At 38.0% G+C, this 65,930-nt stretch overlaps 1 protein-coding gene and 1 pseudogene across 1 annotated transcript; both read right to left on the bottom strand.

Moving 5' to 3' along the window:
* Window positions 1-5,431: 5,431 nt before the first annotated feature.
* Window positions 5,432-14,362, bottom strand: LOC122023074 (annotated as a pseudogene).
* A 25,329-nt stretch (window positions 14,363-39,691) lies between these two features.
* On the bottom strand, window positions 39,692-40,719 carry LOC122024966. Its single transcript, XM_042583707.1, has 2 exons — window positions 40,148-40,719; window positions 39,692-39,873 (listed from the first exon to the last, which is right to left on the bottom strand). Exons 1-2 carry the CDS (start codon window positions 40,553-40,555, stop codon window positions 39,784-39,786), a joined length of 498 nt encoding a protein of 165 aa, XP_042439641.1. The 5' UTR covers window positions 40,556-40,719; the 3' UTR covers window positions 39,692-39,783.
* Between the last annotated feature and the right edge of the window lie 25,211 nt (window positions 40,720-65,930).

Here is a 65,930-nt window from a genome sequence, read left to right on the forward strand (position 1 = left end):
GAAATAAAAACGCCTATGGTCGTGAACACAATCCTAGATAATAACCCAAATGGAAAATCGGTTGACCTAAAATATTATAGGAGTGTCATAGGTAGCCTATTGCACTTAACTGCAAGTCGACCCGATATTTTATTTGCAGTTAGTATGTGTGCTAGATACCAAACCTGCGCTAAGGAATCACATTTAACTCAGGTTAAAAGAATCTTTTGATACCTTAAAGGAACAACAAATGTAGGTATTTGGTATCCTAGAACTAATAATTTTAAATTAATAGGGTATTCTGACTCAGATTATGCTGGGTGCAAATCAGACCGCAAAAGCACAAGTGGTGGTTGTCAACTTCTAGGTCTATCACTTGTTAGCTGGTTTAGTAGAAAGCAACACTGTGTTGCGCTATCTACAACTGAGTCAGAATATATAGTCATAGGAGAATGCGCTGCACAATTATTATGGATGATGCACACTTTAAAAGATTTTAACTTAAACCTTACAAATGTAAAAGTATTAATTGACAATATTAGTTCAATTAATTTAACAAAAAAATCCACTGCATCATTCAAGAACCAAACACATTGAAATTAGGCATCACTTTATCAGGGATCATGTCACTAAAGGAGACATTGAACTCAAGTACATTGAGTCAAAATCTAATTTAACTGACATATTCACTAAACTCCTACCTGAAAGTGAAATTTAGCAATCTACGTAGAAAACTAGGGATGTGCCTAATAGATTAGGAATTTTGAAATTGTTTTCAAAAATAAGCATTTTCAAATTCTAAGGTAAAATGATTTTATGATTTCAAAACCTCCTTTTTTTTTTTAATTTCAAAAATGTTTTAGCCTTAGACTAGAATAATTCTTTAGAAATCATGTTCCCCTAAGACTAGTATTTGAGCATCTCACCAACACCCTAGGATTCCCTTGTTCGTGATTGCCAAACATAGAAAGGGGTGAGATGCATAGGTTGATTGCTTGGACTTAAAATGCTTATTTCAGTGCATTGACATAAGTCTGGGCATTAAATACCAAACAGATATGAATCAAATTAAGTCATTCAGTGTAGTCAAACACTAACTGATACTTAGACTTAACTTGACTAACCAAGTGAAAGCTGCTATCCTCTGAATAGTCAGTAAGTAACTAACTGGTTAGACAGATTTTGTATATCAGATTCAGGGGGAGAAATTAATTTTTTTAGTTTTCTTAAAAACATTTTGAAACAAATTTTTATAAAACTTAGCCCGTTTTTTGTATCTTAAAAGTTTTTTTTAAAAATTAACCTTGAAAATTTTGGAAATTAAAATTTAAAGATTACTTTTAACTTAGTGTTTGAAAATTGGAATTGAAAATAGAGTTTACTTAATATTGAAATTTTGATTTAAAAGCTAAAAAACTTTTTAAAAAATTAGATTTTTCAAAACCTGATTTTACTTAGTTGGATTTTGTAAACTTGAGTTTAAATTTATAAACTAAGTTGTCCTTCAAAATAATTTTCCTTAAAACTAGAATCGTGTCAACCTACAAAATTATTTTAAAAATTAATCTCTATAAAACTCATGTTTTAAAGGTTTTGAAAATTTGGTTAACTTTTTAAACTTTATCTTTAAAAAATATATTATAAAAAGTTACTAAATTATTTTTAACTTAACCATTATTTTCCAAATCTAGCTACTTTGAAAAGCTTGTTAAAAATTACTCTTTTAAAGCTATCTTTCTAATTTAGCTATTTTTCGAAAAGGTTAAGAGATACTTTTAGAATATCTATCTGATTTGTGTTTGCATTCATTTTGCAAAAAATTTTGCATTTATGTTTATTTGATCCTTGTTCGCATTTGATGAATGTCAAAAGGGGAGGGTTAGGTGGTTAAGTTAGCTAAAACAAATTGAAAATGAAAACTAACTTAAAAACCTGTTAATGCTTGTTTTAACTTGCATTTTACACTAACTTAACCAAGTTGTCATTCCATCAAAAAGGGGGAGATTGTTGGTGCGGTTAGCACTAATGGTCTAACCCAGGTTTTGATGAATGATAAAATAGGTTAAGTTAGTTTTGTTGTTAATCTAACACTCTGACCAAGTGTGTAGGAGAAGCCCAGACAGGTCAACGGGCTGACTGGATGTCTGGCACGAAGCCCAGCTAGGTCAACGGGCCGACCGGATAGCTGGCAGAAGTCCAAACGAGTCGACGGGCTAACCGAACGTTACCCAATCATCTTGAGTACATATGGACCTACAAGAGTCCCATCTTGCATCTTGCACTGAAACAGTGCCTTAGAGATCTCGAATCTCTCGTGCCTTGCTTGTCCTTGATATAGTTGATGAAGATGTTCAACCATGTCATAAGCAGTCATCAACTCGTGTTGCTTCTGAAACTCAGAGTTCATGGTTGCGAGCATGAGGCATGACACATCTAATGCATCATCTTGATGCTTCTTATAAGCATCTCGATCGGCTCGCGTGGCAGTGGCAGGAGGTGCCTCCGGAATGGGCTGCTCCAGGACGTACAGTTTTCTTTCTTGTGTATGAGAACGATTCTCAGATTCCTGTACCAGTCCAGGAAATTAGCTCCATTGAGCTTGTCCTTGTCAAGGACAGAACGCAGGGAGAAAATGTTCGTGTTCGTCGACATGACAATCTACAACATAAATAAAGCATAAAGTAAATATCATATTTCACTTATCATTTAATTAGGCCTTTAACTAAATGATGCTCCCACTAAATTATAGGGATTTTGTAGAATCAAGTCATGGATGTGGTCAAACCACACTACTAGATTCATACCAATTAGCTATAATTCTCGTAGGACAAGATCCACACCATACTACGCCTTGAGTTAGCTTTGGCTAAATCGCCCAAGACTTAGTATAATCGGTAGATAACTAATTACCAATTACATCTTTATACAACTCTTGTTTATACTATCTTGCCAACCGTTGGAAAATGCTTATAGTTTTACCCGATCCAATTGAGTTAACTAGTTATACTCAATCTAATTGAGTTTGTTCTCACCCAAGCTTTGATAGATGGGACCATATTGTCCCTCCGCACCCTACCAAGATAATATGCGTTGTTCTTCTTTGGCAGATTCAACAACAACAAATGATCGAGGTAGTGATGGGTATCAAAACTTGGTAGGCATTTCAAGTTGACTTGATTAAGATCTAATCAAATCATGAATGTGTATCATATACGCATTAAGGCACTAATTACCCTACATTAGCATGCATCACATACACATTAAGCAATGATAGATAGATATATATATATATATATATCCTGATTAATTCATTTGTGATGAGGTCATAGCCCTACTACGATCTTCTCAAGCCAATGAAAAGATCGGACGGTCAACCTAGGGTTAACGGCTTCTTCAAGCGCCTCCTTTTGACCGCCATGTGTTGGCAGCACCCTCTTCGTAACTCCTTCTTGAGTGGACCTTCCACCGCTTCATTTTGTACATTACAAATATGAAACTCGAGTTACATTCGAGTCTAAAATCTATTTACAACATGAACTTAAAAAGGGAGGCACGACGCGCAGGTCGCAGATCATATACAACACGCACAATACTAAAATAGTGCGCAGGTCATATTATGAATTACAACACAATTTTAACCAATCACATTGGGGTTTTGGGTCATGACCATCACAATATCATACATAATTCTAAATTATGTATTTTACATAAATTTCTATAATTTTACTACTGTTTTATCAATTTTATGAGTCACAACTTCTCGGCGGTCCCGTTTAGCGATTTTCGGGCGCAATCGCGAGACAATGCCCCCTTGCGGGGTTAGGGGCAGCGCTGCTTCTCGCGAAATGAATATCGCGAGTGTCCCAAACTGATCTAATAGCGCCTTAAGTCGTTGTCCCAAAAAAAAAACTTTTTGTTTAGGCGAGACCTTACCGTTTCGGAAGATTTTTCTTGGTATTTGAAGCCTACAAGTGTCTAAGCACTTGTTGCTTCGCCTCTACAAGAAAAATACTCAAAAAATCCATAAAAGTAGAAAAATTATAGAAACTTACGTATCACGAACCTTTTTGTAGTAACAAATATAAACATGTACAAGCTTCGCACGTGGCTCTGATACCACTGTTAGAACTTTCGAGCCGCAAAAACCGCTTTTTGCATTGCGGAAACCTCGAAGCTAGCCACGGATCTGTGCGAAGATAAATAAAAATATTCATGTACATGTTTGTCTACTCTAGATCTACCTTAGATCTACATGAAAAGGAAGTATTACCCTTGTCGTGATGCCCTTCGCTTATCCCGCTCGTCCAAATGGTTGTCGGATCTTGTAGAGTGTCAAGTGTACACTCCTCTACACGTATCCACAAGGACAAAAGGTGAAGAGAACCACTTAGAGTGTGCTAGCACTCTTGAGAGGTCTCGGCAATGGAGGAGAAGGAGAGAAAAATGAGAGGAAGAAGAAGAGACCTTGAATGAGCACCCTATCTTATTCCATCAATCTGGCTTTTGTGTGTGACCCTATAGGTTCTTGTAACGTTATCAATGCTCCTAAACTCATTTAGAAACATAAGCAATGAGCGGTATTTAGCAACACATCATTACTACCCAAGTTACAAGAATGTTGAGATCCAACATCAACATTGTGACTCTCTCAATATCTGACAATGTCCTTCTATCCTTGACATCTAAATTGATTAAATGAGGCATAGACCGTATCATCCTCTAATCAATCTATGTCTTGAACTCCAAGTAGACTCACTCTAATCAAATGAGCTTAATATCTCATATTGACTTATTTGGGCATGGTCATGCACTTAGTGGTCTCACTTTATCAAGAATCATAATATCACTCCCATCATATAGGAGGGATAGATCCCTTCTACATCACTCACATCCCTCCGCATAATTTATTACATATCAGTAGTCGCCTTTATAATCCACTCATTTACGGGTGACGTTTGACGAAGCCAAAGTATGTAACTCCTTATGTAGAGAACCATGGTGACTTCAGGTCCAAGGACTGATAATCATACTAAGTCACATGAGAAAGTGTATGACACTCATATAACGATCTATAATAGTTTCTCATGGCGGGTCATTCAGTATACATTCTCCAATGCATACTCATGTGTCAACTTGATATCTAATATCCATGACTTGTGAGATCAAGTCATCGAGTTAACCTACATGCTAGTCTCATTGCATTAATATTGTCCCTGAATGTTAATAATTGACTATGAATGATTAACAGTAGTGTTCTCTATATCATCTCATTATCAATTCAACCAATCGATTGATATAGATAAGAACTTTCTACTCAAGGACCCTATTATACTCAGTTATTTGGCACCAATACAAGTAAGTATAATAACTATAAAGAAATGCCTTTATATATAGGAATATGATACATCGAGTCCATACAATAATCATCACATGATCGGCTCTAGGGCTCTCACTAACAAAAAAACTCTTCAGCTGAGATTGAAAAAGGTTGCAAATCTAAATTAAATATTTTGTAGAATGATAAACTTGCTAATGTATAAGGCAGTCCAAAGACAGTGTTGTTGGAATCGAAAATATAGCTAGGGGGGTGAATAGCTCGTCGCGTGCTCGTGGTCGGCGTTGCTTGTTTCTTCAAAGATGTGCAGCGGAAATATACAAGAAACAACACACACAACGCTAGCAAGTAGATTTACTTGGTATCCACCTCCAAAGGAGGTGACTAGTCCAAGGATCCACACACTCACACACACCTCCACTAATAAACACTCCTTTACGGTAACTACCGAAGGTAGAAAAGCCCTACAAGACTCTCAATACAAGAAGAAAGAGAAGGGCAGTAAAGAACAATCAAAAGCTTACAAGAAGTGCAATAAAAGCCCTAACCCTAACTTTTCTTCTTCGCCTCTTGACTTGGACAAAACTTCCAAGAATCTTCAAGATCTGGCGTGGAGAGCTCAGTGGAGAAGCTGTGGAGTCGCCAGTGAGGATCGGAGCTGTATCGTGAAGTCTCTTGAGTTCTATATTGAAGGAATCGAGTGCCTGCAGCTTAATACGACGCCAACGGTCGAATCCCGATCGATTGGAATGCTCTCAATCTATCGGGGAGGCTTTGGATCGATCGATGGATCGATCCAGAGCGCCTCTGTGCTCTGCGGGAATAGCCTGGATCGATTGACTGATCGATCCAGCCTTTATCGCGTAAAATGCGCCACCCCAATCGATCCACTGATCGATTGGGGTCTCTGGATCGATCCACTGATCGATCCAGAGGCGTTCTGTGCGCTCTACGACTTGCCCACTCGAGGCTTGTCGTGGGGACCTTCCCAATCGATCGGCTGATCGATTGGGCATCAGCCAATCGATCGACTGATCGATCCAGACATTGGTTTTTGCCCAAAACCAAGTCCCAAGTCCCCAAACCAACATCCGGTCAATCCATGACCTGTTGGTTCATAAGACCTAGCATTCGGTCACACTTGACCAGTTAGGACTCTCTCACCAAGTGTCTGGTCAATCCCTTTAACTCACTTGGACTTTTCTCCTCTTGCCAAGTATCCGATCAATCCCTTTGACCTACTTGGACTTTTCTTCCTCGTGACAAGTATCCGGTCAATCCCTTTGACCTACTTGGACTTTCACCAGATGTCTGGTCAACATTGACCCATTTGGATTTCCCCGTGCCTGGCTTCACTCACCAGGACTTCCCTTCTGCCTAGCTTCACTCACTAGGACTTCTCTTCTGTCTGGCTTCACTCACCAAGTCTTTCACCTAGCTTCACTCACTAGGATTTTCACCTGGCTTCACTCACCAGGATTTTCCTCTGCATGGTTTCACTCACTAGGACTTTCCTCTTCTTGGCTTCACTCACCAGGATTTTCCTTCTGCCTAACATCCCAGTTAGGACTTCCCAGTCAAGTATCTGGTCAACCTTGACCTACTTGACTCTTCTTCAACCAACCTGATCAGAGGGGAATTGCACCAAACAATCTCCCCAAATGAACAACTGCACCTGCACTTGTCCATATCATCGAAGTCTTGTATTGTCAAACATTGAAACCCAAACCAAGACTCAAGCTTGGTCAACCAGGTCAACCTTGACCTAAGGGATATTACACCAACAATCTCCCCCTTTTTGATGTTTGACAATACCACATTTAAGTTAGGATAATCCCATAGCCGAAACTTTCTTCATGCCACTAGGTAATGAAGGCGTAAGTTAAACCCTACATTCTCCCACTAAGAAGGCAAACTCCCTCTTAGATAATGAAGGTCTAACTTAAACCTTACATTCTCCTCCTATTGGCACACATCAACAAATTCACTTGTTGAAAATTTTCCCTTTTGAGACTCTCCCCCTGAAGAGTTGCTCATTGTTGTTCACAACTTCACTCGTTGTGATCAACACGATAATGAAAGTCACATACCCTTCATTATCATTAACCCTACATTCTCCCCCGATGTAGACAAATGCTCAACCTTGAGCATTTATAACTTAAACAATGAAAATACATCATATTTTCAAAGATTGACACAAACTTGAGAACTTGCAAAAACTTTAGTGTTTTCTTCAAGTTTGTGTCTAACTATTCAATGGTGATTACTATCAAAAGATAGCCTTCACCAAGGTTTTCCAAAATTATTTTAAAAACATTTTCAAACCCAATATCCCACCATGTTCCTTGGGATTAATGCACATGACTTGTACATTAGCTTACACATAACTATATGTTTTGATGAACTTAAAACTCAAGGAAATGCACTAAATCAGCATGTTGAGTTTTGTTCATCATCCTAACATCTCACTTGTATCTACTGTGCACAAAACACATACAAGTCATCTCATAGGTCTTTGTGAGATGTAAAATTTGATTTTGCCCTAATCTAGGGATCATGCATATTTATCTAGGCATTTTGTGGATATTGAACATCCACCTAGGATGTCACTTGTTGAAACCACCTGTTGATAAATGTCATTTGTCCTTAATTTTAAGGAAATGAACATAATGCATGATAATGTTATGGCATGCATCAAAAAGAAATAATCTTCAAAAGAAAATTTCCTATAACTACATGATGTATGTATGTCATGACATGGTATTTTTGTATTTTTATAATAAGGCATGAGTGCAAAAACAAAACATGATGTCATGGCATATAGTGGGCAAACAATCATGGCAAGGTTTAGCATAAATAAAATACCTAGATTACCTATCTAAGTATCCTTAATCTTACCTAATCCTAAAACTTAAACCCTAGATTGCCCAAAGTGCTTCAAGAAAGTGTCAAAACCTAAATTGGCATTTCTAATTCTCTTGATTAATTTATGCCAATTGAAATTAAGCATATTCCTCAAGTGTTGGTATATTTCATTTTTCACAAGAGTAGCACTTTAAATTAAGGCTTAGATTTACCTTAAATTACTAAGAAAATACCAAAGTCCCAACTTGGTATTTCTTATGTTTTCCCAAATTGTGTTAATTAAGATTAAAATCAATATCTTCAATTTTGGCACATTTTACTCTTCCAAAGAGTAAATGATAAATCTATTTCATTTTCAAAGGTTAATAATAATCTTAAAAATGCTCCTTGAGTGTCAATTTCTTCAAAGTTGGGTTAACTACCCTTCTTCTCAGAGTTGACACTCTCTAACTCATCTATGGGGTAGAGAAAATGCTCCTAGGAACCCAACACCTATTGGTGCTCCTTGGATGCTCTAGGTATTCACTAGGGATAACTTCCCTAGATACCTTCCTAGTGACTTTGTTTGGCTTCTTAGAAGCCTTGGTCACTTTTTCTAGATCAACCTTAGGGATTGCTTCCCTTGTGACCTTCTTTGTGACTTTCTTAGACTTCTTAGAAGTCTTAGTCACATTTGTTGTTGCAAAGATACTCCTAGGGATAACTTCCCTTGTATCCTTGACTTGACCTCTAGACTTAGGGTTGGTTCCATAGCTATATGGAACCCTATGATAAGAGATTACATCCTTCTTGGTTTTAGGTTTGTATCCCAAACCCTTATGACCATTTGATGACTTTGATGCTTCTAGACCTAGGTTTTGCTCATTTTAACCTATTAGGATATTTTCCATCCTTTTTAGGGTCTTTTCCATTTTATCAAGTCTTGACCTCAAGACTTGATTTTCTTCCCATAAATCCCTAGATTTAGGTTTTCTATTTAATCCTTGAGCGTTTTTATTTCTAGGCTTATAGTTATTGACCTTAGTGTTCTTGCCTAGATTTTTATTTACCTTCCTAAACCTAGGTTGAGAGGTTTTAGCATGATAAGCTACATGATTTTCCTTAATTTTATCATGCATCCTATTTTCATGGTAAATAGCATTAAAATGATATAAGTAAGAACTAGCATGCTTTTTACCATAATTTAAAGGGGTAGACTCAATAAAAGTTACCTTTCTTTTTACCTTAGAGGCTCCCCCTTTAATTGAACTTCCTCCTTGAGCCTTTACCACCTTCTTCCCCTTAAGGCATTGACTTCGGTAATGCCCTCTTTGTTGGCACAAGAAGCACACAATGTGCTCCTTGCTCTTCTTTGTTGTGGGCATGGTCTCCTTGGGCTTCTTCTTGCCCTTGGGTGCCACTTGGCCCTTCTTCTTGGCCAAGTTGGGGCACTTGCTCTTGTAGTGCACATTCTCCCTACACTCAAAATATATAATATGATTTTTATTATTAATTGAAATATTTTTACCTTCACATGTAGGGATGGCACTTGATCCTCCATGTGATGTGGATGTAGAGGCTTCCTCTTGATCCGATAGTGATGCTCCTCCATTAGATTTGTCTTGACTTGTGGAGGTGGAAGCTTCTTCATCCTCTTCTTCTTTTGACCCGGATGTGGAGGCTTCTTCTTGCTCCTGGGTCAATGATCTACACTCCCCCTCAATCCTAGAGGTGGAGGCTTGATCTTCTTCTTCATCCTCTTGTACATGAAACAAGGAATATGCTCCTTCCTTGCTCTTTTGGTTGCATTCCTTTGAGGATGAAGCTTCTTCTTGGACTTCTTCTTCGGAAGTTGAGCATCTCTCAACTTCAGAGTCCTCCTCTTGGTCTTGCTCCAATGAGTCACCCTCTTTGGATTCCTCTTGATTTGGTACAGTGGAGGGGATCTCATAAATTGATGTCAACTTGCTCCAAAGCTCCTTGGCATCCTTGAATTCTCCAACTTGAGCCAAAATATTGCTTGGCAATAAGTTGACCAAAAGCTTGGTCACTTTATCGTTTGTCTTGCTCCTTTGAACTTGCTCTTGACTCCATTTGCTTTTCTTGATAATTTTGCCCTTTGAATTCTTGGGAGCTTCGAAGCCTTCCATTAGAGCAAACCATTGCTCTATCTCCATCATCAAGAAATTTTCGATTCTTGATCTCCAAGAATCGAAGCTTGTAGATGTGTACGGTGGAGCCACCCTTGTGTCAAATCCAAGTCCATCTTGGAATTTCATCTTGAAGTTAAGCTTCTTGAATTCTTTGACTTTGATCATTTTGCTCCAACTTCTTCACCCTCTAGCTCTTCTTGTTATATTTGCCCCTTCCGGCGATGGTTCTGGTGAAGAGCGACCTCGCTCTGATACCACTTGTTGGAACCGAAAATGTAGCTAGGGGGGGTGAATAGCTCGTCGCGTGCTCGTGGTCGGCGTTGTTTGTTTCTTCAAAGATGTGCAGCGGAAATATACAAGAAACAACACACACAACGCTAACAAGTAGATTTACTTGGTATCCACCTCCAAAGGAGGTGACTAATCCAAGGATCCACACACTCACACACACCTCCACTAATAAACATTCCTTTACGGTAACTACCGAAGGCGGAGAAGCCCTACAAGACTCTCAATACAAGAAGAAAGAGAAGGGCAGTAAAGAACAAGCAAAAGCTTACAAGAAGTGCAGTAAAAGCCCTAACCCTAACTTCTCTTCTTCGCCTCTTGACTTGGACAAAACTTCCAAGAATCTTCAAGATCTGGCGTGGAGAGCTCAGTGGAGAAGCTGTGGAGTCGTCAGTGAGGATCGGAGTTGTATCGTGAAGTCTCTCGAGTTCTATATTGAAGGAATCGAGCGCCTACAGCTTAATACGACGCCAACGGTCGGATCCCGATCGATTGGAATACTCCCAATCGATCGGGGAGGCTTTGGATCGATCGGTGGATCGATCCAGAGCGCCTCTATGCTCTGCGGGAATAGCCTGGATCGATCGGCTGATCGATCCAGCCTTTATCGCGTAAAACGCGCCACCCCAATCGATCCACTGATCAATTGGGGTCTCTGGATCGATCCACTCATCGATCCAGAGGCGTTCTGTGCGCTCTGCGACTTGCCCACTCGAGGCTTGTCGCGGGGACCTTCCCAATCGATCGACTGATCGATTGGGCATCAGCCAATCGATCGGTTGATCGATCCAGACATTGGTTTTTGCCCAAAACCAAGTCCCAAGTCCCCAAACCAACATCCGATCAATCCATGACCTGTTGGTTCATAAGACCTAGCATCCGGTCACCCTTGACCAGCTAGAACTCTCTCACCAAGTGTCTGGTCAATCCCTTTGACCCACTTGGACTTTTCTCCTCTTGCCAAGTATCCGGTCAATCCCTTTGACCTACTTGGACTTTTCTTCCTCGTGTTAAGTATTCGGTCAATCCCTTTGACCTACTTGGACTTTCACCAGATGTCTGGTCAACCTTGACCCATCTGGATTTCCCTGTGCCTGGCTTCACTCACCAGGACTTCCCTTCTGCCTAGCTTCACTCACTAGGACTTCTCTTCTGCCTGGCTTCACTCACCAGGTCTTTCACCTAGCTTCACTCACTAGGATTTTCACCTGGCTTCACTCACCAGGATTTTCCTCTGCCTGGCTTCACTCACCAGGACTTTCACCTGGCTTCACTCACCAGGATTTTTCTTCTACCTAACATCCCAGTTAGGACTTCCCAGTCAAGTATCTGGTCAACCTTGACCTACTTGACTCTTCTTCAACCAACCTGATCAGACTCTGATCAGAGGAGAATTGCACCAAACAATCTCCCCAAATGAACAACTGCACCTGCACTTGTCCATATCATCGAAGTCTTGTATTGTCAAACATTGAAACCCAAACCAAGACTCAAGCTTGGTCAACCAGGTCAACCTTGACCTAAGGGATATTGCACCAACAAATGCCACCAGCTTTCTAACAAAATCAAAAGGGTAGAAGATAGGTTTACTATAGGGGAATTCAAAAAGAAACCAGTAGGTCATGTGTTTTTACCTTATGAATTTCAACAAGCAAAAGAAGAACAGTGGCATTCTCAATCTGCATGTTAAACGTATAGCATGGGAGAACAGATTGCTTGTAACTACAGCTGCCTAATTAGAACTACTTATTAGATGTATATACATGGCAGATTTATTCATTCCAACAATTCAAGCATAACTATTAAATGGGATTAAGCAAATTATTAACAAGAAATAATGATGGCACTATCTGTGTTCATGATCCACCAACCTATAAGCCTATTAAATTGGATTAAACTAAATATTAATTGATTAACACATTTTCCTATGTGAATATGAGCATGTACTTCAGTATGACATGCTAGTAAAGCAGAAAGCATCAATCAAAATAAATCCATAATTGAATCTTGCCTAAATCCTCAACCAAGAAACCATAGAAATATCAGTAAAAGTAAAAATAGTGAGGATGAGATGCTTGGCTAAACTAATTTGCTGCAAGTAAAGTTCATGCATTTTGAAGACCAGCCTCTGTCTTAAGGTCCATATCCACTCCAGAAATAGATGAAGCAAGACCTCCGAACTTATCACAAATTTGTTGAGCAACCTTCAAATTCCCCCTGGATCAGGTCCATTCAGAATAAAATACCTAGAACTTTACAATAGATGATCTTCCAACTAGTCAACTAGAGGCAATGAATAAAAATTCAACAACATACCTGTGTAAAGCTTACTCATGAAGAAGCTATAGCTTAAGAAGCTGGATGTGTTGATTTGATAAAGAAAAAAATTTCTTTTCTGCAAGCTTCAGTGCATTAAATTCCTCCGAAAGGAAATGAGAGGAACTGATAACATGTTTCATAAGACAAAAATTAATGGATATGAGGAAGAAAGAAAATATTGTCACATAATAGGAAGAAAGAAAATTATTTCACTTCAAACATCTTAGTCAAGTGAATTAGAAAGACTGGAGATTATAGTCACATGAAATTTAGGATGAGTAGATAATTACCAGTATATCCTTTAAATACACTCAAATACTGTATTAGTTTTGCATATGCTAGTGATAACTCTGATGAATTGAGTAAAATCAAGTCATATTAGTTTAGATAATTCATCCATTCACAATTTGCAAAAAAAATGTTGCCAAGACATTCAACCTAGTAAAATACCTTGTAGCATCAGCAAAGCACATTGCATAAACCAAAGCATTCATCCGAACCAACGGAGAGCTTAAGAAAAAAATAAAAGATAAAATGAGCTACATAAAGATAATATTGCTATCAAGTTTAACTCAGTAGTAGCCATGTAAGATTACATAGGATTACAGCTGCTAGATGATAGAAAATTCTCTTTAGTATAAATAAAGGTTGAGCATCATATTGTAGAAAATACATAGATTGACAATAGTGATAAGACTAACCAGAATTAAAGAGTGATCCTTGACAATATACTTCCACAAAATGAGAGTCGTAAGAAACATTACCAAAAAATATTGTCAAAGCTATGTAGTACCAAAATAATAGTACATCTCAATTGCAAACAATAATAGCAACAAAATCTAATAGATTCACCATATTCATATAGGCAATGACTAGCTAGCTCCATGGAAGGCTCAATTCTTTTCAATAGTAAATGAGGTAGGTAATAAGTAGATACTTTAGAAAATTTCCAATAATAGATTTCTTTTATATTATGACACATTAACTTAGTCAAACTTTGATCACTATGGCAACACCTTTAAGGTAAGTATTGCGTTAAAAAAATGCATGTATGTTACTTGATTCATCATGGTAAGAAACAAGCTTCTTCTTTCAAAAAATATATATATATATACAAGTTGAAACCATGACCATTCAACTATTTAGAATTGGCTACGTGGAACTTTGTGCATCATTAAGCACAAAATATAAAATAAAGTAATATTTACAGCTATATCATTATTAATGATAGTAAATCCTGATAAAAAAAGCATGCAAAGGATGTACCATATCATCGTCCGCTAATTTTTTACTCAAATAGATAAAGTTTACCTATACGAATATATAATTACAATAGCATAATCCTAAAATAGATTGAGACTCAAATAGATAAAGTTTACCTATATGAATCTGCATCTCTGTTGTATTCACACAAAATAAACTCTTTCATCAAGACATTTTCCATACACACTTTAAAAAATTACATTAGAAAGAAAAACAAGAACTTTAGAATCCTTTTGGTACAAATCTAACATAGATATTTGCATTAAGCAGCCATAACATATTATCATTCAGCAAATTAAAAATGGATGGAATTTGGCAGATGGTTGTTTTCAGATTAAGTTGAAACTGTTAGAATTTGGCAATTAGTTTGTACCCACAAGAAATCACAATTGTCTCTCAGTTATAGTAAATATGGAAGAAAAGTTTAACTTTGCAGACATCGTAATAAGAGATATCAAAGACAGAATTGAAAATGCCAAAAAAAAGGTCAAACAAGAGTTTCTTCCCAAAAAAAACAAGAGTTAATACGAATAGGAGGCTAGATTTACCAAATCGAAGCATTTATATGACATTAGACATAGATTTATCTCAATAAGAACAAGCAAAGACAAACAAACCGAAACACGAACTACGCAGACAAAAAAAAATGGGAGAAAGAAACAAGAGGTAGAAAGAGCTACCTCTCCCTCTTATAAGTAAATTACTTTTCCCACCCCTTTGACAGCCCACCCCCTCTCTCTCCCTTGTTAAATGATCTTTTTACCCCTTTTCTTTAAAATAATAAGTTATTTTATTTTTTTTTCAATTTTATTTACTTTCTTAACTTTATTTTTTTCAATTTTATTTACTTCCTTAGTTTTATTTTTTAAAATAAATTTTATTTATTATTTTTTCATCAATTTTTTTTATTTTTATCCATACTTTACTTTTAAATTTTTTATAAATAATAACCCATAAAATCTACTATTAAAAAAAACAAAGATTATAAGATATCGAATCCTCTATCCCAATATCACCTGTCCTGTATCCTACTCATTGCCTCAGCCCATCGTCGGCGGCCTCCGACCGTCGCCCCGATTAAAACTATATCCTAATAGGAAGGTGAATGTGGTCACCATCGACACAATCAACCCCGAAATTCGGTCGGATTTGAATAAACTTTTCTTCGTCGACGATCTGAGTCCCTGCTTAAATTTGGTCGAATTTCGACGTCAATCACCCTGATAACGACCTCCAGGTTTACCTTCCCTTAGGGTATAGTTCTAGTCGGGGTAACGACCAGAGGCCGCTGGTAGTGGACTCGAGGCGACGAGTAGAATAGGAGGACAGAGAAAATTGAGGACAAAAGATCCAATCTCATATTACAAATATAAAAAAAGCATGACATTTTTATCGAGAAAATACTTTAAAAAAAATGATATAAAGGTAAATAATATGATGGGGCTGGGAAGGGGGTGTGTGCGAAAATCTACGACTAAAAAATAAATAAAAAATTATAAATATATAATAAAAAAAATTAAAAAGAATAAAAATTATAAAAAAAAAACTGATTAAAAAAACAAAAATCAATAAAATAAAACAAAATAAAATAAAACGTGGCACTGCCCCCTCAATATATATTAATTTCATATATATATATATATATATATATATATATATATATATATATATATAGTCTTGATCTCCTGCGCGACGCGTACAGTAATGGACTGTGCACGTCGCGCAGAGATCAAGCTTTGTTTTTTTTTTATTTTTTTATTTTTTAATATTTTAAATTAAAAAAATTAACATTTCCATATATAAATTTCTAATACATTAATATATCCCCTCAACATATTACAATACTCAATAAATACTTAAATTAATTTTATTTTAATTTTTTTTAAAAACTAAACACTATAATCTAATTGGGAAACCTGAACCTCAGAGGTAAAATTTAAAAAACAAAATAACTTTGATACTATAACCCAAAGCCTGAACCCTAGAGGTAAAATCTAAAAAAAATAGCTTTGATACTATAACCCAAAGCATGAACCCTAAATAGCTTTGATACTATAACCCAAAGCCTAAACCCTAGAGGTAAAATCTAAAAAAAAATAACTTTGATACTATAACCCAAAGCCCCAAAACCTAAATCCTAAAAATAAAATTTTAAAAAAATATTTTAATTATTTTTTTAATTCAAAAATTAAAAACAAATAATTAATTATTTTAATATTTTAAATTAAAAAAATTAATTAAAAAAATTAAAAACAAATAAAAAAACTAAAACCAGTTGAATCCTGCGCGCGTGCACAGTTATGCACTGTGCAGACGCGCAGAATATCAACTCTATATATATATATATATATATATATATATATATAAATTATCCATATTTTTATACTATTTAAATTTTTACAACTAATAACTCTTAAAATCTAAGATAAAAAATAAACAAAGATTAAAATATATAATAAAAAAAATTATTAAAAAATAAAACTGATAAAAAATAAAATTAGTTTAAAAAACAAAACTTAAAAAAATTAAAACAAAAAAAACGTGAATAAAAAAACGTGAATGAGGAATAAGGAAAAGGAAAGAAGGGTAAATATCATTATATATATTTTATGATGGACCCGGGGAGTGGGCTCAGGGAGAGGAGGGTGCCAACGGGGGTGGGAAAAGCAGCTCTCCTCTTTTAAAAAGGGGAATTTCCCAAATATCAAAAGCAAAATGGTGAGGGATTAGGGACATCAAGAGGAAAATCAGAAACCACATGGAAGATAAGAAACAAAAGTGAAACGAACGAGATGCGAGGACTTGGAGAGGAAGGTCGACTTGCAAGAGAAGGTCGGTGGAATGGTGAGAGATCAGGGACATCAAGGTGAAGAGAGCAGTCTCGCTCTCCTTTGGTGAGATCCTCCACATCAAATCCATGGCCGCCTCCATTCTCGGATAGATCTATCTCCAACTCGCACACTCAAAGGTCGGAAAGCAGCGGACGATGATATGCTCTTCAAGGAAGGAAGGAAGGACGAAAGAAAAAAAGGGTCTTGACATGGATCACGAATGAGGAAGAAGAATTGTTGCATTGATGCATCGAGGAATGTCGCATGGAGTGCCCCCTTCCTGTTCGTCCATGTGAGAGAAGGGATGGAAGGGTTTTTCTTCCTCCGATCTAAGCCACCAGGGTTAGGGAAGGCAGAGATCAAGACTCAAAGTAGGAGAAGGAAGGGGAAGAGACAAGATCGAACAAGGGAATTCAGCCCCGAGGAGGATGGAAGGTTTATTTTCTTGAAAGGGGTACCGGGGCTTAAAAGAGCTTTCACCACTCCTAATTTTTGGCAAAGTTTTTAGGTAGAATTTAACACAATGGTTATAATTTCATTGACAATGGTTATAAATCATTGTGAATCAATTTTTGGCATGAGTTTTGTGGCAAGAAAATATAACACTTATAATCTCATTGACAACTATATCAAACTATTGTAAAGAAAAAAAATTGCTTAAAGACAATAATGTTTGAAAACTATTGTAAAATCTGTTGTCCTTGTGGTCTTTTGTGGTAATTGTTTATCAAAGACAACGATTTTATCAAAAATTATTATGTTTTTCCAAATTTACAATGATTTTTTCTAAAACCGGTATTTTTATGGTGTTGTCTTTGTACTTTTTTTGTTGTAGTGACATGAATTTCACCTAATATTTTTACATCAATAATTGTTTAATATCAAAATGACCTTAACCTTTTTAAACAATAAATTTTCCACTAAGTCATTGGGTTTATAAAGTTCATCTAATTGATTTAACTAGGAAAATAAATATATTAGGTGAAATTAATATATGAGGTGATTTATATCATCAGAGATTGATATAAACACATACAAACTTATTACATGTCATTCTTAGATCTCTAAGTCTATCTTCTAGATTTAAGACACATTTATTTGTATTTTTTAAAAATTATCAATTTACGACAAATCTAGGGATTTGTCGTAAAATTATAATTTTTAAAAATAAAAGTAAATGCGTACAAAATCTTGTAGATAGACCTAGAGATCATAGAATGATATGAAACTAGTTTCTATGTATTCATATTGATCTTTTGTTAAAATAAATGACCTCAAATATCAATTTCATCTAATATATTGAGATCCATAATTTTTGTTAACAAGAATTAACTCATTTGTATTTAAAAATTATGGATATCGATATATTGGATGGAATTGATATTTGAGTGATTTTTACCACAACAAGATTGATACGAACATATAAGAACTTGTTTCATGTCATTTTGAAATCTCTAGATCTATTTATCATATTTCGTATGTATTTATTTATATTTTTTAAAAAAATAAAATTTTGAGATGAATTTATAGATTTGTTGGAGATTAGTAATTTTAAAAAATATATATAAATAAATGAGTCTTAAATTCAGGAGACAGACTTAGAGTTCTCATAATAACATGAAAATAGTTTTTATATATTCATATTGATCTCCTAATGACATAAATGACCTCAAACATGAATTTTAGCTAATATTTTAAGATCAATTATTGTTTAAAAATGACCTTAACATTTTCAAATAATAATTTTTTTCACTTAGTCATTGAATTTATAAAGTCCATCTAATTGATTTATCTAGGAAAAAAATAGTAGGTGGAATTGATGGAAACCATGCTTCAAAGGTTAGTTAGTTTCAAAGACAACGGTTAAAAACTGCTATTTTTTTACATTAAATACAATCATTATAAACCGTTGTCATTTTAAAAAAAAAATCACTATATCTTTACCACATATACAACGGTTCAGCTGGAAACACAACGGTGAAAAATTGTTGTGTTTTAGGTAAAGAGACAATGGTTTTTAACCGTTGTTTTTGAGCGCCCATATCTTTCTCAACACGTTAAATGACAATGATTTTTTGGGTCTTTCACAATGATTTTTCACTGTTCTCTTTGTGAAGTTTTGTTGTAGTGTGTTTAAGGTCATTTATGTCATCAGAAGTTCAATACGAACATGTAGAAACTGATTTCATGTCATTCTGAGATCTTTAGATATATCTCTTAGATTTAAGACGACTCATTTATTTGTAATTTTAAAAATTACTAATATGTGACAAATCTATAAATTCATCATCAATTGGAGATGAATCCCTGGATTCATCGCTAATTGGCAATGAATCTATAGATTCATGGCAAAACTTTAATTTTTTTTAAAAAAATACAAATAAATACGTACAAAAAAAAGTAGATAGACCTAGAGATCTTAGAATGGCATAAAACAAATTCTTATATGTTTGTATAGATATCATTATGATATAACTCACCTCAAATATCAATTCCACCCAATATACTTGTTTAACAAATTCTTATCCATAATTTTTTTTAACACAAATGAGTTAATTCTTGTTTAAAAAAATTATGGATCTCAATATATTGGGTGGAATTGATACAACAACAACAGCAACAACAACCAAGCCTTTTCTCACTAGGTGGGGTCGACTGTATGAATCCTTTTACGCCATTGAGTTCTATCTCCTATTATATCATCATCTATATTTAAATAAATTTTATCTTATTTTATTGTTGCTAACCAAGTCTTTTTTGGTCTTCCTCTTCCTCGTTTGATATGCATGTTTATCATAGTTTCACATCGCCTAACTGGAGCATTTATTGGTCGTCTAAGTACATGTTCGTACAATCTTAAACGTGTCTCTCGGAGTTTGTCCTCAATAAATGCAACTCCGACTTTCTCTCTAATGCTCTCATTCCTTATTTTGTCCATCTTCGTATGTCCACACATCCACCTTAACATCCTCATCTCTGCAACTCTCATCTTATGCTCATGTGCTCGAGTCATAGCCGAACATTCAGCTCCATATAACACAACAGGTCTAACAGCGATTTTATAAAACTTACCTTTAAGTTTAAGAGGTACTTTACGGTCACATAAAACACCTGACATTCCCCTCCATTTCACCCATCCTGCTTATATTCTATGTAAGACGTCTCTCTCAATCCCTCCATCATTTTGTAAAAATGATCCTAAATATTTAAATCTCTCGGTTCCGAACAACTCGTCCTCTCCTATCTTAACAATTGTTTCATTACCTCTAATATTGCTAAACTTAAATTTTATATATTCTGTCTTTAATCTACTAAGCTTAAAATCTCTCCCTTCTAGTGTTTCCCTCCAAGATTTTAACTTAGCATTTACTCCTTCACGTGTCTCATCTACCAAAATAATATCATCTGCAAACAACATGCACCACGGTACTGTGTCTTGAATGTGCGTAGTGAGTTCGTCCATAATTATTGTAAAAAGATAGGGACGTAGGGCTGATCCTTGATGTAACCCTATCTTTATTGGAAATGCTTCAGTTACTCCGCCTGAAGTCTTTACTCTGGTCGTTACATCTTCATACATATCCTTAATTAGTTCAATATATGTTACGCTAACACCTCTCTTTTCTAAAATTCTCCATATAATTTATCTTGGGAGTCTATCATAAGCTTTTTCTAAGTCAATGAATACCATGTGTAGATCTTGTTTTTGCTCCCGATATTTTTGAATTAATTGTTGAAGGAGATGTATAGCTTCTATTGTCGACCTTCCAGGCATGAACCCAAATTGATTTTCTGTCACTGTGGTCTCCTTAATCTTTTTTCTATTACTTTTCCCAAAGTTTTATAGTATGACTCATTAGTTTAATACCCCTATAGTTTGCATATAAGGGAACTAGAGTACTTATCCTCCATTGATCAAGCATTCTTTTTGTTTTCAATATCATGTTAAATAATTTTGTAAGTCATTCAATACCTTGTTTCCCTAAGCACTTCCATACTTCTATCGAAATATCATCTGGTCCAACGGCTTTTCCATTGTGCATCTCATTTAAAGTTTGCTTTACTTCTGATGTTTGAATTCTATGATAAAAATTAAAATTTCTATGCTCATTTGACCTAATTAAATTACCTAAGTTAAGTTGGTCACCTAAACCTTCATTAAAAAGTTGATGAAAATACCTCTTCCACCACTCTTTTATTTCTCCATCATTTACTAATACCCTATTACATTCATCTTTAATACATTTTATTTGGCTAAGATCTCTTGTTTTCCTTTCTCTCACTTTAGCTATTCTATAAATGTCTCTTTCCCCTTCTTTTGTATCCAATTTTCGATATAACCGTTCAAAAGTTTCATTTTTTGCTTCACTCACTACTTTTTTAGCTTCTTTCTTGGCTATTGTATATTTTTTTAAGTTTTTCTCGTTCTTACAAATATATAATTCTTTATAAGCTATTTATTTTTCCTTCACTTTCTCTTGTACTTTCTCATTCCACCACCAAAAAAAAAAGGTAGATCCGCTACCTTAGCGGCCCCCCTAGTGCCGGCCCCACGGATATGGAGGGAGGTTCATGCAGGTACACAGGCCATAGGCGCATGGCGGGGTAAACCCCAGGTCGTCAGTTCCTGAGAATCGACCCCTGGCCATTACGCCAGAGATACCATGCGTCCACCGTCTCATTCCACCACCAAGATTCTTTACTTAGTGGTGCATGTCCCTTTGACTCACCGAGTACACTCTTAGCTACTATTTTCAACTTTGATACCATCTTATCTCATGTTGTATTAGAGCTATCGTATATTTCACCTAATTCTTGTACTTCTACCTGTTGATACAGTCTAACCTGGATGTTGTTTTGCTGTTAACACTGATTTAAGTTTGTATCAGATATTTAACTCAGATTAATTACTAATCTAGGTTGACTTGGTTGACCTGATTGAGAAAGTCCTAACTGGGATGTTAGGCAGTTGGAAAGTCCTGGTGAGTGAAGCCAGGCAGATTGGAAATCCTGGTGAGTGAAGCCAGGTGAAAACCCTAGTGAGTGAAGCTAGGTGCAAGTCCTGGTGAGTGAAGCCAGGCAAGGGAAAATCCAGATGGATCAAGGGTGATCGGACATCTGGTATTGAAAAGTCCAAGAAGGAAACTTGGCATGCGAAGTCAGAGAGGGCTCGGTAGCTCACTCTCTGGACCTGATGGACTCGGAGAGGGCACGGTAGCTCGTTCTCCGGATTAGGTCAGAGAGGGTCCTAAGTGGACATTCCATGGCACATTGGATCGGTCGGTAGACCGATCCAGTGACACATGAATTAGTGGATCGGTCGGCAGACCGATCCAGTGAAACTGAGTTCCATGGATCGGTCTGATGACCGATCAGATGACACTCAGTAGCACACTGAGTGAAATCTGATCGGTCTGCAGACCGATCGAAAACACTCAGTAGCACACTGAGTGCAATCTGATCGGTCAGGGAGACCGATCAGGAGAAGAGTCTGCAGAAGAGAAAAAGGGGTGGATCGGTCTGTGGACCGATCCACACTCAATCTGATCGGTCCCTGCGACCGATCAGAATGGCCTCAGACCGATCAGGCTGTTGCCTGATCGGTCCAAGGCACTGTGATCGGTCTGGTGACCGATCCACACACTCTGATTTGTTCGCTGTATCAGCGATTCCTTCACTGCTTTTGATATACCTCATTCATTTATGTGATATAATCCTCTGTGCTGTTAGCTTTTGAGTTTGCAGGTTAACAGGTATCATTCCAAGCCTAATTTCAAATTAAGTTCATAAGAGGAATGCGACAAATGGTCTTTCTGCTGGTTTCAGCGGCGCATGGTGCATTTCAGGCATCAACGGATACTGCTGTGATCTGGCTGCGATCTGCTTGACTCCTGGGGATGACTGTGATATCATTGGTGTGAGTTCAGAGAACCAGGTAAGGAGGAAGAGGGATTGGCTGCAGCGCTGATTTGCACAGTTTTGGACCAGATCGGTGACAGCAGAGATCAGGTTTGAGAAGCAATAAAAACAGCGAGAGGAGAGAACAGAACAAAAAACAAGAAAGCTTGAAAGAAAAGTCTGTGCTGTTGTGCGAAGTTCTTGAGCTCTCGGGTGAACTGCGATCTCCGTTCTGCTACTGATCCTCGCGTGGTTGTAAGCATATTTATTCTCCTGTGCCACCGAGTTTCTGTAAGTCTCGTGCTTTAACTTAGATATTTCTTGAGACGCTGTGGGGAGGTTACTCCACCGAGAAGGAGGATTTGTAGCCGGAAGTTATCCGGGTTGCGATCTACCGAAGATCAAGGAGTCGTCCACCTTACGGACACGCCGAGGAGTAGGGGCAAGTTATCCCCGAACCTCGTAAATCCTAGTGTTAGTGTGCTTGTGTTTTTCTTTCCTTTAGTTGTCTAATTCCGCTGTGCTAACAATTATCTGTGTAGAAGTTTTGTTTAAGTTTTTAAAGGGGCTATTCACCCCCCCCTCTAGCCATCTAAGATCCCAACAAGTGGTATCAGAGCGAGGGGCTCTTTGATTCGGATTAACACCCAAAAGAGCAAACAAGGATGGCTATGAAGGAAGGCTTTAGCACAAATCGACCACCCTATTTCGAAGGAGCAGATTTTCAATATTGGAAGGGCCGCATGGAGTATTACCTCAAGACCGACATTGCCATGTGGTTCTCAGTCAAGGAAGGTTTCACACCACCAAAGGATGAAGAAGGTAAGGAACTCGATTCGTCAAGGTGGTCTACCGAACAACTCCGCAAAGCACAAGCCGATGCCAAGGCTATGGTCACCTTGCAATGTGGAATCGCCAAGGACCAACTCGTCAAGGTAGGTCCGTTCTCGAGTGCAAGAGACCTATGGAACAAACTCATCGAGCTCCAAGAGGGAACTCGAGATTCTCGGATTGCCAAGAGGGACCTATTCTTGAATCAGCTCCAAAATCTAACCATGAAGGATAATGAAACGGTAAGTGAACTTCATGGGAGATTCAAGGAGATCATCAACGGCCTACACTCTGTGGACGAACGAGTGGAGAATCGCGATCTAGTAAGGTACGCTCTTAAATCTTTTCCTAGGAATGCCTTGTGGTCATCTATGGTAGATGCCTACAAGGTATCCAAGGATCTTTCCATTGTTAAACTAGATAAATTTTTCTGTGAGATGAAACTTCATGAGCTTGCTAACAAAGGTCAAAAAGAGAAGGGTATTGCTTTATTTGCAGGACCAAAGAGCAAGGATGGAAGAAGGAAGAAGGAAAAGGAGATTTCCTCATCCACCTCTTCCTCCGAATCCGATGATGAAAGTGGATCATCATCAAGTGAGATGGCGAACTTCGTAAGAAGGATTATGAGAAGAAGCCGAAGATACAAAGGAAAAGGTAAAACTAATGATCAAAATTTTGATAAATCTAATGTTATATGTTATGAGTGTAGCAAGAAAGGACACATTCGGAGCGAGTGTCCGAAATTAAAGAGGAAGGAGGAACGAGCCAAAAAGAAGGAGGAAAGAGTCAAGAAGAAGAAGGCTCTCAAGGCCACTTGGGATGAGTCCTCATCAAGCTCATCGGAGGAAGAAGAGAAGATGGAAAAGAGCACCCGACAATTAGCACTCATGGCAAGGGAGGTTTCGGACTCCGAAAGTGAGGGAGATTCGAGCGACGCTTCAACCGCGGCTTCATCATCGTCAGATGATGAAGAGGTAACCTCTTCTCATATAGAAAAGTGTTATAAGACTATCACTCACTTATCTACATTGCTTAAAAAGTCAAAAACAGAAAATAAAGTGTTAAAGGAAGAAGTAAAAACCTTAAGGACCCTTAGGGAAGATGAGGTCGATGACCTACATCTAGAAGTCCTTGAGGATGAGAACAAGACTTTAAAGGGTGAGGTTGAGAAACTCAAGAAAATGCTTGAGAAGTTCTCAACTAGCTCTAAGACTCTAGACATGATTCTAAATGCCCAAAGGGCAGTCTACAACAAGGCCGGGCTAGGGTATCAACCCAAAGAGTCGAGTTTCATTTCTCTAATGTCTAGAACTCAAAATAGTAGATCACATGTTTCTAGGGCTCATGGAACTAGGAAAGGTATGACCAAGGCATGGGTTCCTAGGTCTTTCGTTGTAGAAGCATTAGGTCCCAAGATTTGGGTACCTAAAACCTCTATCTTCCGTGTCTTGTAGGCATTGGTCGAGGGGGAGCATCTATCAACTTGGTTTGTTGATAGTGGATGCTCCAAGCACATGACCGGGGACAAATCACTGTTTACAACCATTCAAAACAAAAGTAGAGGTAATGTGTCTTTTGGTAATAATGGTAGCCTTAAGGTTGTAGGAGTTGGAGACATTCATATATCCGAATGTTTCCATATCAAGAATGTCCTTCTAGTCAAGGGGATGACTTTTAATCTCCTAAGTGTCAGTCAATTGTGTGATACGGGTTACACAATTGAATTTCATTCAAGTCAATGTTTGGTTAAACACATTGACACACTTGACACGGTACTAGTAGGCACAAGGGTTGATAATATTTATCAAGTATCGTTTAAAAGTGCTACTAATGCTTTGATTAAGTGTTTCATGTCGAAAGAAGAAGAGTCTTGGCTATGGCATAGAAGGTTGGCACATGTAAACATGAAGAACATCCGGAAGTTGGCCAACCAAGGATTAGTGCGAGACTTACCCAGCATCAAGTACCACAAGACCAAACTATGTGATGCATGTCAAAAGGGTAAGCAAACAAAAGGTGTTCATAAAGGTAAAAGCACTGTAAGTACATCTACTGCTTTAGATTTATTGCACATGGACCTATTTGATTGCAGTAGTGTAATATCATTGAATGGAAGTAGATATTGCTTGGTAATCGTTGATAATTTTACTAGATACACATGGACTTTCTTCTTGAAACATAAGGACCAAACTATAGATATTTTTATCTCTTTTTGTAGAAGAACTGAAAATGAAAAATCGACAACAATTAAAACCATTAGAAGTGATCATGGTGGGGAATTTCAAAATCATAGGTTTTTAGAGTTTTGTCAAGAAAAGGGATATAGGCATGAGTTCTCTACTCCAAGGACCCCACAGCAAAATGGGGTTGTGGAGAGAAAGAACCGAGTCCTACAAGAGGCTGCACGAAGCATGCTCAATGAGTACTCGCTACCGAGCTACTTATGGGCTGAAGCTGTGAATACAGCTTGCTATGTGAAAAATCAAGTTTTAATACATAGGTTTTTAGGAAAGACTCCCCATGAACTTTGGTTTGGGAAACTGCCTACAATTAAACATCTTAGGGTGTTTGGTTGTAAGGTGTTTATCTTGAACACCAAGGATCATCTTGGGAAGTTCACGGCTAAGGCTGATCAAGGGATACTGGTCGGGTACTCTCTTACCAGCAAAGCCTATTGAGTCTACAATAATAGGACTAAATTGATTGAAGAGTCCTCTGATGTAGCTTTTGAAGAAATCCCTAACTTAAATGATCAACCAAGGGATGTAGGAGAAATTCAATTTGAATTTAGAAATCTAAGTTTGAATGATCAAAATGAAGAATGAGTCGAAGTTGACTCTGATGTTGATGAGCAAAGGCAACAAAGAACTCAATCTGATCCTTTGCCTGATATTGAGTCCTTGCCTATGCCGAGTGAGACCATTCATGAGGCACCACCAACACCAAGACAATCTAGGATAGCCACTAGTCATCCCTAAGACCAAATTGTGGGAGACATCCACCAAGGGGTTAGGACTAGGTCATTCTTTAGAAATGAGTCTAATGAAGTCGCATTGATTTCAGAGATTGAACCAAAATTAGTTGATGAGGCATTGCGCGATCCTGATTGGATCATAGCTATGCAAGATGAGTTAGGTCAATTTGAAAGGAGCCAAGTGTGGGACTTAGTTCTTAGACCTAAGAAGACCACCATTATTGGAACTAAATGGGTCTTCAAAAATAAGTTAAATCAAAAGGGAGAAGTTGTAAGAAACAAGGCAAGACTTGTAGCCAAGGGCTATAGTCAAGTTGAAGGTCTCGATTATGATGAGACTTATGCTCCCGTGGCCCGATTAGAGTCCATTCGTTTGATGCTAGCTTTTGCTGCACATAGAGGTTTCAAGCTCTATCAAATGGATGTTAAATCTGCCTTCTTAAATGGTTTCATTAAAGAAGAAGTCTATGTTGAGCAACCACCGGGGTTTGTGAGTACCGAAGCTCCAAACCACGTATACAAGCTCAAGAAAGCTCTTTATGGGCTTAAACAAGCACCTCGAGCATGGTACGAAAGATTGTCAACTTACCTATTAGAAAAGGGTTTTGTAAGAGGCCAAATAGACCCAACACTATTTCTACGAAGAGATGGTGAAAACATTTTTGTAGCCCAAGTATATGTCGATGACATAATTTGTGGCTCAAATAACAAGGGCTATTTGAATGAATTCATTTCTCACATGGAAAGTGAGTTTGAGATGAGTCTAGTAGGAGAGTTGACATTCTTCCTCGGACTTGAAATCAAACAAACTCGAGATGGAATTTATGTCCATCAGACAAAATACACTCAAGAGATGCTTAGAAAATTCAATATGAGTGACTCTAAGGAAGTGTCCACTCCAATGGCGACAAACACTCGCCTTGACAATGATGAGAGTGGAAAACCAATTGATTTAACGCAATATAGAAGCATGATTGGTAGTCTTCTATATCTCACAGCTAGTCGACCGGACATACTCTTTGCTGTGGGAATGTGCGCTAGGTATCAAGTATGTGCCAAGGAATCTCACTTAATTGCAGTTAAGAGGATTCTGAGATATCTCAAAGGCACAATGAGAGTAGGACTGTGGTACCCTCGTACGGAGTCTTTTGATTTGATAGGCTATACCGATTCCGATTATGCTGGATGCAAATTGGATCGGAAAAGTACTAGTGGGGGTTGCCAATTTTTAGGTTCATCTTTAGTTAGTTGGTCGAGTCGGAAGCAACATTGTGTTGCTCTCTCCACGACCGAGGCCGAATATATTGCCATGGGAGAGAGTGTATCACAGTTGTTGTGGATGATACACACCCTAGAGGATTATGGACTTTCTTATAAGGGTGTACAAGTGCTATGTGACAACATTAGCACGATCAACCTAACTAAAAATCCAGTCCATCATTCGAGGACCAAACACATTGAAGTGCGTCATCACTTCATAAGAGATCACGTAGCTAGGGGAGACATTGCACTCACATATGTTGAGTCAAAGTCAAACCTAGCTGATATTTTCACCAAACCCCTTCCAGAAAATGAATTTAGTCATTTAAGGAGGGAGTTGGGAATGTGTTTGGCTCCTTAGGTCCTTAGGACTTCATCATGATCAATAAGGACAAATTAAAATGACAAGAGAAATTGGGAATGATTTTGGGCAACTTAGGAACATCTCACACAAACTATAAGGTTTAACAAAATATTTTTGTTTGCTAGAAATGGGGTGAGATGTTAGGTACAACAAAATTATTCAAAATGTATCATGCATCCCTTGAATAATTAGGTTGAAGAGACATTAATTGAGTATGGGGAACACCATTACATAATTCATGTGTAATTGGTTCCTTGATCTTACTCATATATTCCAATCAAGGAATCTTGATTGGGCCTTTGTCTAAAAAGTGTCTAACTATGGGTGATTTGTTGATTGATATTTTTGATTGATACTTAACATGCCTTGATTGAAAATTAGGACAAGTTGCTTATATTTTGACAAACTTGAAACTGATCATAGCAATCCTAAGTCTTAATTAATACCTTGTTTCACTATATGGTTTTATAAGGTTTTCTGAGATTGGAATTCTAAGATTCCAAATGTCTGAGTTTTTGGATTTAAAGTCTGAAACTTTCGGGCTCTACACAAGCTAAGACCATAAGAGCTCATTTTTTTTATATACTTGTGGGTGTTGATTCTAGGTTATGAATTTGGGAGATTCTGAATTCTTGAATTCTGAACTTTTCAAAATTCCCGATAGATAACGGCTCATATTTTCAGTTACTGAATATTATATCAGACACTGATCGGTCCAGGGACCGATCAGGATGATGCCTGATCGGTCTCCACGACCGATCAGGACATTCCTGGTTCACTGATCGATCCAGGGATCGATCAGGAAACACCGGCACAGATCGCACCCCACTGATCCACATCTGATCGGTCCAGGGACCGATCAGGAAGATCCGGACCGATCAGGACGATCGCTGACCGATCAGGACGTTCCCTGATCGGTCAGGATTTCTCTGTTCGGACAGCCGTCCGATCAGATCACACTGTGCACTATCCCCTCATTAAATCCTCCCGACCTCCTCTCTTCCCGATCTTCTTCCTTCTCAAAACCCTAGCCGACCGACTCATAACCTAGCCGACGCTTCTCTTTTCCTCCCGTCTTCTCGACCCATCGTCTTCTAAAAGCCGAAGTTCACAATGGCACCGAGGTAATCTCTATATCTCTACGGTTTATTGTCTTTGGCAGGTCATGTTATCATGTTCTTACTGTCACTGTGGTTTGTGCTCGGTGGTTTGCCCATGGCCGGTGCTCTTTCCTTGTTCCCACTGTCCTCATTGTTAGAAAGATACCCACTGGTGGTGAGGGAACCTCTAAGGAACCGACCAAGAAATCCAAATCCAAAGCTCCTGCTCCCTCTCGACCCCAACCAGCTAGTTCCAGTAGATTCCCAAACCGCCAGTTTGAGCTAGCATTTCAACAGAGGACATTCAAGCTGCTTCCATGTCGATCTGTGGATCGAAAGTGGATGGATGAATTTTGTCCCTCTGTATCAGAAACCCTAGCCTATTATAAACTTGATTCGGTAGTCTACCTAGAAAGGGACATCAATCTTGACCTAATCTCTGAATTCTATAACAACCTTCATCAAAACCATGATGGTGTTTATAACACTCGAGTCGCTAAAAGAAGTATCGATTTCTCCATCAGAGAATTCTTTGGGTATCTAGGTTGCCGTATGTGTTCAGGAAATCCTTTTCCCTTGTATCCTGATTTACCAGAGTCACTACCTCCTCCACTTGATGTATCACCTGACGATATTTATGAGTACTTCTTCAGGCAACCTAGACCGGATGGACTAGATGAGCTAGATGTTGACTTCCCTACTTTTGCAGCCTTGAGATTATCTCCTCAAGACTACATTCTTTTTAAGATTGTCACGAACTGCCTTCTACCTATCACATCTAAACCATTATCTGAGATCCGATCATATCATTGTCTTATGCTTTATGGTTTGCGTCGACGTCTCGATTTTGAAATCATGTCGAGCATCTACTCCTCGATCATATCATATTCTAAGCCTAGCGGCTCCACTATTTATATGCCTTATGGGCATATAATTACTGATTGACTCGAGACTCTTCAGGTTGATGTCTCTAAGGGTAGAATAGTCAAAATGATCAGGCAGGATTGCCGACTTGGGAAACGGGCATTTTCCAAGTCTGGCATCATAGGGCAAAATGGGGATGTTCGGTGGAAGGATGGGAGAGCACTGGGTGAGTTACCACGGGGACCTCCACGACAAGTTACTCCTGTTGCTGCTCCTCCTGCTGCTGACGATGGAGAGGCTGATCCTGATCTGCGCCGGCAGATCGCCGAGCTGGAGAGCCGCTTTGATCAGCACGATGCGATGATATCTGCTGAGCTGGATGGCCTGCGTATTCGGATAGACCAGTGCTACGATGACCTGCGCGGGCAGATTGACCAGCGTTTCGATGATATGCGCAGTCATCAGGTGGTGACACAGCAGTTGCTACTCGGATGGATGGCACGCTACCCGCCTCCGCAGTCTTACCCAGGCTATCCATCCTCCAGCGTGCCGCCTCAGGATTTCACCCCTCCTGCCGATGGTGGTGATGTTCCTCAGTGTGAGGATATTGATTGATACAGTTTATTTGTTAACTGTATGTATTTTGGATGTTATTTGTTAGTCTTTATGTCTGACCTGGATGTTTGCACTTCTGATGCTACTCATGTATTTATGCTACTCAGTGTTATATTTGCTTGCTCTTTATTATGTTTCATTTTCTATCCGTTATTAATATGCTGTTCACTTGCATGTCTTGTTTGCCCTTTATTTCCTTCTTACTGTCTTATAATACACTTAGAGGGAATTCTAAGTGCTTTAGGAAACAGACAGTAAGGGTTAAGGGGGAGTTCTTTAAGTTATCTTACCTTATTCGCACCTTTTCGGTGTTTGACAAAGGGGGAGAGGATACCTAAGTTTAGAAATGTATGAAAGCTTGATTGTAGGGGAGAGGATAACGGGAAGGATCTTGATTCCCGTCATTGACTTGGTGGTGTATCCGTCTTAGGGGGAGGATCCTGATTTCCCTAAAAAATATGGGTATATGAGCATTTCTTATCTAAACTTAAATCGTGTTGTCAAACAACAAAAAGGGGGAGATTGTTGATACAGTCTGACCTGGATGTTGTTTTGCTGTTAACACTGATTTAAGTTTGTATCAGATATTTAACTTAGATTAATTACTAATCTAGGTTGACTTGGTTGACCTGATTGAGGAAGTCCTAACTGGGATGTTAGGCAGTTGGAAAGTCCTGGTGAGTGAAGCCAGGCAGATTGGAAATCCTGGTGAGTGAAGCCAGGTGAAAACCCTAGTGAGTGAAGCTAGGTGCAAGTCCTGGTGAGTGAAGCCAGGCAAGGGAAAATCCAGATGGATCAAGGGTGATCGGACATCTGGTATTGAAAAGTCCAAGAAGGAAACTTGGCATGCGAAGTCAGAGAGGGCTCGGTAGCTCGCTCTCTGGACCTGATGGACTCGGAGAGGGCATGGTAGCTCGTTCTCCGGATTAGGTCAGAGAGGGTCCTAAGTGGACATTCCATGGCACATTGGATCGGTCGGTAGACCGATCCAGTGACACATGAATCAGTGGATCGGTCGGCAGACCGATCCAGTGAAACTGAGTTCCATGGATCGGTCTGATGACCGATCAGATGACACTCAGTAGCACACTGAGTGAAATCTGATCGGTCTGCAGACCGATCAGAAAACACTCAGTAGCACACTGAGTGCAATCTGATCGGTCAGGGAGACCGATCAGGAGAAAAGCCCGCAGAAGAGAGAAAGAGGTGGATCGGTCTGTGGACCGATCCACACTCAATCTGATCGGTCACTACGACCGATCAGAATGGCCTCAGACCGATCAGACTGTTGCCTGATCGGTCCAAGGCACTGTGATCGGTCTGGTGACCGATCCACACACTCTAATTTGTTCGCTGTATCAGCGATTCCTTCACTGCTTTTGATATACCTCATTCATTTATGTGATATAATCCTCTGTGCTGTTAGCTTTTGAGTTTGCAGGTTAACAGGTATCATTCCAAGCCTAATTTCAAATTAAGTTCATAAGAGGAATGCGACAAATGGTCTTTCGGCTGTTTTCAGCGGCGCATGGTGCATTTCAGGCATCAACGGATACTGCTGTGATCTGGCTGCGATCTGCTTGACTCCTGGGGATTGGTTCGAGCTCAGAAGACACCAGTGATGACTGTGATATCATTGGTGTGAGTTCAGAGAACCAGGTAAGGAGGAAGAGGGATTGGCTGCAGCGCTGATTTGCGCAGTTTTGGACCAGATCGGTGACAGCAGAGATCAGGTCTGAGAAGCAATAAAAACAGCGAGAGGAGAGAACAGAACAAAAAATAAGAAAGCTTGAAAGAAAAGTCTGTGCTGTTGTGCGAAGTTCTTGAGCTCTCGGGTGAACTGCGATCTCCGTTCTGCTACTGATCCTCGCGTGGTTGTAAGCATTTTTATTCTCCTGTGCCACCGAGTTTCTGTAAGTCTCGTGCTTTAACTTAGATATTTCTTGAGACGCTGTGGGGAGGTTACTCCACCGAGAAGGAGGATTTGTAGCCGGAAGTTATCCGGGGTGCGATCTACCGAAGATCAAGGAGTCGTCCACCTTACGGACACGCCGAGGAGTAGGGGCAAGTTATCCCCGAACCTCGTAAATCCTATTGTTAGTGTGCTTGTGTTTTTCTTTCCTTTAGTTGTCTAATTCCGCTGTGCTAACAATTATCTGTGTAGAAGTTTTTAAAGGGGCTATTCACCCCCCCTCTAGCCATCTAAGATCCCAACACTACCTTCTCCTTAAATATATTTTGTTTTCCATCCTTTAACTTCCACCACTTAATTCTAGGAATTGTATATATTTTCTTTCTATTGATATTATGTTTGAGGCGTATATCCAACACTACTACCCTATGTTGGGTAGTTAAGCTTTCTCCAGGGATGACTTTGCAATCTTTACAAATCTTTCTATCCTTCTTCCTAACCATAAGAAAGTCAATTTGCGATTTATTATTCCCACTTTTGAATATGACTAAGTGTTCTTCTCTTTTCTTAAAAAATGTATTAGCTAATATAAGGGCATATGCTATCGCAAAATCTAATATAGTTTTCCCTTCCTCATTACTTGTTCCAAATCCATAACTCCCATGTACTCTCTCATATTCCTCATTTTTCACTCCGACATGTCCATTTAGATCACCTCCTATTAAAATCATTTCATTTGGTGGAATATTTTGTAATATTTCATCTAAGTCCTCCCAAAACCTTGATTTGGTAGCTTCATCTAATCCTACTTGTGGTGCATATACGCTAATTATGTTCATAGTTTCTTTGGCCACTATTATCTTAAGGGCTATAATTCTATCTCCTTTTCTAATTACTCCTACAACTTCATTCTTTAACAAATTATCTACAATGATACCCACTCCATTTCTTGCTTTACTCTTTCCAGTGTACCATAACTTAAAACCCGAGTTCTCTATCATCTTTGCCTTCTCGTCTATCCATTTTGTCTTTTGTACACACAAAATACTAATTTTTCTCCTAATCATCATATCTACTACCTCCATTGATTTACCAGTAAGAGTTCCTATATTCCATGTTCCAAATATTAGATTATTAGTTTTCCTATCATATTTGTTCTTATCTAACCTATGGTATGAGAACTTTTGCCTATTTAACACTACACCCAAGTTCTCATGGAGATGTAGCGGTCCTTGCTGAGACGTTACAATTAGACCCTGCAATGCGAACTCTTGCATATTTATCACTACACCCGAGTTCTGGAGATGTAGTGATCCTTGCCGAGACGTTACAGTCGGACTCTGCAACGCGTTCCTTCCGGGGAACAACCTAGCATTAGCACAATAGTTTAATGGATTCATTCATTGAATATTTGCCATAGTTTGACGCTAGCTGGCAACCTAACGCAACCCTCCTCCTTTATCCGAGCTTGTGACCGGCCATGACCGGTCATCATGATATTTGAGGTTATTTATGTCATCAAGAGATCGATACAAAACATATAAAAATAAGTTTTATATCATTCCAAGATCTTTAGATATATCAACTGGATTTTGTATGCATTTGTTTTTAATTTTAAAAAATTACAATTTTGCAATGAATCCCTCGATTTATCACAAATTGGTAATTTTTTAAAAAAATATAAATAAATGCGTCTTAAATTTGGAAGTTAGACCTAGATATATTGGAATGATATGAATAAATTCTTATGTATTCGTATCAATCTCTTGATGATATAAATCGCCTCAAATATCAATTTAGCCTAATATATTATTTTTCCTAGTTAAATCAATTAGATGAAATTTATAAATCCAATGAATTAGTGAAAAAGTTATTATTTGAAAATGTTGAGGTCATTTTATATTAAATAATCATTGTTTACAAAATATTGGGTGAAATTTATGTTTAAGGTCATTTATGTGATCAGGAGATGATGTGAATACATAGAAACTGATTTCATGTTATTCCAAGATCTCTAGATCTATCTCTCACATTTAAGACTCATTTATTTGTATTTTTAAAAAATTACTAATCTACAATGAATCTATAAATTCCTTGTCAATTGGCGATGAATCTATAGATTTGTCGTAAAAGTTTTATTTTTAAAAAAATACAAATAAATAGGTATAAAATTCAGTAGATAGACCAAGAGATATCGGAATGATATGAAACAAGTTCCTATGTATTCGTATTGATCGCATGATAATATAAATCGCCACTAGCTCTAGGGTGGCTGGTCTGGCCCCATAAAATTTTTTCATCGGCTACCAGGGTAAATCGAGAAGTACGCGCGACGAACAACCCAAAAATCTAGCATCCGTTGGTTATGCGCCCCATTTGGAGGAAAAATTCTACAAATATGTCATAGCTGGGGATTGAACCACGGTGCTTGGGTGACAACCTAGATGTCCTACCGCAACACCATATGTAACGACCACCCTTCTTACTACTACTACTCTCTAAGGACGACCGGCGATCTCCTCTTTCTGCGAGCACCTAGCAGCCGTCGGCTCTCGCACGAGCACCACACCGCCGACCTCCTTCCCTCACGCGAGCTTCAGCCTATCTCCTCTCGCGATCTCCTCACCGAAGCCCTCGAGCCACAGCCGACTACTCCCCTTTGCACGCCAGCACAGAGACGCCGCACCATCGCCGGTCGCGACGAGCCAATGCCAGCCCCCTCTTCCTGACGCTGACTGTGCCCTAACCGATCCAGCAATTAGAATTCCTTGGTAAGTATGAGATGAATGTTTCTTTCCGTAGGTTACAATATGATCCGGATGAGGTCTTTCTTCTTTTCTTTTCCAATACTTCGGGAATTTGGGCATTTTGAGTGAGCTTGGTTTTGTCGGATTGAGATCTGGACCAAGTTACTGGTGGCTTAGGGTAGGTTTGATGGTATATGGCTTCTTTCTATTTCCACCAAAGGTTTGGGTCAGATTGTTAGTGTCCTAAATGTTTTCTTTGGTTCCTATTGCTTTAGAAATGTCGGACTGCTTTGCAAGGTGTGGGTTTAGTTTTGGTATGTTGTTGGAATTGCCATGGATTTAGTATTAAGGCAAATTTGATGTGTCCTACTACTTTGAATAATTATAGATCTTGGGTGGAGGCAATTTGATGTGGTTCATGCCTCAAAGAGGGTTAGGAATGTCAGGACAAACTGGAGGTTGAGGTTTTGGTTGTGAGGTGTGATTAGTTTTGGTGGTTGTTTTTATTTTCTATGCTTTGGGATGACTTCAGTTTGCTGGACCAAATGGAATTAATGGTTGAAGTGTAATTAGTTTTTGTTCCTTGCATTAGTTTTAACTTACTGGATAACTGGGGATGTTGCCTTGGTTGTGTTGTATCTTGCTCCCTGTGTAAGTTTGGATGTTGGTGGGAAAGAAAGTGTTGCTCTGGGTGAGTGTGAGGGTGCTTTCGCTCCTTGAGTTAGTGTTGGTTGGCTGGGCAGATTTGTTTATTTTGGTTTCGATGTTGGTTCTATTTTGGGCATGCTAGTCTCAGATTTCTGGATGGATTTAGATGAATCGAGGTTCGTAGTTGGATTGGGTTTTTTTTCCCTAATTAGGTTGGGTTTGGATGTAGTTAGATATTGTTTATGGAATTAGCTAAATTGTATATCACATGATTTGCAGAACTCTGATTTAGGGCAAGTAGCACAACGTGGATTTATTCTGATACGATTGATAAGTAAAAGCGGGTACTTCTTCCTTTGATTCTCTAGTTCTACGAACTTAGTGCATGAGCTATTTTGGATAAGAATTGCTTTACCTTGACTCCACTCGAAATTTTTCCTATGCTTGATACTTCCACTCAAAACCTTTGAGTTACTGGTTTTTATATCCATACAGTCTCTTGTTGTTGTCCATGATCAGTAGCAAATATTAAATATCATATTTGTATGCTTTAACTGTTGTTTATTTATGTACTATATTGAGCATGCTGGCTTCATGTAGCATACTTGTTTCTGCCTATATATATATGATGACTGTTGCATTGTTCGCATCATGTCATTGCATGCATGCCGCATCCTCGGCCACTCGTGAGAGTGGTAGCTGGAGTTGATGCCGCTTGTCCTGTCGTGCCGCACTCGGCCATTCGTGTAAGTGGTAGCTGGAGTACGAGCAGCAGGGACCCCGTCGCAGATGTAGCTAGTTAGCTACTATGCAACTGTCCCCTCGGCCACTCGTGTGAGTGGTGTACAGTCTGTCACTGACCCGGCCTCTCGACCATACAGGGGTCATGGTGCAGAGAGGTGGGCGGGAGTGACCATCCGTGCATACGCTGTTATTATATTTGCTTGGGCTGCTGTTGTTTATATATGTTGTTATTGCTTACTTACTGCTGTCGTTGACATACGCTGTTATTGCTTGTATATACCTTGCTTGTTGTCTCTGTAGTTATGAGTAGTACTGTAGCAGATTAGTACCAGTTCTGTCTTATTATACCTAGCCTAGGATATGGTTTCAGGTATGAGTGCTTATTTTGGTCCTTTTTGTAGTATCTGCTATTTCTTTTATGAGACTGTATACTCTTGGCTCACTTTCTAGTTATATGTTATGTTCATGCACTATCTCTTTCCTTACCCGCTGAGTTCCAATACTCACCACCCCGCAAAATGACTTTCTTTCGCCAGGTAACAGGTAGATGAGTCATGGATGCTTGGAGAGTCCCAACTGCCAGCCCCACGACACACTCGAGGATAGCTTCTTTTTTTCTGGTTTTGGTTGCTGACGCAAGTTATGTTTTGGTTTTGTGAACTTGGTATTGTATGCTTCGATATGGATTTTGGAGTCTAGTTAGGTGGTTGCAGGCAATTTAGTCAGTGACTTTGTCGGTTATACATTTGTTTTCTTTTTGTGATTTCCGCTGCGTTTACATCCAGCCGTGTAGGCTGAGTATTTTATCGTTCTGTCTTCCGCTGTGTGTGTGTTTCGATATTGTTCCAGCCGTTTAGGCTGATGGTTATAGATGGTGGTTATGTGTTATTTCATTTTGTCCAGCCGGGTGAGCTGAGTATATTAAACTGTGTGTTATGTTGTTTCTATTTGTGTATATATTCCAGCCGAGTGTGACTAATGTATATTTTGTCTGTAGTAATGTTTCATATTGTCACCCGTGCAGGGGAGATGCTGCCGAAATTTCTTCTGGCAGGGACCCCTCTGGGGGCGTGACACCATAACCCCGAGGACTCAATTCCACCTAATATATTGATATACATAATTTTTTTTATATGACTGAGTTTGAAAAATTTAATTCTGGATCTAAATATATTTGGTGGAGTTGATATTTAAGATCATTTATGTCATCAAGAGATCGATATGAATATATATAAACTAATTTTATGTCATTCCGAGATCTCTATGTCCATATGCCAGATTTAAGATTCATTTATTGATATTTTTAAAAAACTACCAATCTGCGAAGAATCTATATATTCATCACAAATGTTTATTTTTTAAAAAAAATACAAAAAATACATACGAAATCCGATAAATAAACCTAGAGATTTCAAAATGACATGAAATAAGTTTTTATGTATTCATATCAATCTCATGATGATATAAATTATCTCAATATTAATTCCACCCAATATATTGATATCCATAATTTTTTTAACATAAATGAGTTTAAAAATTTTTAATTTCTATTAAAAAATTAATATATTGGGAGGAATTGATATTTAAGATCATTTATGCCATCAGGAGATTGATATATAGGAACGAGTTTTGTGTCATTTCGAGATCTAAGTCTATCTGTTGGATTTAAAATGAATTTATTTGTATTTTAAAAAAAATACAAATTTACGATGAATCTATAAATTTGTCACCAATTGGTGATGAATCCAGGGTTTCATCGGCAATTGGCGACGAATCTATATATTCGTCGCAAAGGTTTAATTTTTTAAAAAATACAAATAAATATGTATGAAATCCAATAAATACACTTAGAGATTTTGGAATGATACGAAACAAGTTTCTATGTGTTCGTATTGATCTCATGATGATATAAATTACATCAAATATCAATTTCACCGAATATATTGAGATCCATAATTTTTTAACAAGAATTAGATTTTTTGACGATGAATTTATACATTCGTTGCAGATTGATAATTTTTTTAAAAATACAGATAAATGTGTCTTAAATTCGGTAGATAGACCTAGAGATCTTAGAATAATATGAAACAAATTCCGATGTATTCGTATCGATCTCTTGGTGATATAAATGATACAAATATAAATTCCACCCAATATATTGATATCCATAATTTTTGTTAACATGAATAAGCTAATTTTTGTTAAAAAAAAATTATGAATCTTAATATTTTAGGTGAAATTGATATTTGAGGTCATTGATGTCATCAGAAGATTGATATGAAAACAGAGAAATTGGTTTCATATCATTTCATGGTCTCTAGGTTCATATGCTAGATTTCGAACACATTTATTTTTATTTTTAATTTTTGTGTCAATCTTTGACGAATCTATTGTTTCATCGTCAATTTACGATCGTTGCAACATTGGCTACATCATGTCTAAAGCTTTTGTGATGAACTCTGCTTTCATTGCAGAGTTTGTAAATATTACAATGAATTTTAAATTTCGACGTTAATTGGCAACGAAAGTTGCGACAAAATATTATTTGTTATTATTTTGCGATGATTTTATTTGGTTGCCAATTTCGTTGCCAATTAGTAATAAATTCTAGTTTTGTCGCTAAATATATTATAAATTTGGGACGAAAATTTTGTTCCTAATTTAAGGTTTTTGTAGCGAGAATAAAGCGAATTTCATGTTTACATTGAAAGAATGTTCTATCGACTTGTATTTAAAGAAAAACATTGCCATGTTGGGGTTTTATTGGAAGTAGAAATTTTGTATCAGTAAAAAAAGAACAGTCCGTGAAATTAATTAAACATTGTCACTGATAAGTCGAACATGTTTCGGGCAGTGCTTCTCCACAATCATCTTTGATGCGCTTGCCATCGTCTTACGCCATGTCTGCAACAGATTTGCCATAAAGAGAGTTAGCTGAGAACCTTTGCAATAAGCATTGTCCATTATGATGTCAGCAATTTTGAGATAAAAATTCATAGTTTATGAACATGTTTAGCTTATTTGAATTTTTTCACAGAAATATTGCGCAGCTTTCGGTAGATTTCTGGCAAAGAAACAGAGAAAGAACGAAGTGCTGAATTCAATATTTTTTCCTAACTTTTGCTTCAATTGCGAAATCGGAGAACAGGGATGAAAAAAATTGTAGAATCAGCATTACCTTTTGGAGGGCTATGGCAAAGAAGAGTCCGATGCCGGGGGCTGCGTCATCGGACCGTCGGACCCCGATCCTTCGGAGCAGGGACTTGGAGGACGACCTGCGATTGGAGAGAGGGAGAAGGGACTTCCACTCTGCCTGTCCAGCACTGGTCCGCCCCCTCCTTGCCGGCCTTCCGTCGGCATAAGAGGAGGATGAGGAGATGAGCTCCCGGGAGGAGAGGGCGTTGATAGCGCGGCAGGACTTCTTCCGGACGGCCATTGGGGTGAAGATGCGGGCGGTGGTGGAGGAGGGGCGAGGGAGCGAGTAAGGTCTCGCCGGGGGGTCGGCGTCGAGTTCGGCGAATTTGCGGAGGAGCTCGTCGGAGGAGGCTTTGTTGACGCGCTGGACGTTGGGCACAGCTGTCTCCATCACTTCTCGCTGTCGTTGTTATTGTTGTTTCTTGTGGTTTAGGATTTGCAGATGTGTAAGCAAGAAAGGGGAGGGAGAAGGGAGGGGAGAGTAGAGCATCAAAAGCGTGGTGGGCGGCTTATTAATTCTGGCGGAAGAGGAGGAAGAAGATAGAGAGGTGACCGTTAGAGGAGAGGAAGGTGATGGAAGGAAGAGTTGATTAAGTGGGAGCAGTGGGCGGCGAGGAATATAGCCGTTGGGAGTTGGTGGGATCCAGTTAGTTGCGTATTGGTCCAGCTAAGTAGGAAAAGGTGTCCGTTCCTGGTGTGAAAGTAGTTAAAAGAGTAAAGGAACATCATATCAAAGATACATTATCAACGTAAGCCTCAGCCCTCCGGAAAAATGATTATATAAATTGCGGTAGCCACAAGATGTTATACTGCTTCATCTTTTCTTGGGCAAGTGTTAGCTTTCCCCTTGTATGGGTACCATGGAATGGACACTCCATCACGAAATTTCTACTATAAGGTAATAGCAGGGCCTAAAGATAATTATATTATAAAAAAGTTATAATGTAATTATAATTTCTTAAAACAACTTTTTTATTAATCATTTTATGGTTATATATATAATAATCTAAATTAAAGATAACTATCTCACAAAATTACATCAGGACCCTGATTGATAATTTAAAATCGGGTGATATGAATCTAGGATAACTTAATAAAAATTATTCAAATTTATTTTAAAAATATTTTTCAAATCATTTAAAAATTATTTTAAAACCCTTTTAAAAAAATCCTTTAAAAATTATTTTAAAACCCATTTAAAAATTCTTTCAAAAACCTTATAAAAAATCCTTTTAAAAAATTATTTTAAAAACCTTTTAAAATTCCTTTTAAAATTTATTTTAAAAAATCATTTGAAAAACCTTTTAAAAAATATTTTTAAAAAAATTATTTTAAAAATCCTATTAAAAATTATTTTAAAATTATTTTAAAACCCTTTTAAAAATCCTTTTTAAAATTATTTAAAAATTATTTTAAAAAATACTTTTAAAAATTATTTTAAAAGTCATTTAAAATTCTTTTAAAAATTCTTTTAAAACACATTTTAAAAAACTTTTTAAAAATTAATTTAAAAACCCTTTTAAAAATTATTTAAAAACCTTTAAAAAAAATCCTTTGAAAAATTATTTTAAAACCTTTTAAATATGATTTTTAAAATTATTTTAAAAACCTTTTAAAAAATCCTTTGGAAAATTATTTTAAAAAATTATTTTAAGAAAATTTTAAAAATCCTTTAAAAATTCTTTTAAAACCCATTTAAAAATTATTTTAAAAACCTTTTAAAAATCTTATTAAAAATTATTTTAAAAACCCATTTAAAAATTATTTTAAAACCCTTTTAAAAATTATCTAAAAATTATTTTTAAAACCTTTTAAAAAATCATTTTAAAAATTATTTTAAAAACCTTTTAAAAATTATTTAAAAAAAAAATTAAAAACCCTTTTAAAAATTATTTTAAAAACCTTTTTAAAATTATTTAAAAACTATATATAACCCGTTTAAAAATCCTTTTAAAAATTATTTGAAAACTATTTTAAAACCCCTTTTAAAAAACCTTTTAAAAATTATTTAATAATTAATTTAAACCCCCCTTAAAAATCATTTTAAAAATTATTTAAAAATTATCTTAAAACCGCTTTTAAAAATCCTTTTAAAAATTATTATAAAAACCTTTCAAAAAATCCTTTTAAAAATTATTTAAAAATTATTTTAAAACCCTTTAAAAATCCTTCTAAAAATTATTTTAAACCCCTTTTAAAAATCCTTTTAAAAGTTATTTTAAAAATCCTTTTAAAAAATATTTTAAAAAAATTATTTTAAAAACCTTTTAAAAATTCTGTAAAAAATTATTTAAAATTATTTTAAAACCCATTTAAAAATCCTTTTAAAAATTATTATAAAAATTATTTTAAAACCTTTTAAAAATCCTTCTTAAAATTATTTAAAAAATATTTTAAAAAATCATTATAAAAATTATTTTAAAAGCCATTTAAAAATCCTTTTAAAAATTTTTTAAACCCCCTTTTAAAAATCTTTTTAAAAATTATTTTAAAACCCCATTTAAAAATTATTTAAAAATTAATTTAAAAACCTTTACAAAAATCCTTTTAAAAATTATTTAAAAATTATTTTAAAACCCTTTTAAAAAACATTTAAAAATTATTTAAAAATTATTTTTAAAACCGTGTAAAAAATCCTTTCCCAAATTATTTTAAAAAATTATTTTAAAACCCATTTAAAAATGCTTTTAAAAATTATTTTTTAAAATAAATATTTTAAAAACGTTTTAAAAATCCTATTAAAAATTATTTTAAAAACCTTTCTAAAATCCTTTTAAAAATTATTTTTAAACCCTTTTAAAAATTCTTTTAAAAAATCATTTTAAAAATTCATTAAAAATTATTTTAAAAACCTTTTAAAAAATCCTTTTAAAAATTATTTAAATTTTTTTTTTAAAACCCTTTTAAAAATTATTTTAAAAACCATTTAAAAATTATTTAAAACCCTTTTAAAAATCCTTTTAAAAATTATTTTAAAAAATTTAAAATCTTTTTAAAAATTATTTAAAAATTATTTTTCAAACCTTTTAAAAAATCCTTTTAAAAATTATTTTCAAACCCCTTTTAAAAATGCTTTTAAAAAATATTTAAAAATTAATTTAAAACCCCTTTAAAAATCCTTTAAAAAATTAGTTAAAAATGATCTTTAAAACCCTTTTAAAAATTTTATTAAAAATTATTTTAAAAATATTTTTAAAAATTATTTAAAAATTATATTAAAACCCTTTAAAACTCCTTTTAAATATCCATTCATAAATTATTTTAAAAACCTTTTAAAAATCCATTAAAAAATTATGTGAAAAAATTATTTGAAAAACTTTTTAAAAATCCTTTTCAAAATTATTTTTAAAATCCTTTTAAAAATTATTTAAAAACAATATTTTAAAAACCTTTTAAAAATATTCTCAAAAAATATTTGAAAATTAATTTTAAAACATTTTAAAAATCCTTTTAAAAATTATTTTATAACTTATTTTAAAAATTATTTTAAAAACCTTTTAAACATCCTTTTAAAATTATTTTAAAACCCTTTTAAAAATTATTTAAAAAACCCTTTTAAAAATCATTTTAAAAATTATTTAAAAATTATTTTAAAAAACTTTTAAAAATCCTTTTAAATTTTTTTTTTCAAACCATTTTAAAAATTATTTTAAAAACCTTTTAAAAATCCTTTTCTAAATTATTTTAAAAACCTTTTAAAAATCCTTTTCTAAATTATTTTAAAAACCTTTTAAAAATCATTTTAAAAATTATTTAAAAAAATATTTTAAAACCCGTTTAAAATTCCTATGAAAAATTATTTTAAAAGCCTTTTAAGAATTATTTAAAAATTATTTTAAAACCCTTTTAAAAATATTTTAAATATTATTTTAAAAACTTTTTAAAAATTATTTAAAAATTATTTTAAAAACATTTTAAAAATCCTTTTAAAAATATTTTAAAATTATTTTAAAAACCTTTTACAAAATCATTTTAAAAATTATTTTAAAAATCCTTTTAAAAATTATTTTAAAACCCCTTTTAAAAATTATTTTAAAAACCTTTTAAAAAATCCTTTTAAAAAATATTTTAAAATCCTTTTAAAAATGCTTTTAAAAATTATTGAAAAAAAATTAAAAATCTTTTTAAAAATTATTTTAAAACCCTTTTAAAAATTATTTAAAAATTATTTTAAAACTCTTTTGAAAATTCTTTTAAAAAATTATTTTAAAAAGTTTATAAAAATCCATTTAAAAATTATTTAAAAATTATTTTAATAAACCTTTGAAAAATCTTTTAAAAATTTTTTAAAAAAAAATATTTTGAAAACCTTTTAAAAATCCTTTAAAACTTATTTAAAAATTATTTTAAAAATCTTTTAAATATCCTTTTAAAAAATATTTAAAATTCTTTTAAAATTCCTTTAAAAATCCTTTAACATTCTTTTAAAAATCTTTTAAAAATTATGTTAAACTTTTTTAATTCCTTGAAAAATCTTTTAAAAATTATGTTAAATTATGTTAGAGTGTACACTAAAAGTCTAGCTTTTTGTATAAACATTTAAGAATCACATTGGTCTAATATCTACATTTATATGGTAAGTGTAGTTATTCAATTAATTTATGTAGATAACATGGTGTGTGGTGTCACACACAGAAGATCATGTTATCAATTCCTTATAAATTATAAACAGTAGCTCACGACTAAAATGGAAAGGAACAAACCATTGGTATAGTCGTAGTGTAATAAGGTATTAGTTTATCTTGACTAATAAATTACACTAGTACACTCTAAGTGTATTGAGTAGGCCCATTTAAGGTAAGTTCTTTTTATACTGACTTAATAAAAGAACAAGACATTAGTTATTATGGAAGTGTGTGCTCTTAATCCTAATATAATAACAAGCACATATATTTAGTATTTATTTCTTTGACTTATCAAAGGGCGAGATTTAGCTCCATAAATCAATAGGCCCGATAAATTGGGAAATGATATTACTTATAGTGTGTGTTGTTGATTATAGAAGGAAATTGTGTCCTAGTTATCTAGGTTGAGAATGCCCCCAAGAAGAGTTCATAAGGATTGCCATGTTAAACCTGCAGGTGGACTTAGTCCGACATGATGATAAAGTTGAGTGGTACTACTCTCAGAGCTAGATGTTAATTAAATGAGTTGTCAGTAACTCATTAAATTAATGGACATTCGATATCTTAAACACAGGGAGACTAGCACACTCATGATAGGAAGGATCTCATAATGTAATTTGAGATTGGTGCGGTAGTGCAATAATAACTCTCTAGTGGAATGAGTTATTATTGATGAACTTGAGTTGTGTATTCGGGGCGAACACAGGATACTCAAGCTCGTCAGGAGGCCAAAATCAATTTCTCCTCTAGGTCTCTATCGTAGCCTCATTAGTGCCTCATAGTCCACTTATGAAAGCCCTTCTTGGTGTCCAAGAGGGGGCCGACCCATGGCTTGGTGACCAAAGCATAGGGGCCGGCCAATTCCTTCATAAAGGGGCCATCCTTTTGCTTGGTGTCCAAGCAAAGAAGGGGCCGGCCACAATAATTCAAAATAAGAGGGGTGTTTTGAATTTTTAAAATCTTCTTTTTGTAGACATCTACAAGTTTTAAAAGAGAGATTTTAAAATTAAAAACTTTCCTTATTTGAATTAGGTCACATGATTTAAAAAAGTGTTTTAAAAGTTTTAAAACTTTCCTTATTTAACCATCCTCATGGCTTTTTAAAAGAGAGTTTTAAATTTAAAACTTTCCCTTTTTGAAACCATGTTAAAAAAGAAAATTTTAGAAGAGATGTTTTAAATTTTAAAACTTGGTTTTAATTTTTAAAACTTTCATTTTTTAACATCCACTTTAGGAAATTAAAAGAGAGCTTGTAAAATTTTATAAGAATTTTCCTTCTTTGCTTATAAAATTTTTACAAGATAATTTTTCCTTCTTTTAAGGGGCCAACCACCCTTGCTTGGTGCCCAAGCAAGGGGCCGACCAATCAATCTATTAAAAGGAGATAAGGAAAATTGAAAGGAGAAAAGGAAAAACAAGAGGAAGATTTTAATTTTTGTAAAAATCTTTCCTTATTTACCTTGGGCAAGTATTATAAAAGAAGGGGAGGAGAGGCCTCATGGAGCAATCTATTCTTTTCTCTCTTCTCTCTAGTCTTCTTCTAAGGGCCGACCCTTGCTTCTCTTCATGCTAGGGCCGGCCACCTCTATGTGGTTGCTTTGTGTGGCCGGATACAAAGAGAAGGAGAAGAAGAGGAGAAGTAGGGTAGACATCAATTCTTATTCTCTTGTTGGTGATCTTGCACGGTTGTGTCTTAAAGACACGACCCAATCAAGGGTTTCTTCACACGGTCGTATCGATTGACATGACTGGGTTCTTCTTCCTCTTGGTTAGGTTTACACAGCCATGTCTATTAACACGGCCTAGGTCGGCTTCCTCTCTGCCATCTTCACATGGCCATGTGGATTCACACGGCTTCCCTCTTCTTCCTCTCGGCTGAATTCACACGACCATGTGAAGTCACATGGTAGTCCTCTTCTTTCCCTCTATTGGGACCACACGGTCGTGCCAAATGACACAGCCTAGCCCTTTCCCTTCTCTGCTAGCTTCACACGTCCATGTGAAGTCACACGGTCGGCTCCTTAAGGTGTATAAGGGTTGAGTTTTCTTCTTTTTGACTTTGCCAATGCCTCCACGCCCATGAGGTGATCATGGCTAGCTTGTGGAGGCCACGGATAACCTAAAAATAAAATTAAAAACACTGAGACAAACTAACTAAGGAAACAAAGTTGTAAACTAAACTAACTGAAAAGAAACCTTGGGTTGCCTCCCAAAAAATACTTGTTTTAGGTCTTTAGCTCGACCCCGTCTCCGTTGATATGGACTATACCCATAGAGACACGGCTTCCCCTCCTAGGGTTGGTGCTTCAAGCTTTTCCTTTATTCTTTCCCTTGTAGGACAGATGTACTTCTCATTCTTGGTTGGGGGTCTTCTCCCATGATTCCTCAATTTTATGGGCATCTGCCCCACTATAATTTCTTAAAAAGGAAGAGACATGGTTAGGAGATTCAGATAAATCAAATTCTAATCTTTCCTTACCGATAACCAAAGATAGCTTGTAATTTTTAACATCAATCACAACTCCTGCAGTAACAAGGAATGGTTTTCCCAAGATTATTGGGATTTTGGGATCCTCCTCCATGTCTAAGACAACAAAATTAATGGATATGATCCAACCACCCACCTCTACCAGCACACGTCTTCAACGATACCCATAGTGTACTTGCAAAAATGATCAGCTAGCTATAGTACCATACTAGTAAGTTTAAAGTTTTTGAGACCTAACTTATTACAAATCAAATATGGAATGAGGCTAACACTCACCCCCAAATCATAAAAAGTTCTATCTATAAATTCAGTTACTATAGTGCAAGGAATTGAGAAGCTTCTTGGATCTTGAAGCTTTGGGGGAGTGGTTGTCATGAATTGAGTACTGGACTCTTCCGTTAGTGCCACAATCTTGAACTCTCCTTTTTTTTCCTTCAGTTGGGCATGATTGTTAGGATCGATGATCGCGGCTAGAGAGGGGGGTGTGAATAGCCGACCCCAAATCTCGTTCGTTTCGTTCTCAATACGCGTCGATGTAACGAGGTTCGGAGATGAAACTCCTACTCCTCGGCGTGTCCGTAAGGTGGACGAAGCCTATCAATCCGTCGGTGGATGAAACCCCGGAAACCCGGCTAATAATCACTCCTTCTGGGTGGAGAAACCTCGCCACAATGTCTTGCAACAGCAAGATAAACAGGAGTACAAGAATACAGCAAGAAACTAAGTACAATACAACAATGTAATAACCCTAGCTTGCCTTCTTGTCGACTGGTTGAAGCAGCAACTTCACGAGACGCCTACAACAGCAGGAACCCAGTCGAAGAAGCTCACACGAAGCTTCGGAACTTAGCAAAGCTCAAGAGCACACCAGCAGCTCAGTAGAAAGAAGAGGAAGAAGAAATCCAGAAGCAGAGGCTCGATCTCCTTTTATAACCTGCGAAGAAGAAGACACAGGAACTAGCCGTTGTGTCGCAACGGCTAGGACCTGGACCGATCAGGCCACCCTGATCGGTCCAGAGCCTCTCTGATCGGTCATGGGACCGATCAGGCTCTAGTCTGATCGGTCCCCAGACCGATCAGCCATATCTTCACAGAGCCACTGATCGTGCTCTGATCGGTCTATGGACCGATCAGGCTCTAGGCTGATCGGTCCCCAGACCGATCAGCCAACTCTCTGTGAGAGTTGGCTCGTCTCTGATCGGTCTCCAGACCGATCAGAAGAGCCTCAGTAAGCCACTGATCGTTATCTGATCGGTCACCAGACCGATCAGATACCCAGCGTATCGCTGGATCGATCCACTGATCGATCCAGAGCTTGGTTTTTGCCCAAACCAAGTCCCAAGTCTCCCACACCAACCTCCAGTCAACCTTGACCAGTTGGTACATCATGCTTGGCATCCGGTCACTCCCTTGACCTGCTAAGACTCTTCACCAAGTGTCCGGTCAATCCCTTTGACCCACTTGGACTTCCTTTTCGTGTCAAGTATCCGGTCACTCCCTTGACCTACTTGACCTTCTCAACACTAGATGTCCGATCACCCTTGATCCATCTGCATTTTTCCTTGCCCGGCTTCACTCACCAGGACTTCCCAACTGCCTGGCTTCACTCACCAGGACTTTCCCTTGCCTGGCTTCACTCACCAGGACTTTCACCTGGCTTCACTCACCAGGATTTCCCGTCTGCCTTCCTGGTCTAGAGAACGAGCTACCGAGCCCTCTCTGACCTAGTCCGGAGAACGAGCTACCGAGCCCTCTCCGACTTCGTCCGGTCCAGAGAACGAGCTACCAAGCCCTCTCTGATCTAGTCCGGAGAACGAGCTACCGAGCCCTCTCCGACTTCCACATCCAGTCCAGAGAACGAGCTACCGAGCCCTCTCTGACCACAGTTCAGAGAACGAGCTGCCGAGCCCTCTCCGACTTCCATCCGGTCCAGAGAACAAGCTCCTGAGCCCTCTCTGACCTCAGTCCGGAGAACGAGCTACCGAGCCCTCTCCGACTTCCCATGCCAAGTTTCCATACTTGGACTTCTCCGTGCCAAGTTTCCATACTTGGACTTTTCCCGTGCCAAGCTCCCTGCTTGGACTTTTCACCATGCCAAGCTCCCTGCTTGGACTTTTCCGAGTCAGGTCAACTCACCTCGGGTCAACCAGGTCAACCTTGACCAAGGTTGCACTAACAATCTTCCATCAAAATACAACTCTTCTGTTTTCATCAAACATCAAAATACAACTCGAGTCAGGTCAACTCTAGTCGGGTCAACCAGGTCAACCTTGACCTAAGGTTGCACCAACAATCTCCACCTAAGGTTGCACCAACAATCAAAATACAACTCTTCTGTTTTCGTCAAACATCAAAATACAACTCGAGTCGGGTCAACCAGGTCAACCTTGACCTAAGGTTGCACCAACAATCTCCCCCTTTTTGATGTTTGACAAAACCATAACCTAACTTAGGTTTTCTAATGTTCTTCCTTGAACATTCTCCCCAAACCTACACTCTCCCCCTTTTTGACACACATCAAAAAGAGTGAATCAAGGTCAAGAGTTTCTTCCTAATGAAAGTCTCATACCTTTCATTGAAACTCTTAATTTCCCCCTTGATACTAAGGTCAACAATTAACTTAGTGATAATCCCATATCACTCAAGTCTTTAGGAGTAAAACCTCCCCCTAAAAGTCAACTCCCCTTGACTAATAGGTAAAACTCCCCCTAAAGGTCAACTCCCCCTTGACCATTGCACCAACAATGTCTTGGAGAGTTTCAACCCTTTAGAAATCCAAAACACCACTTCCACAGCTACAATTTCAGACAAACAGTCGAAATTCAGCAAGTTGGCACGCCCTGATCGGTCACCGGACCGATCAGGCTTCCTCTGGATCGGTCCAGTGACCGATCCACACAGACCTGGACCGATCAGGGAACCTCCTGATCGGTCCACGACCTCTGATTTCTGATTTCTGAAATTTTCTTCTCCCGAAATTCAGAAACCTCTAGAAAATCACAGAAAATTTCAAAAATTATAAAATTTGGAGGATACATTCCTCATATCATATACTATCATGGAAAAATAATTTTCGATGAAAATAACTTCCATATTTAAATCTTGATACAAAGTTCGAAAAACTTTGAGATAGTTCAAGTTTAACTCAACTTTGTATCAACTTTCTCAATGATGAATGCTATCACTAGAAAAGCTTCATCAAGGTTTTTCAAATCAATTTTAAAATGATTTTAAACCATTTAATTTAGGACCACAATCTTTGGGCTAAATGTACATGAATTGTACATAAGCTTTCCCTATGATCCCCAATTTTGAATTAGGCTCATCTAGGTACAAGAACCATGCACCTTGATCCTAACTCATCATCCTAATATCTCACACACATCTAAGGTGTATCAAACACATTTAAGTCAATTTTGATGTGAGATATGAGTTTAGGTTATCTTAGTCTAAAGTCTCATGCATTTTCTAAACATCAATTTGATCTCCATATCAAATTGTGTTTTTAACCTTAAATCAATTTCATTGATTATAAATGCAAGAAATGATGACATGACATAAAATGATATCATACATAATAACACGTGCCAATGTCATGATGTCATGGCATAAAGTATAAAACTTAAATAAAGCATGACATTTAACTAACCTAAGCAATATCATGACATTTTAAATGATCATAAAATAAATATGATGTCATGACATGGCATATGGCAAACAATATATGGCAAATAGCACATAAAGGTATAGAAAATACCTAATTCTAGCCTTAGTTGCCATTTTTGATAATTTTGATCATTTTGCCATAAATTCTATATTCCTAAGTGTAAAAATCACATACCAAGTATGTTTAGATCACCATGTGCCAATTAAATTGACCTAAGAGAACTCCTCAAATGTGATTGGCACATCCTAATCACCTTAGGAATAATTTTCAATTTTCATATTCAAGGCTTGATTACACCTTGAAAATTCCTAAAGTGCCACCTTTTGCCATGATTAGGTTAACTACCTATTCAAGTAAGGTTGGCACACTCTAACTCATCTAGCGTGATGAAATCACGCTCCTAGGAACCCAATACCTATTGGAGCTCATTGGGTTCACTAAGTATTCACTAGGGATGACTTCCCTAGCAACCCTTCTAATGACCCTCCTAGGCTTTGAAGCCTTGGTCATTTGGGACTCATCAAGATCAACTCTAGGGGTGACTCCCCTTGTGACCTTGGTGATGGTCTTCCTAGCCCTAGATTTTGTTCCATAATCGAATGGAACATTATGATAAGTGGGCTTGACCACTTGGGACTTAGGTTTGTGACCCAAACCTTTCTTGTCCTTGGACATTGGTTTTTGACCCTTAAACCCTAGAGATGACTTCTCCAAGTTCTTAAGAGCCTTTTCCAAAGTATCAAGTCTTGACCTCAAGACTTGATTCTCCTTCTCTAATACCTCAATTTTTAATTTTTAATTTTTCTTTGAGGTATTCCTAGGCATGTGTCTAGTTGTTTTGGGATTTCTACCTAGATTATCCTTAACCTGAGATGAGTTGATCCTAGGTTTGGCTTTCCTAGTGTTATCCTTATCTAGGCTCACATGTTTGGCACCTAAGCATGTGTATCAATTTCTATTGTTATCATGCCTATCATTATTAGCAATTGCAATCAAACTACTAGCATGCATCTTACTAGTATTGCAATAATGAGCCTTAAAGGTTACCTTAGGGTTTGCCTTAGCTCCCCCTATCGATGTGCTTGGTTTCTTGTCCTTGTGAGGTTGCCTCCCCCTCGGACATTGGCTCCGATAATGTCCCCTTCGCTTGCATTGGAAGCACACCACGTGCTCCTTGCTCTTGCGTATTGGGACTCCGGCTTCCTTGATCTTTAGCGCCGGTGGAGTCTTCCTAACCCTCTTTGGACATTTACTCTTGTAGTGTCCAAATTCCCTACACTCAAAGCACAATATGTGTAATTTATTTGAAATTGAAGTGCTTGAGTTACCTAGGGTTGAGGATGAATGTAGACTCTCTCCTTCATCCCTTCCGGAGGTAGATGCTTCTTCTTCTTGCTCCAATCTTGAAGAAGTGCTCTCATCCTCTTCTTCCTTAGATGTTGAGTAACCCTCAACTTCTAATTCCTCTCCTCCATAGTGTGAGCTACTTAGCTCACTTGACTCCTCCTTCATGGCTTGAAGTGGAGCTCTCCTCATGGAACTTGGCCAAGTTGTTCCACAACTCCTTGGCATTGTTATAACCACCTATCTTACATAAAATGTCATTAGGTAATGAGAATTCAAATATTTTCATTACCTCGTCATTAATCGTGGATTGGTGGATTTGCTCCTTCGTCCACTTCTTCTTCTCTAATGGTTTTCCTTCCTTATCCATCGGAGGCTTAAAACCTAATTGAACACAAGTCCAATTTTTAAAGTTAGTCATAAGAAAATACCTTATTCTTACCTTCCAATACGCGAAGTCGTCGCGGTCGTAGAAGGGTGGAATGGTGATGTCTTCTCCGAGTTGATCCATCTCTAGCTTGTGCTCCCTCGGGTGTTAATCCGGCGAAGAGCGACCTCGCTCTGATACCACTTGTTAGGATCGATAATCGTGGCTAGAGAGGGGGGTGTGAATAGCCGACCCCAAATCTCGTTCGTTTCGTTCTCAATACGCGTCGATGTAACGAGGTTCGGAGATGAAACTCCTACTTCTCGGCGTGTCCGTAAGGTGGACGAAGCCTATCAATCCGTCGGTGGATGAAACCCAGGAAACCCGGCTAATAATCACTCCTTCTGGGTGGAGAAACCTCGCCACAATGTCTTGCAACAGCAAGATAAACAGGAGTACAAGAATACAGCAAGAAACTAAGTACAATACAAAAATGTAATAACCCTAGCTTGCCTTCTTGTCGACTGGTTGAAGCAGCAACTTCACGAGACGCCTACAACAGCAGGAACCCAGTCGAAGAAGCTCACACGAAGCTTCGGAACTTAGCAAAGCTCAAGAGCACACCAGCAGCTCAGTAGAAAGAAGAGGAAGAAGAAATCCAGAAGCAGAGGCTCGATCTCCTTTTATAACCTGCGAAGAAGAAGACACAGGAACTAGCCGTTGTGTCGTAACGGCTAGGACCTGGACCGATCAGGCTCCACCCTGATCGGTCCAGAGCCTCTCTGATCGGTCATGGGACCGATCAGGCTCTAGTCTGATCGGTCCCCAGACCGATCAGCCATATCTTCACAGAGCCACTGATCGTGCTCTGATCGGTCTGTGGACCGATCAGGCTCTAGGCTGATCGGTCCCCAGACCGATCAGCCAACTCTCTGTGAGAGTTGGCTCATCTCTGATCGGTCTCCAGACCGATCAGAAGAGCCTCAGTAAGCCACTGATCGTTATCTGATCGGTCACCAGACCGATCAGATACCCAGCGTATCGCTGGATCGATCCACTGATCGATCCAGAGCTTGGTTTTTGCCCAAACCAAGTCCCAAGTCTCCCACACCAACCTCCAGTCAACCTTGACCAGTTGGTACATCATGCTTGGCATCCGGTCACTCCCTTGACCTGCTAAGACTCTTCACCAAGTGTCCGGTCAATCCCTTTGACCCACTTGGACTTCCTTTTCGTGTCAAGTATCCGGTCACTCCCTTGACCTACTTGACCTTCTCAACACCAGATGTCCGATCACCCTTGATCCATCTGGATTTTTCCTTGCCCGGCTTCACTCACCAGGACTTCCCAACTGCCTGGCTTCACTCACCAGGACTTTCCCTTGCCTGGCTTCACTCACCAGGACTTTCACCTGGCTTCACTCACCAGGATTTCCCGTCTGCCTTCCTGGTCTAGAGAACGAGCTACCGAGCCCTCTCTGACCTAGTCCGGAGAATGAGCTACCGAGCCCTCTCCGACTTCGTCCGGTCCAGAGAACGAGCTACCAAGCCCTCCCTGATCTAGTCCGGAGAACGAGCTACTGAGCCCTCTCCGACTTCCACATCCGGTCCAGAGAACGAGCTACCGAACCCTCTCTGACCACAGTTCGGAGAACGAGCTACCGAGCCCTCTCCGACTTCCATCCGGTCCAGAGAACAAGCTCCTGAGCCCTCTCTGACCTCAGTCCGGAGAACGAGCTACCGAGCTCTCTCCGACTTCCCATGCCAAGTTTCCATACTTGGACTTCTCCGTGCCAAGTTTCCATACTTGGACTTTTCCCGTGCCAAGCTCCCTGCTTGGACTTTTCATCATGCCAAGCTCCCTGCTTGGACTTTTCCGAGTCAGGTCAACTCACCTCGGGTCAACTAGGTCAACCTTGACCAAGGTTGCACTAACAATCTTCCATCAAAATACAACTCTTCTGTTTTCGTCAAACATCAAAATACAACTCGAGTCAGGTCAACTCGAGTCGGGTCAACCAGGTCAACCTTGACCTAAGGTTGCACCAACAATCTCCACCTAAGGTTGCACCAACAATCAAAATACAACTCTTCTGTTTTCGTCAAACATCAAAAGACAACTCGAGTCAGGTCAACTCGAGTCGGGTCAACCAGGTCAACCTTGACCTAAGGTTGCACCAACAATGATCTCCTTCAAAAATTTGGCAAACTTAGGCATTTGGTGAAGAGCATCAATCAGAAGAACCTCAATACAAAGTTCTTTGACCTTTTCTAAAAATCTGCCAAATATTCATCCTTCTTTGTCATAGCTAATCTTTGTGGGAAAGGGACTATTTGATTTTGGGGAGTTGGTGGAAGAGTCTCTTCAACCTTTTTGATAATCTCCTCATCATCCTGTATCTTAGCTAGGTCAGGTGATGGAGGAGAGAGCTCCTCTAAATTATCCATCCCTTTATGAGTAGTCACTTGGGGATCTCCCAAGGTTCATCCGCTCCTTAGCTCAATTTTGTTATAATGTTCAACTGGATTTACATCTACTTTTCCTAGAAAACTATCGGTGTAGATAAAGAAGCAATTTGAGCAATTTGACTATCTTGAATCTTCTGATATTTTCAGTGTTGTCTATTCTTTGAGTGAGTTGCCTTATTTCATTTTTTATTTCCTTTTGCTCAGCAAGAACTTCCTCAAGCATCTTTTCTATCCGGGATCATTGATAGCCTTGTGGTGGATGTTGTTGTTGAAAATACTCTTATGACGACCCCGGTTGGTACCTTTGCCTTTGATTTATAGGTTGGCCTTGATCTTTATTATTTTTGTAGGAAAATTTTGGGTGATTTTTCCATTCCGGATTATAGGTGTTAGAGTAGGGATTTCCTTGCTTGGGATTGAAGCTTGCTATGACATCGTATTGCTTGAAATTTTCAAGTTGAGAGGATAAAACCCCAAGTGGCCAAGCTTCTCGGACATGCTTCGTACTCCCACATGCATCACACACTCCTACAATGGCGTTTGCTATACCAATTCCCATTGATTTCAACTTCTTTATTAAGGCATTGATCTTTGTAGACGTAAGTGTCATTGCGTCAACATCAAATTTCCCCGATGACTTAGTTGGGTTTTCAAAAAATGGTGCTTCCACTTCTTTTAGATGCCAACTGGTGATGGTTAAGAGCCACACTCTCTAGCTATTATGTCCTCAGCTTCATCTAATCCTTTGTTCATTAATGCGCCTCCAGTAGTAGAATCAAGGGATACTTTGGTGTGATAGTTAATGTCATTATAAAATGTGTGGATGACTAACCATTTCTCAAGTCCATGGTGGGAGCAAAGTCTGAGCATATTTTTGAATCTATCTCAAGCGTCATACAGAGACTTTGTGTTGGCTTGTCTAAAACTCACAATCAAATTCTGCATGTATGTAGTTTTGCTTGGTGGATAGAATTTATTAAGGAATAATTGTTCATACTGCTCCCATGATGTGATGTTATTTGGAAGCATAGAAGTGAGCTACAACTTGGTTATATCCCTCAAGGAGAAACCAAACAATAATAACTTCACTACTTCAGCTGGGACTACATTCATTTTCATTGTACTGTATATTTTATAAAAGACTTCCAAGTATTGGTTCAGATCTTCATGTGGTCCTCCAAACTGATTTTACTGCACCAAGTGAATCATTACAGACTTTATCTCAAGATTATTGGCTTCAATCGAGGGTCTGATAATGCTAGACTAAAGCTCACGTGCATAAGATGTTGCGTAATCTTTAAGAGATTTATTTGCCATTTCAGATGATTCCTGTTCTTCTTATTGTCTCTGCAGGTTTCTTCTTTTTTGATATGTTCTATCTATCTCTAGATCAAGTAGTAGTAAATCTTCTGTAAGATTATATCTTCGCATGTAAGAATAAGATTACAAATATTCCAAACGCAAGTTCTAAATGCAGAAAGAAATAGAATTTTTAATTTTTGAAGTAGGAATCAAAGTACTAAAAATTCAAAGTGCAGAATTTAAATTGTAAAAAGAAAATTATAGAAATAAAAGTAAACAAATACAAGATGTATCTACCAAACCAAACATGCATAAATATTTACAATATAAGAAAGAAAATAAGTTTAGATTAACTCAAATGATTATCTACTAATGTTATAAGCGCAGTCCCCGACAACGATGCCAAAAACTTGTTACATTACCGCAAGTGCATGGCACATCATTTGTAATATAAAAGATTGTTAAACTCACAGGAACTGAATATAAATGTTGGGATGTATACTATAAGCCTAGCTTTTGTATAAACATCTATTTTGAAATATTTTGAAATGAGAATCACTTTAGTCAAATGTCTACATTTTATATTTATATATATGTCAATGCAGTTGTCCATTTAATTTATATTGTAGATAACATAGTGTGTGGTGTCACATAGAAGATCATGTTATCGGTTCCTTATAAATTATAAATAGTAGCTCACAACCAAGATGGATTGGGACAAACCATTGGAACGGTTGTAGTGTAATTTGATATTAGTCTGTCTTGGCTATAAAATTACACTAGTACACTATGTGTGTATTGAGCAGGACCGTTTGAGGTTGTTCGATTTATACTGACTATATAAAAGAACAGAACCTCTGTTATTATAGATGTGCGTTCTCTTAATCCCTATATAATAACAAGCACATATACTTAGTATTTATTTCTTTAACTTATCAATGAGTGAGATTTATTCGTTAAATCAATAGGCCCGATGAGTTGGGAAATAGTACTGTTTATATGGTGTGTTGTTGATTATAGAAGGAAATTGTGTCCTAATTATTTAGGCTGATGATGTCCCCTTGAGGAGCTCATAAGGATTATCATGTATAACCCTGCAGGTGAAATTAGTCCGGCATGATAATAAAGTTGAGTGGTACTACTCTTGGAATCAGATGTTAATTAATTGAATTGTCAGTAACTCATTTAATTAACGGACATACGATATCTTAAGCACGGAGAGATTAACGCACTCATAATAAGAAGGAGCTCATATTATAATATGGGATTAGTGCGATAGTTCAATAATAACCCTTTAGTGGTATGAGTTATTATTGATGGACTTGAGTTGGGTGTTCGGGGCGAACACGGGAAACCTAAGCCCATTAGGAGGTCTAAACCAATTCCTCCTCTAGGTCCCTGTTGTAGCCTCTATATATATAAAGCCTCGCATCCACCTATCCATAACCGAGTTTGGTTTAACTTGGTTTGGTTTAACTTAACTTGGTTTGATTTAACTTAACTTGGTTTGGTTTAACTTAACTTAGTTTGGTTTAACTTAACTTGGTTTGGTCTAACTTAACTTGGTTTGGTCTAACTTAACTTGGTTTAGTTTAACTTAACTTTGTTGGTTTAACATAGTTTGTTTAGATTTTTTCTAAATAAAATTTTGTTAATTTTTCTTTCCTTGTAACCGACGGCAAGTCTATAAAAATGAGTAGGATGTGGCCCCTAAAACCTAACTTTCTAATTCTCCACAACTCCTTTCTCTCCTTGTTGTTGCCGCCCCCCTCTTCCCTTGCTAGGGCCGGTGGCACAACCAATTCTCTTCTCCCCTTGTGGCCGGCGCCACCTTCTTCCCCACCTAGGGCCGGCGCCAACCTCTCCCTTGCAAAGGGCCGGCGGTTTCCTCCTCCACCTTGGCTAGGGTCGGCGGTTCCCCTTCTCCCTTGGTGATCAGCGCCTCTTCCCATCCATTGGTGGCCGACGGCTTGAAGAAGAGGAGGAAGAGAAGAAGAAGAAGAGGAAGAGAAGGAAGAAGATTAGAAGGTGCCCCATCCTAGAGACTCCTTTTGTGGTCGGCGGTTTGGAAGAGAAGAAAAGAAGGGTGGTGTTGTCTTGGTAGATCGTCGCCCACACGACGTCCAAGAAGAGGAGAGGAATACGACATAAGATCAAGAGGTCTTTAGCTACGAAGAAAGGTACAACTAGTTCTTTAATTCCACTGCGTAATTGGTTTTATTTTCTTTGTGTCAATTTTGGATATCGATTTTGAATATCAACACAAGATGCCATCGATCTTGTACTTCAATCAAGGTGTGCTTTGATCATTCAAGAACTTACTTGATTGATCAAACACATGTCTGATCAAACGTGCGGATTGCTAGGAATAGTTCTGTACTTGCACAATTTTGTATGAGAAATTTAAACAGAATGGAATTCCAGCGCCCTTCAATAAGCACTAGTGATTTTTTACGGAGAATTAGCTAAACAATTTACGGTTGAGGGTCATATGCTAAGCTAAGTAAGAGAAATAAGATTGAGAAGAGAAGAGAGACAGAGACTTGATTTGGGAGATGTTCTAGGGGTTCGGTTTCATTGTGATGTTTATCAATGTATCATGGTTCACCCATTTTCCATCCTCAATTCCCATGCACTTGTAAGAAGCTAGATTCATTACTGGCTCTTCCTTGCAGTGGTGAAGCCGAAATACTATTTTGATCAATATTTCATGCTATTAAATAGAAATAATTTCTATAAAGTCTAGTAACGGGTGACCCTTGTCACTATGACCCCTTGGTCATAAATCACAAGAACACACTTATACTCAATAACCATAGAGATAAAGATAACAATTACATCCAATTCCCTATTTTCTTGTGGGGAATTGCTTCTCTTTTCAAGGTAATGCCCGAGAGATCCGAAAACTGGCTACCCCTGTTACTAGGGCCCCTCGGTCATACAATCTAGGGCATTCCTCCTATGAGATCAATAATTCTACACAAACATTCAATCAAACATGAGAATTAAGCCCAAACATAATATATACACATAAGATCAAATAGATACAAGGCATAATAATGTTATATAAATAGGAAATTGGCATATCCATGAGTTCTTACTGTTAGAATTTTTTCGGGCCACGAAAACCGCTTTTCGCGTCGCGGAAACCCCGAAACACCCTAGCCAAGGATCTCGTGCAAAGAAAAAATCCGATTCGAAAAATTCCACGTATTTATATCATGCTTAATACCCGAATATGTTAGATCTACTCCTAGATCTATAGTTTAAAGAAAAACTACCTTTGATGCGTGCCCTTCGCTTATCCCGCTCAACCAAGGTTGAAGTTGGATCTAGAGGGCACAAAGTAGAGCCCCTCTATATGTGTCCACACAAGCAATTAGGTGGAGAAGATGACCGAAACAAGGTGTGCTAGCACCTATGTGGTTTTCGACCAAGAAGAGGAGGAAGAGGGGGAGAAGTTGCCGAGAGCACCAAGGAAGAAGAAGAATCAAAAAAAATTGAATTCAAAAAATTCAATCAATCCACCATATCATGTGGCCGGCCACATAAATGTCATTAAGTGGGCAATTAATGCTCTTAATTGCCCCCTTAATGTGGTCGGCCACTCATGGGTAACCTCCCATGAGGTGGCAAGCATGAGGTGGCATGGTGATGTGTAGCATCCCCATTGGTTCTCCCATGCCACCTCATCAAATGTGGTGGCATCCAAGTCAAGTCAATATTGACTTTCAACCTTCCTAATTTGGCCAAAGTCAAACATGACCAAATTAACTCCCTTAATTGATTTATCCAACATTTGGATCATACTTGAGTCTAACTCATAGTCAAGTCAAACTTGTGGATTTAGGTCAAGTCAAACTTGCCTTTTATAGACTTTCCATATTTAGCCAAGTCAAACTTGACTTCATCTTTCCTCTTGGTTCATCATATGAACTAGTCTCCATCTATTGCTCTATGTGTGTGACCCTATAGGTTCTTGTCAACGTTGGCAATGTCCCTAAATCCAATTAGGGACATAAGCAATGAGAGGTATCTAGCAACACATCATTGCTACCCAAGTTACAAGAATGTTGAGATCCAACATCACCAATATGACTAATAATTGTGACTCTCATAATATGTGACATTGTCCTTCTATCCTTGATATCTAGATTGATCTTATATGAGGCATAGACCGTGTCATCCTCCAATCAATCTAAGTGTCTTGAACTCCAAGTAGACTCACTATAATCAAATAAGCGCAATATCACATATTGCCTTATTTGGGCATGGCCATGCACTTAGTGATCTCACTCTATCAAGACTATGATATCACTCCTGTAATATAGGAGGATAGATCCCATCTACATCACTCACATCCCTCCGCATAATTTGTTACATACCCAATAATCGCTTTTATAGTCCACCCAGTTACGGGTGACGTTTGACGAAACCAAAGTACATAACTCCTTATGTAGGGAACCATGGTGACTTCAGGTCTAAGGACTAAAGTCATACTAATAGTCACTTGAGAAAGTATATGACACTCATATAACGATCCATGATACTTTCTCATGGCGGGTCATTCATTATACATTCTCCAATGTATACCCATGTGTCAACTTGATATCTCATATCCATGACTTGTGAGATCAAGTCATCATGTTGCCCTACATGCTAGTCTCAATGCATTAACATTGTCCTTCTATGTTAATACTTGACTAGGAATAATTAAGTGTAGTGTTCTCTATATCATCTCACTATCGATTCAACTAATCGATTGATATAGATATGAACCTACTACCCTAGGACATTATTATACTTATTTATATAGCACAAATACACACAAGTATAATAATCACAATGCCTTTATTTATATATCAGAAATATATGTACAAGAATATGATACAAAGAGTCCAAAAAGTAACCATCACATGATTGGCTCTAGGGCTCTCACTAACAATCTCCCACTAGCACTAGTGCCAATCGCTGTAGTATCTAATACCCAATGACCTAGTGTGACCATCATGCTTAGTCTGTGCCAAAGCCTTGGTCAAGGGATCTGCGACGTTAGCCTCTGTGGGTACTCTGCAAATCTTCACATCTCCTCGATCGATGATCTCTCGAATGAGATGGAAGCGCCGTAGTATATGCTTTGTCCGCTGGTGTGAGCGAGGTTCCTTAGCCTGCGCAATAGCTCCATTGTTGTCGCAGTAGAGCTCTACGGGATCAGATATGCTAGGAACCACCCCAAGCTCAGAAATGAACTTGCGGATCCAAACTGCCTCCTTTGCTGCCTCTGATGCAGCAATATACTCAGCCTCCGTTGTAGAATCTGCAACTGTGTCCTGCTTCGAACTCTTCCAGCTCACAGCTCCACCATTCAAGCAGAACACGAACCCTGACTGCGATCTGTAATCATCCTGGTCAGTTTGGAAGCTAGCATCAGTGTAACCCTTTACAACTAGATGCTCATCACCTCCAAATATCAAGAAATAATCCTTAGTCCTTCTCAAGTACTTAAGGATATTCTTGACCGCAATCCAGTGATGCTCACCGGATCGACTGGTATCTGCTCGTCATGCTCAAAGCATACGAGACATCGGGACAGTACATAACATTGCTTACATGATAGATCCTATGGCCGAGGCATAGGTGTTCTTATCCATGCGGTCCCTCTCCTCTCTAGATGAGGTCCTTTGAGTCTTCGAAAGTTTCCCACCATGTGACATCGCCATATTTCCTTTCTTGGAATTCTGCATGGCAAACCAAGTAATACCGTGTCAATGTATGTATTCCGACTTAGGCCAAGCAATCTCTTAGATCTATCTCTATAGATCTTAATGCCTAGAATGCAGGCTGCTTCACCTAAGTCCTTCATTGAGAAACAATTCCCTAGCCAAGTCTTCACAGACTGTAGCGAGGAAATGTCGTTCCCAATGAGAAGTATGTCATCCACATACAATACGAGGAAGACAACTGTGCTCCCACTAACCCTCTTGTAGACACAGGGTTCATCTTCGTTCTTGATGAAACCAAACTGTTTGATTGCATCATCGAATCGAAGATTCCAGCTCCGAGAGGCTTGCTTCAGACCATAAATGGCCCTATGCAGCTTGCATACTCTGCTAGTATGCTGTGGATCTACAAAACCCTCAGGCTGTGTCATGTACACATCCTCGAGGAGGTTTCCATTCAGAAACGCTGTCTTGACATCCATCTGCCAGATCTCATAATCGTGGTAGGCTGCAATAGCAAGCATAATCCGAATGGACTTAAACATCGCTACTGGAGAGAAGGTTTCATCATAGTCAATACCATGAATCTGCTTGAAACCTTTAGCTACCAGTCTACCTTTATAGGTATGAGTAAGTCCGTCCATGTTAGTCTTTTTCTTAAAGACCCACTTACACCCAATGGGTTTGACCCCTTCAGGTGGATCAACCAAGGTCCAAACTTGGTTGGTGTACATGGAATCCATTTCAGATCTCATGGCTTCTAGCCATGACTCAGAATCTGAGCTCATCACAGCTTCCTGATAGGTGGTAGGCTCATTCTCAATGAGCATAACGTCATCCTGGTCAGGCAAGAGAAATGAGTATCTCTCAGGCTGACGACGTACCCTATCAGACCTGCGAAGAGGTAGGTCTACATGAACAGGTTGTTGTTCCACAACTTCTTGTGCAACAATCTCATCATCCACAACTCTTTGTGGTTCCTGTTCAGTATCCATCAATGGCTCAGTGTTTTGGTCGTTGTCTTGAACTTCTTCAAGATCAAACGAACTTCCACTAGCCTTTCTAGAAACAAAGTCCCTTTCTAGAAAGACCCCAGTCTTAGCAACAAACACTTTGTGCTGACTAGGAATGTAGAAGTAATATCCCTTAGTTTCCTTGGGATATCCTATAAAATAACACTTATCGATTTGGGTCCCAGTTTGTCCGAGACTTGACGTCTAACGTAAGCCTCACAACCCCAAACCCTTATGAAAGACATCTTGGGACTCTCCCAATCCATATCGTATATGGTGTCTTCATGACCACCTTTGATGGAACACTGTTGAGAAGAGCCGTGTCCGAGCATATCCCCAAAAGGATATAGGAAGATCTCGTGACTCATCATAGATCGTACCATATCTAATAAGGTACGATTCCTCCTTTCGATACATCATTCCACTGTGGTGTTCCAGGAGGAGTGAGTTGGGATAGAATCCCACACTCGCTAGATAGTCACTAAACTCATGGCTTAAGTATTCTCCACCTCGATCTGATCGAAGTATCTTAATACTTTTGCCGAGCTGGTTTTGTACTTCATTTCTGAATTCCTTGAACTTTTCAAAGGATTCAGACTTATGTGTCATCAAGTACACATAACCATATCTACTGAAGTCGTCAGTAAATGTGATAAAGTACCTATAACCACCCCGAGCAGCGATATTGAAAGGGCCACATACATCACTATGTATGAGTCCTAGCAAGTCTGTCGCTCTCTCGCTATGTCCACTAAAGGGAGTCTTAGTCATCTTGCCTAGAAGGCATGACTCACATGTCTCATATGATTCAAAATCAAATGAGTCCAGCAAACCATCCTTATGGAGCTGGGACAAGCGACTCTCGTTTATGTGGCCTAGGCGGCAATGCCAGAGATAGGTTGGGTTCAACTCATTTGATCTCAACCTCTTGGTACTCACGTTATAGATAGGGCTCTCTAAATCTAGAATATAGAGGCCATTCATCAGATGTGCACTACAATAGAACATATCTTTCAAATAAACAGAACAACATTTGTCCTTTATTATGAATGAAAAACCTTTATTATCTAAACAGGAAACTGAAATAATATTCTTTGTTAGTGCAGGGACATAACAACAATTATCTAGTTCCAATACAAGCCCAGCGGGCAGAGATAGAAAATATGTTCCTACAGCAACAGCAGCAACCCTTGCTCCATTGCCTACTCGTAGGTCCACCTCGCCCTTTGCCAATGCCCTGCTACTTCTCAGCACCTGCACATTAGTACAAATGTGAGATGCACATCCAGTATCTAATACCCATGATGTAGAAATAGAAAGGTTGACTTCTATAACATTTATACCTGAAGTAGAAGCCTCGCTTCTTTTCTTCTTAAGATCCTCCAGGTAGATCTTGCAGTTCCTCTTCCAGTGCCCTGTCTGACCACAGTGGAAGTAGGTAGCATCCTTTTGCACCCCGCCCTTGGGTTTGAGTGCTGAAGAGCTGGCTTTGCCCTTGGTCTGGGTCTTACCCTTACCCTTGGGCTTCCACTTGCCCTTACCCTTGCCCTTTTGTACCATCAGGACGGTACTGGTCTTGGTAGTGGTGAGATTGGGCTCAGCAGTTCTCAACATGTTGAGCATCTCGGGCAGTGGTTTGTCTAATTCGTTCATGTTATAGTTCATGACGAATTGACGGTAACTTGCCGGCAACGATTGCAGGATCAAGTCAGTGGCCAGCTCTTGGCCCAATGGGAACCCCAACCTCTCTAGGTTCTCGACGTACCCAATCATCTTGAGTACGTGAGTTCCTACAGGGGTTCCCTCTTTCATCTTACATGAAAAGAGGGCCTGAGTCACTTCAAACCTCTCATGCCTGGCTTGCCCTTGATATAATTGCTTAAGATGGCCAATCATATCAAAGGCATTCATGTTCTCGTGTTGCTTCTGAAGCTCAGAGGACATGCAGCATAGCATTAGGCACGACACGTCTAACGCATCGTCTTGATGCTTCTGATGAGCATCCTTAATGCTACGGGCGGCAGAGGCTGGTGGTGCTTCAGGAACTGCTTGCTCCAGAACGTACAGCTTACGTTCCTGCATGAGGACTATCCTCAGGTTCCTGTACCAGTCCAGGAAGTTAGCTCCTGTGAGCTTGTCCTTCTCAAGGACAGATCGTAGGGAGAGAGTGTTCGCGTTTGGTGACATGGCAATCTACAACATATTAAACATGCAGAGAATCAATATCATATTCTATCATCTAATTAGGCCTTTAATTAAATGATGCTCCCACTGAATTTTGTGGGACAAGATCCACATCATACTACATCTTGAGTCAGCTTTGGCTGAATCGCCCAAGACCTAGTATGATCGGTAGGTAGCTAATTACCAATTACATCTCCATGCAACTCTTGTTTATAGGATCAAGATTTAACTTTTACAAATAATCTTGAGTTAGCTTTGGCTAAATCGCCCAAGATTATTTATAAACGTGATCTTGTCCTACCTTTCCAACTATTGGAATACGCCTATAGCTTCACTCGATCCAATTGAGCTTTGCTAGCTACTCAATCTAATTGAGCTCAATCTAACCCGAGCGTGATAGGCGGGACCAAGGTTGTCCCTCCGCATCCTACCAAGATTAAATGCGTTGCTCTGCTTTGGCAGATACGACAATCGCATATGATCGAGGTAGTGATGGGTATCATGGCCCGGTAGGCGTTTACGAGTTGATTTCGATTTAGATCTAATCTAATCGACGATGTGCATCATATTTAGGCGTAAATTAAATCT

This window comes from Zingiber officinale, chromosome 9B, assembly GCF_018446385.1.
Source record: "Zingiber officinale cultivar Zhangliang chromosome 9B, Zo_v1.1, whole genome shotgun sequence".
NCBI classification, from domain to species: Eukaryota; Viridiplantae; Streptophyta; class Magnoliopsida; order Zingiberales; family Zingiberaceae; genus Zingiber; species Zingiber officinale.

What these genes read in the sequence shown, in the direction of transcription:
- LOC122024966 (XM_042583707.1), bottom strand. Translation starts at nt 40,555, where the DNA reads ATGGAGACAGCTGTGCCCAACGTCCAGCGCGTCAACAAAGCCTCCTCC. An exon ending in TTGCCATAGCCCTCCAAAAG is followed by an intron (nt 39,874 to 40,147) that starts GTAATGCTGATT and finishes AATCTGTTGCAG; the next exon opens with ACATGGCGTAAGACGATGGC.